The 72,089-nt window shown below is 38.3% G+C and overlaps 1 long non-coding RNA gene across 1 annotated transcript; it reads left to right on the top strand.

Annotated features, from left to right (window-relative positions):
* Positions 1 to 32,007: 32,007 nt before the first annotated feature.
* On the top strand, positions 32,008 to 56,690 carry LOC135319398 (uncharacterized). Its single transcript, XR_010377948.1, has 3 exons — positions 32,008 to 32,084; positions 40,708 to 40,878; positions 55,133 to 56,690. It is a non-coding gene; the product is annotated as an uncharacterized LOC135319398 (long non-coding RNA).
* The last annotated feature ends 15,399 nt before the right edge of the window (positions 56,691 to 72,089 follow it).

Here is a 72,089-nt window from a genome sequence, read left to right as displayed (position 1 = left end):
CCACAGAACATGTGCCCTTCATTCTGAGTGGAATGGGGAGTCCCTGGTGGGTTTTAGGAAGAAACTGAAGTGGTTGTGATGCACTGAACCACATTCCTCAGTGCTTTGCAGCCTGTCTGAACAGCTGATCACTGTGTCAGAGAAACTGTTTGTGCAACTTTGTGAGTTTCCAAGAGGTCTTGGCATGAGGTCATTTCTTAATTCCTCGTATGTCCTTAGGGTTACTGCCACCTCCACTGACCACCCCCGCCGCCATATCTCCTAATCCCCTCCTCTGCTGTAAGTAATCCAAGGGAGACCCAACTCCTTACAACCACGAGAACCTTCTCTCAGTCTCTGTCTCTATCCCTTGACTGGTTTACATGTAAAATAGGCATATTTTAAAATTAGATTCTTTTGCTGAATAAAGCTTTATTGTCTGTCAATTTCAATTGCAGATGTTCAGCATTTGCATTCTCTCGAAACTTATACCAACTTGGTTGGGTCTATACCTGCCTATGCCCCTCTTTAATTTCATCACGTACGTCATGGCTGTGTTGCTCTGAAGGCGAATGCTCAGGTAAGGAAGTGGCACATGTCTGTCACCCAGAGAGCAGAAACATGGACGAGCTGTTCCGGTTCAACACAACATGCAGCTCCTCCCAATTTCTACCCAAATGTGCTTTTGGAAAGACATAGATTGGGGGGTATGTCCGGTGCTCCCTTAGGAAAACGCCCTGTTTTCAATCCATGTGGGTCAGGTGGTGATGATCCCCCAAATCCTGTCCCATTAGTGCTTCTCAGTTGCATCATTATCAGGAGATAAATAATTTCTCTCTATCCCATTTTCAGTGATGCTACAATTAAGTAGTGTGTTTCAGTGCTGTCTGCCTGGGGTACCCATCGCCCGGAGGACGGTCAGCTGCTCACTGATGCTATCGGCAGCCACTGCTGGCAGGCAGTGTCCTAACTGTTGTTCATAAGGGGTTTCAAAATGATGACCTTCTTCTCTCACTCCTCCTGTGCTCGTTTAGCTCCATCTCTCAGGGATTAGGCAGTAAATTCTTGATAAACTAAGCTTGGCTTATCCCAACTGATACTAATTATTATTGACAGTTGGTCAAGGTTCAGTTAGTGACCATGATCACAGTCCATTGCCCTCCAAAAAGCCCATGTTCTATCCAGTGGAAACCACTGGAAAAGCAACGTCTGGGAAGAATGATACACATGAAATTTCCTTTTTTTCCCCTCACAATTGAGAATAAAACAGAATGTGGACATTTTAGCTATAAAAGATAAATCATTCTGCTTTGTATAATTTTGTTTTTAAAGCATACATGAAAAAAAAAGATTTGTCCTGATTCTACTAGAAATGCATAACCATCATGATCCAGGATCACTGGGATAATCAATCACTGGGTTTAATCAAGCTCAATAGTTAAAAAAAAATAATGTGCACATAATGTCAAGCATTTGCCAGATTTTAGGGGGTTTTTTGCCACCTTTAGTCCTCGGTGTAATTAGGTGCAAACTTTGGGATAAAAGCAAGTATCTTCGGCATATCTTGGAGGGTTGGTTCTAACCATCTTGACATTGCAAGTTAAAAAAAAAGATAGAGGTTACTGGAAACATAAGGTAAATGTACTGGAACTTTTACACTCTTGGCGTTCGTTGTCTGTGTATTGATGCTGTCTCCACAGCATTCAGTAAACATTCATTTGATGCTACTGCAATTTGATAATCAGAAGTTAATTACTTTGGCTCTACATAGTATTTCCTTTGATGTTACACCAAAGCAATTTGTTTAAATCTATCTTCTGTGAATCTTATTATTGCTATTAAGTATTTCATAAACTACAATCTCAGTGCTACATGTGGGTCAGAGGATTTTTAATGTGATATTATTGAGAGCAGCTCATATGACTAGAAACACAAAGGACATGATTTTACCTTAGGTGAAGTAACACTACAAACCACAAGGTATTTTAGATTTTCCTCTATTTGTAACATTTTTATGGCCTTTGGTATATATAATCCTTAATGTTTGCTAAAATTTTTTAAGTTTACTTGTATGTTTTTCATTGTTGAAAGCCTTTAGAATTTCTATTTCAAAACCAGTATTTGTTAGTAAGTATTATTACCAGAAGTTGCACAGAAACACAAAGGCAAAACTCTGGAATCCGCTTCACCAAATAGTCCAACAATTCTCTCATTAAAGGCCAGGTTCATGTTTGAAAATAGGAAATGAAAGTATTTTTAAGCATCTTACAAAAACATCATGGTACTTTTCAATGTTGCCAATGTACTCCCAATTAGGTAGTATGACATCACTGAGTCCTGGAAAGTGGTAAGCGAGCAAGGAGTCAGTGGATGCTCCTAGGAATCTTCTTCAAAAGACAACATGGGCAAAACTTTGTCTCTTTTTATTAGCTTCTTTTCTTCTCCCTGCTTGCATGAAGCAGGTGTAACTACTGAGTTTCCAGTGACCACCATGCACCATGGGATGATGCAAGACAAACCCTAAGAATAGCAAAGCATAACAATGCAAGAAGCCTGGGATTATGATAGAGTCATAAAAGTGTAAGAATATCCCTGACTCCATCAGCCTGACAATATTTTATCTTGTGTGTTTAAGCCACTGTGAAATTTAGTGTTTGGATGCATACAGCTGAACCTAACCTTTATTAATATGCGGATAAAGAGAAACTAGTAAGTAAAATATCTTCACTTCCTACCTTTTAATGTAGTTGCCTGAGGACATGATGCTAAGTGATGTGGCAGCCATATTGCAACTATGAGGAGCCACGCCAGAAATGGAAGTATCCTCATTGAAATAGGTAAATAGGACACAGCACATGAAACTGTTACATTGTAGTAACAGCAAGATGCCAGTTGTCAGAGGTGCTGCCGGGAAACATTTTTATGCCATCTGTAGTAGTCTCAGAAACAATACGTACATGTCCAACATAATAATGTCTCTAAGGTTGGGGATTATTTAAAGGACATTCATAAGTCTCAGCCTCCTTTGCAGTTGGATTGGGTCTTGAAACTAGTACTGGGCAACAGAATGCCAGCAGGAGTGTCATGTCTCCTTACTGCTTCCTGGCTGGGTGTGCTGATTCCAATCCAGTCTCTTTCCCTCTGCCCCTAGGATGAGAACGCCATGTGGTCCAGGTGGCAGAGCCTCCACCAGGAGGTCCAAGAGCTGTCAATCCACATAGAATAAAAAATAAACATTTTTGATGTGAAGCCCTTAAAAAGTTGGGGTTATTTCAGCATAACCTATGCCTGGATGAAGATATTAGGTAACCATGTTAGTGTTAATAAAAATGTTACCTGTGTTAATGATTACAAGTTCAAACAGTCATATATATATATATATATATATTAAAATAAAAGCTCCAAGTTCATTCTCTTCATAAAATTAACCACTACTAGGTTTCTAATATCTCCTTCCAGAAAAAGTATTTTATGCAAAAACTGTTAGTTAAAAAAAAATCAAACTCTGCACACTTCTGCATTTTGCTTTTTAAAATAATCTTGTATCTTAGCCATACAACTACATCTCACTCTTTAAAGAACTGCACTGCGTAGGTAAAACATAGTCAGCCAGGTAACTATGGGAAAAACTATGGGAATAAGATAAAACAGCAATAATCTCCACAGCAGCCTGGTGAAGCAGGCCTCTGGGTGCAGGTTTTTATTGACCTTTAAAGCACATCTGACCGTGATGATCGGCTCCACGTGTTCAGGACGGTGCACAGCCTCAGAGATGTGGCCAGACGTCTGCCAGGGAATCTGGCCTTGAAACAAATGTCTCTGCAGGCTTTTGAATCAATTATTTTAAATTATTTTTCTTAGCCCCTGGCAAATGTTTAAACAGCTTCTTACATTAATCTTGAACATTAAAAATTAAAACATATTCTGTTTCCTGGAATAATATTCACCATATCTGTGTGGAAAATCCTTCCCATTGCAAGTGGGAAGCTGCCATTTTTCCATGTCCAACTTACAAAGTTCATTTTTTCAGAGATCAACATCCTTAACATCCCACCTGCTGGCAGAGTAGGCATCTCATGTTGATCAATCATCCCCCAAATTGTAAAGAGCGGGAGTAGGGTATTCCTAAAACCAAAATTAAGAAACAGAAATGAGATGAACGAAAGAACAGATGGGCAATCACAGGTGATAGACAGGAAATGGTGAGTAGACCAGCTTGGCTGAAGGGTGATGAGAGAATGGGCTGAAATTGCATATCAGAGCCAAAATGTGCAAAAGAATATCAGAGCCAGATTTGATTTCATCTTGTAGACATGGGAGGCCACTAAAGGTGTTTGATAGTCATTGTTCTCATACTATTTTGGTAGACCTTTGCAATATAATTTGCAGTTCTAACTTGAAGACAAGAAGGATGGGTGAGGCAATCAATTAAGAAGTTACAACAATTATTTAGGGAAGAGGTAATGAAGACCTAAAACAAGGTGGTAGAAGTAAAGGTGCTAAATTAAGTCTCCTCACAGGGGAGGAATTTGAAAGTTTTCTCCTCTGAAACGATGGGCTGAACAATCCAGCTACAAAGGGTTTGCAAACCCAGAGCTGTGCCATCAGCAGCCTTTCCTGGGTGCTCTGGTAGGTGAGCAGATATGGAGTCCCTGTTACTTGAGTCCTCATCCATATAATATAAAAGTTTCTTCAACAACAATTGGAGGAAACCAGGAAATGTTGGAAATAGACAAAATCATCAAACAGTGAAAAAGGAGAAAGATTTTACACTTTGGATTAGGAGTGACTGACAGGAGGAGAGATGCTTGTAAGAGGCAGAGCAGCTCAGAAAGAAAGATTCATTAGGCATGTTTCATTCAGCAGTTCGGGTAATCCAGTTCCTGTTTCCATTCACACCGTAGTGATGTGTCTCTTAGGATGTAATTCCTTCCAAATGTCTCCATAACATCCAGCGTAGAAATGGCTGCCACCAGGTCCTCCTAGTTCCTCTTGCCTGGCCTGCCTCCAACCACTGAGGCCAGGGAGCCCCACATCCCACCCCCATTGTTGGAGTGGCCCCCAGGCCCAACTCTTCTAATGTGGACTGTGGGGAAGTCAGCTGGGGGCTTCTGGAAAGGACCAAGAGTCTAGTCACTAGGAGAATTTCTCACTGCCCAACCATGCTGCCTCCCACCATGAGGTGGTCACGTGAGAAATGATGCTAGACTTGTGACAGCCATTTTGGAATCCTGAGGGGGAGGAGCCAAAAAGTCATGGGGATGCTGACCACCAATCACAGTCCTGCCACTGTGCAAAACTACAGGACCACATGCCTTCAGCTTCAGGTTAGGTAGTCAACGCGTCCTTAGGGTTAAGCCACTGATGTTGTGTGCAGTTGACTGTATCCTAGTTGTTATAGCCCCAGTTGAAGAAATAAAACATACTGTTTTAGTGCTTGAATCTGAACTGGTCATCCAACGTCTGGTGAGGAAATTGTTTTGAGGTCATAAAGGATTGTAACGACTGGGTCCTCCTGCATCGTTATTTCCAAGAGAAAGGGAGAGCCTTTCACAGAATTAATAAATTAGTATTCTACATTCATTTCCAACATCTCGATCAGAGTCATTCTTCTTCCCTTTGATTTCAAATAGTCACTCAAATAAAATTTTATTTCAGAGCTACCACTACAGATTCATTAAGATGGCTAAAAACTGAAAACAAAAACGAAAACAAAAACCCAATATTGATACCAAGTGTTGGTGAGGGTATGGAGCAACTACAACTCTCATTCCTTGCTGGTTATAATGCAAAACGGTACAAATACTTTGGAAAACACTTTGGTGGTTTCTTACACACCTATCATAGAACCCGGCAATCCACCCCTAGGTACTCACCCAGTAAAAAACTATGTGTGCAGCCACACAAAGACTTGTACCAGAATATTCACAACAGCTACACTGCACTCACAGTAGTTTAAAACCGGAACCAACCTCGATGTCTATCACCAGGCGAGTGTATGAATGACTGTGGTTACAGTCGTATGAAGTGATAATGCGTAGCAATAAAAAGAAGTGAACTGCTGATATTCACAGCAACGTGGTGAATCTCAAAAACATTAGGCTGAGCAAAAGAATTCAGACACAAAAGGATACGCATTTTAGAATTCCATTTACAAGGAACTCTAGAAAAGACAAATCTAATCTATGGTAACAGAAAGCATATCAGTGCTTGCCTGGGTTAGGCTGTGGAATGGGAGAGATTTGGGCACAAAGGAACTTTTTGGGATAATAAAAATATTCTATATTTTGACTATAGGAATCATTGCATAAGTTTATATCAAGTCTCATTGAAATATACACTTAAAATGGGACTGCACATAAATTATACCTTGGTAAAGGTGATTTCAAAGAAAGCAAATTACAGACCAATAGCATGTAATGATACTAAGAATAAAAGTATTAGTATGTTCATTCAGATTCTGTTTTTGTAAAAGAGGAAACAAAAGCCCATATAAAAAGCCCATGTGTATTTGCATGTATCTGTAGGAGCAAAGGGGAAAGTGTGAAAGAATATGTACCAAACTATTACTGTTTACCTTGAGGGGTAAGAATATTAAATATAACTAACATTTGGGGGAAAATCTCATTTTAATAAAGACAACATGAATTTATTAATGGTTAGTTATTTATTACACCTTGTTTTTCATTTCTTAAAAGCATAATAAGCAATCTGCTCAACTGTAGTTGCATTCTCCTCCAGATTTTTTTCTTTTATTCTTGAAATGAAGTAATGAATGAACGAATTTACTCGAGTTGGCATGACCAAGGCAATCTCATTTTAAACAATTAGGAACAAGTAGTTATAATAAGCTTTGAAAAGAACAAGATTTTGCTTTTTTTTTTTGTTTTAATTATTCACAAATCTCTATGCTTCCAAATCACTTCAGGCCATCTTATTAAAATGTAGTCTAATGACAGGAGACAAAAATTTTTAAACAAGATGTTGAAATCTTGTTTAGTACAATGTGATTCTGCAGCTCAAGTGTGAATTTACTTTGAATTCCATTGATCCAATATCCCATAGGTTAGTATGTGAGCTATTAATTTCCAGTCTTAAAAGTTTCTTTTCAGTCTTGGTATAAGCAAATCATAAGTCAAGCACTCTATCTGTCAGTTTTCTGAAATAGAGTAGATTCTACAGCTCAGAAATGATAAATAGTGAACTTGAGGCTAAATTTGCTAATTAGTTTCTGAACACTGCAAAATTTCTGCTCTCAGAATATCATTCTTAAAAAGTAAAACACTGTTTTGCTTTTTCTCTCTTGCTTTAGATGCTACATTAAAAGACCCTCAGCTGGTTCAAACGGGCAGCCAAGGTTGGCTGTCACTGCACAGTCCCACCCTATGTGGGTTCAGACACCAACTATTGCCTAGAGTAGGGCCTGGTGCTGCCAGAGATGCACAAGTGAGATGCAGAGACCTACTCTGTGTCATTGTACTGAAGTCTGGCTTGACGCGCTGCTCAGTAAAGAGTGGTGGTTGTGATAAAATGGAGCTGGGAAGAGTCAAAAGGCCCCAGATGAAATGACTCATCTTGCCCAATTATGTAGGTCTTCAGAAATGTGTTTTTTTTCAAAAAGGCAAAAAAAAAAAAAGTTTTGTCTACTCTCTTAAATATATAAATAACATTTCTTACATCTGGTTCATACAAAAAGAAATGTGTCCGTTCCGTGTTTGTAATATTTCTGTGTACATCACGAGAACACATACGTAAATTGACTGCACTAATATTGGCTGTGAGGATTAAAAGTGCAGTTGACCCCTGCACAACACAGGGCTTAGGGGCGCCGATCCCAGCACAGTTGAAAATCTGCACATAAGTTTAGAGTCAGCCCTCAGTACCCGTGGATCCGCATTGCAGATTCAGCCAACCAAGGACTGTGCAGTACTGTAGTGCGTGTATATTGGAAAAAATGCATGTGTGAGTGGACCTGTGCTTTCAGACCCATGTAACCCAAGGATCACATATGTATATGTATATAATATATATATATTATACACATAGTACATTAAAATGATAAAATTTTAAAACTATTATTATCTCTATTCATTATCAATGTAAAGAAGGTATATTAGTGAAGTTAATAAACATATTCACAAGAAACCTTCATCGTCTGGAGACAGAGGTTTGAAATGTCACGTATGCGCCAGTTCCTCTCGCAGAATGCCTAGCTCCCTGCCTCTCCACCTCCGCTCCCCTTTGCCTAGGTGCCCTGTATCCTCTCATTACCTGTTTTCCCTCCCTGGCCCTGCGTGGCCCCTCCATGCGCTCTTCTGCTGGGATCCCACAGCACACTGCTTCTCTGTCCTTCACTAGAATATCAAGGGCAAAGATCCACATGCCGATTCTGTATCCCCAGCCCCTGGACTGGTAAAGATATGGGACTCAAGTTCCCAGTTACTGTGGAAGGGACAAATGAATCCACAGGGACACGTTGTTCTTCGAATGTCCCGGGGTTTCCACCATGCCAGCTCTGGCCCTTGGAGGAAATAGAAGCAGATGTATCAGAATTTTATCCCCTTGTCTCTTCATTAGAACAGAACACAGTCAAGACCCTGTCAACAAAACTTCTTTCGAACTTGTAATTACAAGGTTTAAATTAAACCACATCATTTTACCAGATATAATCTCTGATAAATTTCTTGCAAAGTGAAATTACAACACTAAGTCAGGATTTAAGGACAGATTCGCATGAAACATTGCTGAGAAGTTATGTTTGAGCTGGAACAGGTACGTAATCAATTTTCTGTTGTTTTTAAGGGACAGAAGCCCTTTGATAACATCTCTCAAAATTCTGTGTAAGCAGCATTGCTCAGTTTTCATGCAATAGTCAGACTTCTTTTTCTACTGAAATTCTATGGGAAAATCAGGACCAGATGGCTTTGTGAAGGTAGAAGAATTCCAACAGCCCTTTTCTTTGAGGAGTATGCACACTACATGATCATGGTATTTTAAAAGCCAAATGACAGATAATTGGACTCTCTGGATAAAGTGTTTCATTGTAAATGTCACTACCTGACCACACATTTCAGAACAGTCCTCCTGTGAGTTGATGATATGCGAAACTTAAACCTAAGAAAAATACACAATTTTCATTCAGTATTTTAACAGTGCCCATTAGTGACTAGTGCCAGACATTGCTCCAGAAATTTTCATCTCTGGAGGAACTGAGCTCACCATGGGGTGAGCGGTTTCAACTTAAGTAGTTTCCATTTGACAGTCTCATAGAGCAGTCAGCATCTGCTTTAATAATTAAGCCTGGCTTTAAAAGTTTAAATGCAGACCCAGGTTATTTGAAATTGAATCCAAAAGAGGAACAATCAAGGCTATTGGCTTCTGTGAAAAGAAAGAGAAAGAAAACACATCTATTATGTACAGAATAAAGAAAAATAGTCACAAACTGTGCTTAATGACTGTGTTTGCTTTTCCAACACTTCCTAAAATAATGACTGGTAAGATTTTTCTCTGTTTCATTCTTGGTGAGACAAAGACCCTGGCTACACACATCCCAACACACCGAGATTATCAGCAGGGAATATTGTCATTTCCACTTAAAGACCATGAAAAGCCCTTCTCCTTAGGTGTACACAGGATACTCTCATTGGGATTCCACAAGAAATAGATGTCAAAAGGGGACACATTTGGCAAAATAACTGTTGGGAAAAAATGCACTTGGGCTTCTCTGTTTTCTCTTTTACTTTTATTATTGTTGTTGTTGTTATTAAGAAAAGATGGGAGTGTTATATTTATATGGAAGAAAAAGGTCAACAAATTTAAGAAAAAGAGGTATATAAAATCAAACATATTTAACTCATATTTTGTGATACTGGGTAGCCACGCTCCCTTTGGGTGTCCCAGAGAAGGAACAAATCTCACCACTAATGTCCGGTAAATCTCCATGCTCAATCACGGTCACGTGTGCATATTCTCAGTGTGGGATGCTCATTTTTACCTCCTGTCACTCTCTCCTTCCCTGTCATGTGAGCATAAAGGATAATGCACGTTATCCCTGCAGTATTTAGAGACCTAGGACTTGGACTCCTGCCCACCTCCTTCCCCAAGCTTGCTGCAGGAATTGTGCACTGTATGTGGGGGGTTGGGAGGAGAGTGATGGGAGAGTATTATTGTTGATGTTGGGGAAAGGTAGTCAAAAACAAAATCTTTTCCTGACCCAGAAGACCTCTTCATAAAAGTAATGGAGAAAGAACACAGTTTTATTATTGAATTGGCATTCAGCAAGAATGTGACGTACACCACAGGCACTCTGCGAAGAGATTTCAAAGAAATTTTAAAAATCTCACCCTTTTATATAGCAAAGCACATATGACCATTACATGCTTGTTCTTGGAGGGATTCAGAAAGAGTCTCCCCAGAATGTGTCATCGTGGCATGTGGATTATTTTGAATTAAGGGCAATAGAGAGCCTGCGGTTTCAAGAGAAGATTTGGCCCCTCTCCCCTTAACTATCTAGAAGGATTTAAATTGGGGATCTTTCCCAGAATAATGGTATTACCAGGGATACATTTGATCAGAGTGTCCCATCTGTATGGCAGAACAAACATCTGATTACCCAACACCTGCTCTTCTCCTCATGGCCCTGTGAATGGCCTTCCTGTCCTTGGAAACCCCAGGCCTCTATCCCTTCCTTATCTCAGGAAGGCATGTCCACCCCACTTTATCTTTGTGTCCCTGCACCTCTCACATATGTGGGGTTCCTGTACGTATAAAGTTAAATTAGGCTTCTCTCCTATTAATCTGTCTCATGTCGATTTGATGATTAGACCAACTGAAGGAAACTCTGAAGGGTAGAGGGAAATGTTTTTCCCTCCGCGGTTTTGGTGAGCCAGGCAGATGACTCCACTGCCTGGGCACTGCTCCCCACAAAGCTGCTGTAGCAGAAACATCCTGGAACCTCTGACAAGAGCAGCCAAAGTGAGAATTCTCACATCAGACTCCCAGGTTTCCACCTGCAGAGTTCAGTGGAAGCAAAATGGTGAGAGACACCTCCCCCTATTTTTTTTTAACCTTTTCTAAATTTAGATTTAAATTAGTAGGAAATATTTGTGAAATCACTTCCTTGGGCTTATAGACTCCTGGCTGTTCGGTACAGGAGTGCTCGTGGAGTTTGTTGATCTTTTTTTCTCCCAGCGATGACCATTTGTCTGCCTTATGACAAGAGAAAATATTCTCTCTGGTCCCCACCAGCCAGAGGAGGCATCTGTACCTGGCAGACAGCCAAATGGTCTGTGTGTAAACCAAGCTTAAGAAATCTTTAAAAAAAAAAAAAGAAGTGAACTTTTGGCTTGGTAAGGCACTCCATTCTGTTCAAAAAGGGAGGGAAACACTAGATTCTCTGAGTTATGAAATAGCTGTTCAAAACCAGGGCCAGTAATAAGTCTTTCTTAGGGCAATTCTGGAAGTGAAATTTCTGGATCTTGTGAGGGCCGTGTTACTTGCACTCTCTTCCGGGGCCTTTCTTGCGTCCTTGTTTAAGCCATAAAAAGGTTTATTGATTTGAGTTGCTATTGAGATTAATAGATTCTACTCATCCACAGCCAGACAATGGATCTTTTGAATTGGAATTCTAAACAATTGTCTTATTGGTGCCTATGGAAAGACCAAATTAAACACTGGACACAAAGAAGTATAGAAGTTAACCTTAGGGACTCCCATGACAAAATGAAAGAACAAAAATGAAACACCACCTCCAATACAATATACCCCTTCTTAAAATCCAAGGAGTTAAGCAGGCCACCTTCTGGCACACCTGCTAATTTTATCTAAGAACTATTTCTGGGAGGTATGATTATCTACCAAAAAGAAAAAAAAGAAAAAAAAAACCAAAATCTTACCAAGACAATCTAGAATTTATCCAGAAGTTTTTGTCCTGAGAACTTGGCTTAGTAACCATCAGGCTGGGGATCCCAAAATATGACCAGATAAGGATGTGGGCTGCACGTCACTTGCAGCTTGGCGTGGCTGGACGGGAAGGTGGGTTAAACTAAACTGCTGCTATAGCAGTCAGAGGAATTACAGCCTAGAATTACAATGGCCGCTTTGAGGGATTTTCCAACTGCCAAGATTAGTTAAAAAGTGAATTTAGAAGCAAGGGCATCCAAATCAAGCAAAAGAGATGAGATACCTATTTTATTTTATTGAAGTATAGTTGATGTACAATATTATATAAGTTAAAGGTGCAGTATATGGTGATTCACAATTGCAAAGGTTTACTCCATTTGTAGTTATTATAAAACATTGGCTATACTCTCTGTGTTGTACAATATATCCTTGTAGCTTATTTTACCCATAATGGTTTGCACATCTGAATCCCCTACCCCTATCCTGCCCCTTCCCTGCCCTCTCCCCACAGTAACCACTGGTGTGTTTTCTATATCTATCAGTCAACTTCTTTTTTGTTATATTCAATAGAACGAGCTACTTATTTTAAATGGTATGTAGGAGCCTCCAAAAGGTTTCAAAATTCAAAAATAGCTTTAATGAAAGATCTGTTGTAAAGGCTAGTGAGGAGTTAAAGACACAGGAGGTACTCAAATCCAAGGACACTTGAGACTGGCATGGCACTTGCTCCCCTCCATCTTTCTTTTCCTGAGCACTCACATTTTGCTAATTTTCTGTCTGAGTTGCCTTTCACTCTGAAGAGATTATTAAAACAGCTATCTTTTAAAATAAGACCATCTGAGACTACAGGTGACCCATTCAGAGTTCCTTCTCTTCTGGTTAAAGGCCAAATCAAGGGCCATAGTTAAAGAATTTCTTAAAACCAGAGAGAGTTTTTAGAAGTTTTTTTATAAATGGATTTCCTCCTGAGATTAACAGGTAAATAAAAAGGGCAGAAAATAAGATGGGAGGCTGTAGGGAATGACAGGAATTTTCTTAGGGCTTCTCCCCTAAGTTAAAATAAATCCATGTATCCAGGTGGAAAGAAGCAAATTGAGAATAATATAGTTAGATGGGTGGATCAACATATAATGTCATTTAAGTTACAATCCAATTCTCTGAAGAAGTAAAAGCAACTGCCCTTATTGTATAAAACTTTGCAAAAGTAGAAATACAGCTCTAGCAAAAGGTTTGTAACCTCTCTGGAAACTTTTATCTAGAACATCATCAACTCCTAAGACTGACGGGGAAAAAAGGCCTTTCAAAAGTACAAATTTCTATAGAAGCATCCTTGCCCTAAATCTAATTCAAGGACAAGTGACTTGTCCACAAATATTAGTAGAAAAAGTTTAAGCCATTTGAGCAGATAAACTTAACTTACTCCAGCTGTTATCTATAACAAGTGAGTTTTATATTTTTATGCCTAATACATGACCAAAATATTTTTAAATGAAAGTTATAAGATTTTTGTTTGTGCCTATCTCTATGTTTAATGAATGTCTATGTATGTACATTATAAATATTGTATTTTTCTACCTATAGACAGTATTGCCAAAATTAACTTGTAATTTCCTTAAATAAATAAGAACTTATATTTAAATTAAATTCTAAGGAAATATAAAAGAAATTGACACAAATGTTGTTCAAGTTCATGTGATCTAGAATAATTTCAGTAAATAAAAACTAGTTTAAGTTTGTTAATTTTATTAATACAGACATATCTTTTGAGTTATCAATGTTAAGAATAGTACTTTTATTCTACTTAAGTTTACTCAAAGTCAAATAAGCTTATGCTATGTCTGTTACAAAATTTGTCAGCAAGAAAAATAACATGGCATGATAAAATTTTCATAAGAAATCTAAACATAATTGTTGCAAATAAGTAAATTAAGTGGATGTAAGTGAGATAAAATTTTCTAGGTGAACTTTTAAAATAATTTCTCAAAATCTTGGTAGTTTGAAATCTTAAAGTGTTGCTAAGTTAAATTAAATGATGGATAGTCATTGAATATCCAGATCATTCTAAGGTAAGATAAAATACTGAAACATCAATTACTGAACATAGGTTTATCCACTTTCGGCTTCCTATTACAGAGAAAGAAAAGATACTTGGGACTTATAATAAACATGTTTGGTGTCACACTGAGAAATTTCAGTAAGAAAGTACATTTTTCTAGATATTATGAAATTATTTATAAATCTGCCAATCCACAGAATGCTAATGTAAAAGTTCACAATTGCTTACTTCTTCATTTTCACTAGAAATTAAGTTTTCTACATATTAAAGATTTTAGTTAATATATGTAATTAAGGCTACTAATTGTAGAAATAACTCTATGCAAGGCAATTAGGATATATTTTTGATTAAGAGCAGGTCTGAGATATGGAGATGTGTTTTGCTAGAGATAAAGAGAAAGAGAGAGAGCGAGGAGAGAGAAACTTGACTTGTGTGGTCACGTTGGCCAAAATTGAACGAATTTATCATAAGGGTTATGAAATTAAGCTTTAGTATCTAATGGTATACTTATGTAAAACTGGAACTTAATTTTTTTTCATCTGTTGCAAGGACAAAATTTTATTGAACTATTGGCCTGCTCCTGATAAGAAATTATACAAGGCTGGTTTTTTTCCCCCTTTCTTTCCTTTAAGAAATCTGCCTAGAAAGCAAAGATTTTGTGTTTTATCAAAATAATTTTGTCTTTAGTAGATCTTTGATTACTGAAGAAAACTGAGTGTTCTTAATACTAAAAGAGCTACGTTTTGCTTACAACTATGTAATCTTTTGTACTTGCCTTTGACATTTTTTATTATTGCTTTAATCAAATATATAATTACATATTATTTCATAATGATTTGTGATCCTATTTAGTCAAGTGTCCAAACCTGTTTGATATTTTTGGGGCAAACTTCAGAAAATCAAATTCTAAATTAAGTCCTTTTGATCTCTAACTTTGGAATTTTCAAACTTTGGAAATTTTCAAAGATTCCCCTGAACCATCTCAAAATATTTGTTCTCTCTCCTTTTAAAAAGAGGGGTATTATACTAATCAAGCCTATTTGATATGTTAAATTTCACGGGAAGCACTGAGACACTAAAACCTTCTTAGATTACATTTGTGTGGATGTGTCTTCTTACTGTAAGTGTTACAGAAATATGAAATTCCTAGAAGTCTTATATGTCTTGCTAATATGTCTCGGTATAATGTTATCAATTGTAATCTAGTTATTATCCTAAAATGTTGTATATCACAGAATAATCCAATTTCCTGTCAATTGCATTGTAATAAACTCTTATCAACCATGGCCAGTTTTAAAGTCTTTTTACAGATAGTTAATTGTTTACTCTGGTGTTTTTACAAATATGTTTCATCTTTAGAGAGATCCATGGAGAAGACTCTGACATTTATTCTAAAATACAGATTTCTGATAAACTTTCAGATCTCATCATTGAACTGGGTAGAAATTTATAAACTCTAATGAAGAAACTATTGGTTTCATAAAACTGCTAACAAAAGATCAAGATCAAGAATTAATTGCATGGGACTGAATGAATTGATAAAGATGATTATAATTTTTATGACCTTTTTGTTTTAAACATTTCTGGTTATTTTATGTTTTGCTTTTCCAGATTTAAAAAAAAATTCTCTCTCAAGCTATCTTTGACTTGCAGCAATTTGACAAAGTAGACCCCTGTAAACAAAGATGAAACATTAATCTTTTTCCCCCTACTGATCCCTCCAGAGTTCAGAAATACTTATGAATATTCTTATTTTTATGGCAAAATAGTTATCTGAATAAGTTCAGTAAGAATCTGTTTTCCATGTAATGGGATACAATTGGAATCTGGTTATTTAACCAAGACTTTGACTGGACTGTCATATTTGAGACAGATCTGCATAGACTCAGATATAGTAGCCCAACAGCTTTAAGGAACTAAGGCTGACTTTATGAAGCCAATACAGCTCCTTGGAAGAACAGCCTGCTACCTTGCTTATTGGGTTCTTAGCAGCCTTGCCAGGTGAGTAAGGAGGGTCACTTCCTGGCAGGCCCAGAAACCTCAAGATCTTCTCGGGACCTCAAGAAGAGAGGAATTAACCCAGATCTACAGCTATTGCAAGCAAAATTTGATGGTAAGTCTTTGGCTTGGCTTTCCTGGCCTCGAGAGGTTTTTCAAAGTTCAATCTGAGATTCCTTTTGAAAAATTTCAGCAAAGCAGAATTTTAAAAGCCTATGTAATCAATCACTATTTTTGTTACACTTATGTAAACAATCAGGCCAAGTTTAGTGAAACTGGACTTACTTTGCAAACAAATTAGTCTTACTTTGGCTACCTTTGGTAAAAATGAGGGCAATTTGAGAGAGAAACATTATGTTTCAGTAATACACACTTGTGAATATTAGATTCTAGAAATATCCATTCTCTTTCAATGTTTTATTTTCTACCTGAAAATTAGATCAGATCCAGAATTCTTCTAGTGTCCTCAAATATTTGGCTATAACTCTCCAAACCAACATTTCCAATTATTCTCCCTTCTGACTTGGAATTATTAAGAACTAAAACAGCCCTTTTTCCAAAGCCAGGCAAGCTTGATATAAACTTTAAGATAATCTCCACCACAGCTCATGCATGGATAATCTTCACGCCTGTTGCTGTGTAGCCACTCAGAAAGATCACCAGAGACATTCAAAGTGCAAACCAGGAAAATATATCAGATTGTCACTGCCTGCCCTTACTCTACCTGAAGATGCTTCAAGTTGGACATCTAGAAATTTTCTTGGCTGGCTGCCTTCAGAACTCAAACACTGGCATTAAAGTCCGCTCCAATCATACACCGTTTCATTTCTTTCGTTGCCATACAAATGCCTCTTATTAAATACCTGATTGCTTGCACCAAAGTCCTAACTTTGGGAGCCCTCCTGCATTACCGGCTTCTGAAATGAGACATGACACTCTACTCTGAGGACTGACTGGTTCACTGAGATGGAAAAACCTCCCAACTCAACTTCCAGACTGTGAAACTGTTTGAAGATGTTTCAAAGGCATGACTGAGGGAGTTCAGAATAAGCCTCCCCCAAAATACGCCACTATGGCATGTGGAGTATTCTAAGCTAAAGTCAATCAAAACCCTGTGGGCTCAAGAGAAAACTCTGCCTCCGCCCATAGCTATCTAAAAGTATTTAAATTGAGAGTCTTTCCAGAATAATTGTTATTACCAGAGATAAACTTTATCTGAATGGCCTATCTATATGGCAGGGCAAAAAATCACCCAACATCGGCTCTTTTCCTGGTCAGCCTGTAAATTACCCTTCTGTCCTTAGAAACCTGAGACCCCTACCCCATTTCTTAGCTTAGGATGGTATATGTACCTCATTTTATTGTCCTGTCTTTGATTATCTCATGTATGTGGTGTTCCCCTACATAAGAATTAAATTTGATTTCTCCCCCTGTTACTCTCTCTTATGTTGATTTGATAATTAGACCAGCGAAAGGAACCTTGGAAAGTGAGAGAAAAATTCTTTCCTACATTCTCAAGATAAACAATAACTAGTCCTTAAACTGACAGGGCTATTTGTCACACATAGTTCATCCTAAATACACTTGGTAATAAGGGTTACCATCTGTTACTTGATTGGCTTTATTTAAAGGAAAAATAAATTCCTTGTATTTTTATGACAGAGGCAGTTTTGAAAGTTGGAGCCAGGTGCCCACCAAGGTTAGGTTCTTCCCCTATCACTGAAAGTGGGAAATAGGGACGTGTCTTCCTAGATGCTTTCATTTCAAGGAGATGGCTCCCAGGTGCTGGAAAAAGATATTCTGAGGTTATAAAGTTGTCAAGAGGCCTATGTAGCTTGTAATAAGATTTACATACATTTCAAAGAGACAGAGAAAGTACTTACAGCTACGGGCTTTCTTAAGTAAATGCTCTAAGAGGGGGAGACATCTTTCTATTTTCCATAAGGAGAATTAAAGCTCTTAAGTTTAATTTGTATTGCCTTTACATTGAGGAAATTGTAAGGACAACAGTTCAGCAAAGATTTTTTAAGAATGTTTAAAAGTTAAATTGGAATTAAATCTTTATATATGTAATATATTTAAAGTCTACCATTTACTCTTATAGAAGTTTCACAAACAAATAGCATATAACTTATTTGTTTCCAGAATCTGAAAGTAATTATCATGCAAAGTACAAAAGTAGAATCAAACTTGAGCAAACTCGGGTCAATTTCTGTTGGGGCCATTCTTAGAACTGATCATTAACACTCAACCAATAAAATATTTTACTACAAAAAGCTCTCCTCTGTCAAATAGATACAAAAGGCACCTTTAATTCAAGCTCAATAATATGGGACAGAATTCATTCAGGGATAGAATTAGGATTAGGTAAACTTCCAAGTTTAGGTGGTCCATGAATATGTCTGAATAGCTGGGAGAATTCGGTAAGTCACATCCCTACTCTTCAGCTTTTATTGTGAATACTTTCTCCCTCCTGGCCTTTTGAAATGCACTGCTAGAAAGTTACAATTAATTATTCAGAAGGCCAGAAATGCCTTTGCCTGTTATCTTTATGAAATGCAAATTAGAGTCAGAAAAATAAGATGGTGACTGAAAATAAAGCATAGAACCATGGTCACTGCTGATGTAAGCATCTTCAAAGTCAGGACATCGAGGGAGATTAAAGGAGGGGGGATTTTTTCTTTTAAAATTAAACTTTCTCAATGCTAAGCCCCTTATGGAACTTTTTTTTCTTCATTTGAAGGAATAATTTCTTAATCGGCTGTACTTTCATGACAGCAGCTTTGAGCTTTTTTGCAAGAGGGCGGGACTGTTTCAAAGCAGGGCCTGCTGCTCAGAATTGCAATATTGTCTCATTAAAATGAGAGCCTCCAGCTGGGCAGGGACATGAGCCAAGGTCAAAAAGAAGAGTGAGAATTCATTAAGAGTTCCACACTAAAAACTCATATTTAAATCACTCTCTTAGAAATCCTATCTAAAATGTAAACCCATGACCATCTACCCTTCAGAAGCCAAATGGTCCTCTTCACTTTATCTTGTATGGGCCTGAACTAAATGCCAATACTTTTTTCCCTTCCCAAAGTTGGAAGGACTTTCAGATATCAGTGGAAGGTCTTGAGGTTGCAGAGCATCCGGGTAGAGACCTTTGAGTTCAATTTATCCATTTAATGACCTGTTTTGTTTTTTTTTTTCAATTTGGATCTCAGTCCAGGTAGCTAAGACACTTTCACGGAATATAACCCATAGGTTGTAACTTTGTACTATTTAAATTTACATAAACATTTTAACAGTATATAACAAGAGACATTTTTCCAAAACTAAAGTACATTTTAAAATACCTTATATGTTCACTTCTTTGAGAAGTATCAGTACAGATTCGTTATCCTTAACAAAACAAGATGTTTCCACGTCTATGTAGGAGAGTAAGTAATGATCAGAATAGACATTACTCACTCTATACTACATGATGTTAATTAAACTGAACAGGTGTTCAAACACAACTTCCCCCCAAAACACTTTGAAAAAAATCTATTATTACTTGTCAAAAACAAACAAAATGCTTAACATGGATTGAATTCAGGGAGAGGAACAGCAAGACTGGGAGACAACAGAAATGGATTTTTTTGTATATAAACCTTATGAATTTTGTCCATATAAAACTACCTATTATTGCAAACAAACAAAAAGCAAAATTATAAATAGGAGAAGTGATATGGAGGGGAACACTTTATTCTGCTCTATTCTGTGGTTACAATGACTGAAACCTATAAGGGTAGGAAAAAAATCATTAGAATTTTCTTTTGTCTTTACTATTCTACCAGTAGGAAGAAGAACTATTGAGCAACAAAGTAGCCAGAAGGAAAATGAAAGAAGATGAATAACATGTATTAAGCTTCGCAGCATTGGGATTCTTGCATTTATTCGATATTTATTTGGTGTATATGTTATATTTCAGTGAGAACACTAACAAATCTAGAGGTAAAACTTAAGGCCCTAACGTTCTTTGCACACACACGTAATGAAGACATTTCACAAAATACTCCCACAAGTGTTACCTTAGACCTCAAATATTAACTGAGCAGTTATTATATGCCAGGTATGACTCTACCCTCTGCTAGTAAAGGAATTTTAAGCCTTACATTTAGTAGAAAGGCCTAGAAAGCTGTGTTTACCTGGGCCTCCTTCCTGCTACCACTGCATTTTTTGTAGGTTTGGCAATCTTGAGGAAAAAATTCTTCTAGGCAGATATTTTCTCTCCATCTACCCTAAGAATGATGGAGATAAGTACTAATTTTGTCAAAATCCTGCTCTCCCAAACTAAAGTCTCTCTCAAGCATATCTCAGTTTTACTTTTACATTCTAAAATACATTCATAGCAGAGGTGTTAGCCAACCCTAAAATCCATGGAAAGCGAGCATGAACAGTGAAAGAGTAGGCTACAGAGAAGGTGCCTTCTAATGACTGCTCTATGGCAGGTCTATAGTGAGAGGTAATGGCCAAATCTTAAGGGTTTTCACAGCAGACACATCACAGGGTGGTTATGAGGAGTAAGTGAGATAATTGAGGAAAAATTGTTTGGCAGAAGATCTGGAATTTTAAGCAACATTTGTGTTGAGTGTGCAGTTTTTTTTTTTTCCTGGCATTGGTTTCATATTTTAAATAAAAGAGGCAGAGTGTTGAAGTCATGCCTCAGACAGGAAGATGATCTTTTCCCTGCCTAGAATCACGCAGGCTTGCAAAACCCCACCCAGCAGTCACTGATATGACTGGAATTGGCAGTGCACAGTGCACTTAAGCAGAACCGTGTCAATAGCCAGTTGCAATAAAGACGATAGAGAAACAGAATGTAGATAGTAGTCCAGGCAATGAAGTTTCAAAAATCTCTGTAATTACGAATATCGTCTGATGCCAAGAATCAAATGGTACAACACAGATTGTCTCTAAAATGCTCTTCCTCAAGATCTTGACATGGCTCACTCCTGTCCTCTAATCTACTCTTTGCTCAAATGGCATCTACTCAGAGAAGTCTTCCTGACAGTCCCACTTACAACAAACTCCAAACCCACCACTCCGGCCTCTCTGACTCTCTCTCACCCATTTTGACATTATACACACACCTTGTTCACTTGTTAACATGTTCTCTTTTTTTTTCCTGACTAAAGTGTAAATCTCAGGGAGGTGGGGGGGGCCCTTGTGTTCTTATCTGTCCCCCTACTGCCCCTGCACATGCTGCGGCAGGCAGACTCTCCATGGATGTCAGTCTGCTGGCTGGGTGAATGAATGCATGGATGGCAAAAGAGAGTCACAACTAGTGCAGACCCTGAAGGTCCCCTGGGTCTATATTCTAATCCCTGCCGTTTATTGCTACACAACTCAGGGCAATGGGATAGGATTAGTGCGAGTCTCTAAATTGCTTTGGAGATTGGGTCAATCCATGAAACGTCTTTAGCACAGTGCCTGGGACGTCATAAAGGCTCAGTAAGTGATAGTTATTATGTCATGGACAAGAAGTAGGTCACGTGTCTCAGTCTCTGGCAGGTGCCGTTGAATTACTAGAGCTGACCTAGAGCAATCTCAGTTCTGTCCTAAGAAGCCTAGACTGTCTAAGCACGTAGGGTGGTTGTTGCTCAGCGGGCCCCAAGCAGCACCTAACAGCTGGTCAGGCTGGGCTGGCTGGTGGTTGATACCAGAAACACACTGCAGCCTTGCTCTGTGTTACTTGCAATTTGCTGTGTATGTAATCATATAAATTATTAATGTATGTAATTTTGTTACATAGCTTGATGTGTAGGCTAAGGCTTTTCCAGCTAACTCTTTTGTATGAAGGAGCATACATCACTGCAGGAAGCAGGATCAAGTAATGAAAAATTGTTTCTAGCAGATATTGTGAACTCTCCTTCCTTGCTTAAATATCTATACACCAAACAAAACATATTTTTAATGATTTGCTGGGTATATTGGCTACATAAAGGCTCAACTGCACTGTGTAACAAATCACCCCAACTCCAGGGGCTTGAAATAACAATAAATTAGTCTTATGCTCATTGATCTATGAGTTAACTTCACCTTGGCCAGGGAAGACTCAACTCTATCTAGGGTCTGGGTTCTAGGATCCAGGCTGAAGGTAAGGTTCAACGTTATTTCATGTTTTGCTTATTCTCCATGGACCAGCTTCTGCTCACAGCATCTGGTCTGTAACATGTGTCTCATTCTGGGGTCCAGGCTGAAGGGTCAGTGTTTGCCTGGGGTGTAGACTTCTCATGGCAGATCACTGGAGTTCAAGAGGGCAAGCTTGGCCACACAAGTACCATTCAAACCTCCATTTGCATCAAATCTACTACTGTCCTATTGACCAAAGCAAGGGGCACGGACAAGCCTAGAATCAGGTGGTGTGCTAGTGTATGCTGCCTGGCGTGAGGCCATTTTCCAGAGCAGAGACTCAGGACCAGTGATTCAATCTGCCACACTGAACTTGCCATAAGTGAGAGAAAGCTCCCATCATAACCATTCCCAGTTTCTTTCAGGAAAGAAAAAAGAAAAGTCAGCTTAAACCTCATAAGAGTGTAGGGGAAGTGAACAAATGCAAAACGCAGTGTTTCCCCAACGGCTAATCTAGTGTCAGTGATGTTCTCAGAAGACTAAGTTCTGGACTCGGGAAAAGCTACAGAGATAAGAGGACACAAACATCATTATGGGGGAAATATAACATATGTATTTTAATAATTTTTAGGTTAAGTAGTCAGAAAACTAGGCAAATTATAGATCTCAAATATATAATTAATATTTGACTTAATAGGGGTGTGTATGTATATATATAATTGTCTACCTGACAAATCATAAATAAATATTCTTCATAAACACACTTGAAACTTTAAAAGAGACTGAACATAAACTAGGCCTAAATAAAGTTACCAAAAAATTTAGAGAATTAAATATATGCTCTAAAAATAATTTAAATTAAATCAGAGGTTAATAACATAAAATACACAAAAATATCTCATATTTGCAGAAACTAAAACACACACATAAATATTTAACGGTCCAGGAAGACATAATAATGAAAACTTAATATGATTATACCTCAACAGTAATGAAAATATTACAAATCAAAATCTGTGGAAGACATTAAAATAACTTAGAGACAAATGTATAGTTTAAAATAGTCATGTTAGAAGAGAAGGGGCTGATAATCAATGAGTTAAATGTAGGTCTTCAGTTAGATAAGAAAACAGAAGAATAAGACCAAAGAAAATGGAAGATAATTAATATAAGAGCAAAGAGCAATGAAATAGGAAGCCAAGACGCAATAAAAGGGATCAACACATCCAAAAGAAGTTTCTTCAAAATGACTAAAGAAATGGATGAACTTTTACGAATGAATTAGGAAAAAAGAAAAATGTCTGAATAAGTAATATTAAATTTGAAACATTTAATATAAAAGGAACATATTTACTTACAAAAGAGAAACGACAAAGATATCATGGGTACTATGAACACATTTACGACAGTAAATTAGAAACTGTAGATTAAACAGAAAATTTTCTAGGAATATATTACTCTGTTGCGTGGCCCCCAGGCCACCCCTGGGTTTGATGATTTGCTAGGACAGCTCACAGGGCTCAGCATATAGTCATACTCCGGGCTGTGATGTATTATAGCAAAAAGATAAAAAGCAAAATGAGCAAAGGAGAGGCCACAGGCTGGAGTCAGGAGGCAGCCAGGCACAAGTCTCCACGAGTCCTCTCCCAGTGGAGTCCCACAGGACAGGTTTCATTCCTCAAGGAAAGAGTGGTGACAACACAGGTGAAGTGTTGTCTACCAGGCAAGCTTAGGACAGACCCAGTGCTCGAAGTCTTCACTGGGAGCTGGTCACATGGGCGCTCTGCCAGCTGTTACCCAAATTCCAGAGCCCTAGAAGGAAAACAGGTGATCAGCTTAAACCACACTGTTTTCACAAACAGATTAGGCAAAATGAGTCACCCTAAGCAGCTTGGGAAATAGTGGGACTCTTCCACAAATCCACGTTCCCAGTTCCAGACAAGGGCCTTTGTTAAGGAAAGCAATCTCAGGCCAGTTATGTTAACTTTTCCATACAATTACATACTCAAACTAACTCAAAAAGAGGTGGACAGCGTAAGGGGCTATATAACTATTGAAAAACTGAATCAGTGGTTCCAAGTATTTCCATTAAGAAAATAGCAGGCTAAGATAAATCTATGGTGAATTCTGCCTAAATTTCAAAAATAGATCATTCACAACTCATCCAAACTCAAATAAGAGCTTGTATTCTTGAAATCAGTGTATATAGTGGGCAATAAACTTGACACTAGGCAAGAACAGTATGAGTTTAAAAAAAATACAGCTCAATCTCACTTTTCAATAAAGTTTAAAACATTTATACAAAAATTACCAAAGTGAGTCCTTCAGTATATTTAAAAAATTAAATTGGGTTTTTTACTTGGAATGCAAATTTATAACTAGACACATCTGTAAATGTCATTCCCACATGAACCAATTAAAGGAGAAAAAACATGATTATTTCAACAGATGAAAAAATAGTATTTAATGCCTGTACATGATTTGTGAAAATATATAATTTTAGAAGTCAAGAAATTGAATGAAACCTATTTATCTGATAAAATCTATTTATCCCAAGCATATATTGAAAGGATCATTCTTAATGGTGTAAAATTATAAACATTAAAATCAGAACTAAAATATTCAGGTAATAATAAACATAATGCACAGGTTATTGGTTTCCTCGAGGGATGAAACAGGGGGATGAGCTCAGAAAGAGCCTTAAGATAGTCACAGAGAGAGATCTAACAGCTCTGCCTGTTAAGTTGGGTAGTGACTTTGTGGGTGTTCATTTTATTATATGTCATAACTTACACATATATCACATCTAATACTTTGCATGACTAAAATCTACAAGATGTCAAAGACAGTATTTGGATAGCATTAGCATTAGATAAACATGAAAATCTGCAACTGATTTAACATCAGCATATATTCCTAACATGACATTTGTTAGCATTTGCATTAATGTTCCTATTTGGGTAGAGAAAGTTTATCAATCCTATTAGTTAAAGAATTTTAAACATGTTCAATCTTACTTGGTTTTGAGGCAATAAGCCACTTTGATGTGTATGTCTGTGTTCTCTGAAGTCTCTATTTTTAACCACTGTGCTCTGCTGTGTCCACTGTGCTATAGCTCCTAAATATTCAGGCCCCAGACCCCATGACTCTTCCTCCATGAGAATGTAGAAATGGATGCTGAGGGCCAGTAGATCTAATCTAGTATTGGATGTTCTATTCTTCCAGATTTAAAAAAAAATCCTCATATCTACAGTTATGCTCCCCTTTCTGATCACGACGCTTATTTCTTCTTTTTCTTCATTGTCTTTATTTGTCATTTCAAAGAACATGGATCTGGGCTTTACTGATTAACTTAAAAATTTTCTATTCTGTCTGATTTTTCCTCATTTCGTTCCTTCCACTTAATTTCATTATCTTTTCTTGAGCTCTCTAAATTTAAAGATCCACTTATTTAATCTTGATGCAAGAAAAATGGATGTGGGGTGTGAGGATGGTCGTGTCCCAGGTCTCAGTGGAGCCCCTGGGACGTGCCCCGGAGCAAGCCACAGTTGAGTAAAGGTAGATTTAGAGTTAAGGCCGTTTCAAAAGTCATGAGAAAGGCCACAAGGTGTGGGGGTTGGGTGATCAGGTTAAAGTAAAAGTACGTACACACTCCATAGACAGCGTGCAGGCCATCTCCAAAGAGGAGGGAGCGAGAGATGTGACCACCAGGCGCAATGTTGCTAGTTTTTAATGGGGCTCCATAGCTTCATATGCTAACAAGTGGGAGGACCATTCCAACTACCCCTGTAAAGGGGCTGGGATTCCCAGGAATTGGGTCACCCCCACTTTGACTTTCTGTGGCTAAACTTGAAACTGTCATGGAGCCCGTGGGCATGTTACTTATCACGCTAATATATTACAATGAGCGTACAATGAAGCTCAAAGTCTGCTGGAAGTCAACTCCTGCCATCCTGAGCCTCAAGGCCTAATGGGAGCTGAATCTTCTGCCATTTCGGAGTTAATTGATATGTCATTCCTTGGATGGCTGTGCCCTGCCCCCTCCCCTCCTGTCTCACTTTCATTGTCTTGAACTTGAATTCCTGCATTCCAGTTGATTGTATGTTAATACCCAGGGACTCCCATTCTCCCCCTTCCAAATTTTTTTACCACCATTCTCGTCAGGCTTCTGTGCCCACCACTTACTACAACTGCTTGTCAGTTAAGACCTGAATATTGGAAAATCTTATGTACTTCTCAGTTTGACTCTGACTTCACCTATCGCAGTGATGGACCCAGATGCCTCCCACATTCTCCCTGAAACACTTAATGGTTCCATAGTGCATCACACTCCTGAGTTTCCTAACTGCCCATTCTCAGACTCATTTGCCACTTCCTTCTCTCCCCAACCTCTTGTCGACTGAAATAAATGCACAACCTAAAAGTTGAGAGTTATGTTTTATTCGGAGGACATTTCTGAGGACTTGAACCCCTTCCAGCCCTGGATGACAGCCTCTCAGATCGCTCTGAGGGACAGGAACATTAAAAGATTACTATTAACTAAAGAAAACCAATCATCTCAAGTTAAAGATGTTAGTGCTTTTCTATGCATGGGCGGGAGCATTGAATTCATTCCTTTGACAAGCACCGAGCTGTTGAGGGTCAATGTCCTGTCCTTTCTTATTCTGAGTCCCCTCAGACTGTACCACTGTGAGTGGCTGCAGAGGCCGGGCTGCAGGCTTGTCTTCACTGTGGGGGTGACGGCAGATGCTGTTGACTTGATGGCTTCAGCATTTTTTGTTTACTGATACGGTTTGCAATATTTTTCGTTCACATAACAAAAGTCCTTCTGGAGGGAAACAGGTGACTCCCAGGGTTAAGCAGGGGCTGCTGAAGGGATGAGTCTGCTCTCAGCTGGCGGGCCTGCGAGCATCAGGGCGGTTCTTGAGGGTCCTGGGCACAGGGAGGGAGGAGATGGCAGATGAGGAATGTGTAATACCAAATCACGAGGGTTTCTTTTTGTTGTTAAGTGTTTACCCAAACTCCCACCCCACCCCAAAAACACACCCTCCAGGGAATGTTAAAAAATAAAGTCTTAGCTTCAGAAATCAATGGTCTTTCAGAGTTTTTAGTCCCGATGACCGTCTCTTCTCCTCCTTTAATTTCTGGTTTTACTGACCTAATGTCCTGAACATACTGTTTCACTTTGCTTTAAGTCGGCAACATTTTCGAGGCTTCTAGTTTTTCAGCCCCAGCTATTCATCACTTAAATCCTTGGCTATTTATTATCTCCAGAAAAGAAAAAAAATACTAGTATTTTAGAATTTTTTAGAATAAATCTCTTTCCAAATCCTTCTAATTCACACTCCTTGCTCTAACTCCCCAGATCACCACTGTTGTTTTTCCCATGTTTTCTTTGGAAAACTGAACATTTCCTAATCAGTCTCTCCATTTGATACAGGGCACAGCCATTCAAGAAATAACAGAGCAATTAACACCAAGGTGGCGAAAAATTCAACTCCCAACAGGCCTAGAGGCCCAAGATGGGCGGACATTTGACTCCCGGGAGAACTTGAGCTTCACTATATACTCACTGTAATATATTTACATGGTATATGCAATCCCAGAGGTACCATGACAGTTCGGAGGCTGAGCATAAAAGGTCAAAAAGTAGGCGGTGACTCAATTCCTGGGAATCCCCGCCCCTTCTCCAAAGCAGTTGGAATAAGCCTCCCACTTGTTAGCATATGAAGCTACCGAACCCATAAAAACTAACAACCCCACACCCCATGGCCGTTCTCCTTTCTGAGTGAGATGGACCAAACTCTGTCTATGGAGCGTATCTACTTTTACTTTGAATTAAGCACCTCCCACACCTTTCTCTTGCCTTCTGAAACAGCCTGCACTCTGTCTATGGAGTGTGTATCTCTCTGAATAAATCTACCTTTACTCAACTATGGCTTGCCCTTGAATTCTTTCCTGCATGAAGCCAAGGACCCACACTTGGTGGGGGACGCCCCCCCGGGGACTCAACCAAGACCTGGGACACAGTCATCTTCTTGCCCCACACTTTTTTTTCTTGTATCACATTCATCCTCCCCACCTACCTTTCAGCCTGCCATCACCGTGATTGTTCTAAATGCAACTCTGGTCATGTTCTTCTGGTACTTTAAAGTCTTTCAAATGTTTCCCCCTTACTGCCCTAGGGTACAACCCAAACTCTTTAACAGGAGTCTAAGGACTTCTGGGACTGGCATCTTGCTAACCTGTCAGCTCAACTGTCTCATTCCCTTGTCCTGTTTCTCAGGGCACACTTTAGGACTTCCTCATCCTAAAAGTACCATGCTCTTTTCACACTTCTAAGCCTTTCGCAGCCTGGACTGTCTCCAGCCCCAGCTGTTTCACTAGGCTTTAGATGTCAGCTGGGACTCATCTCTAGCTGTGGCATTTACACACACACACACTCTCACAGAAAAGAAGTGTTATAGCCCAGTGGTTAAGCTGCACTGACTGAAACCAGACTGCACAAATACAAATACTGGCTTTGCCACTAAAGGGCTGGGAGACCTTTGGCACGTTACTCTCTATGCCCCGGTTTCTTCATCCGTAAATTAGAATAATCCTGATAACTAATGCTGTGAAGATTAAATGAGTTAAATTATGCTTAGTACATAATGTGTTATGTAGATGTTGCTATTATTATTAATAGATACATTGAGGACCTACTGCGTTCCTGGTCCTTTATCTAAGTAGCTTACACGTCTTAACTCATTTAACTCACAAGACAGGGTGAAGCTCCCCTCCTGCGTGCTCCGGTTTCCCCTTACAGAACTCCTACTGTCCTAAGTGTTTTTGTGACTTTCCCAGGAGGTAGAAAGTCACGGAGCGTAGGGCACATACCATGTTCCTCCTTGTGTCACCCAAAGTCCTAACAGCGCCTGGCATTTAGTAGGCAATGAATAAATATCTTTGATTTGAACCTAGCATCTCATAGCAAAAAACTTACAAAGTTTTTTTTTTGTACTATTCCCCTTGTCCTTAAGCCCTTTGTGGTTCTATTCCTTCTCCACTGAAACTGGCCTCCCCAAGGTCACCAGTGCCTTCTAGTTGCTAATTCCAATTTCTCAGCAGCATTCAACATGGTTGAATTCTCTTTGAGACGCTTTTCTTGGCTCCCGTGTTTTAGGAGTATTGGTAGGATAAATTTGGAAATACCATGGCTGCTAATTTAGTGGCTCACATGTTATCTTGTGGTATAAATGCCTCTGTTAGTTACTGCAGCCTGAATCGTGGGAAACAGTATAATGTGAAAACCTGCAAATAGCTCAATTTAGAGCATGAATCTGCTATATTGGTCCTCTGTGCCCTTGGGCAGTAAGTTTTGCAGAGGCTGACTGGCCAGGAGTGTGGGGGCCCACCAGATCACCCCCGGCACAACTACTTACAAGCCTGGATTAACTACCCTTCTCCCTCTCTCCATCAGGGAATTTTTCCACTAACTCCTTTGGCAATAAACTTGTAAATTCATAAACAATCTTAAGTCCCACTCCAGTGATCCCTGTGGGCTAGTATCTTACTAATGCTACTCGTCATATGATTAGCAAAAAAGAGCAGGAGGCAAATTTACACAAGTCATCCTCAACCCAAAATCTGTATCAAAATAACCCTGGGGTTGGGGTTCCCTCAGTAAAGTTACTGATTCGGTCTCACTAGGAAGGTAGGACTTAGACTTGTAGTCTGCAAAGGCTCCCAACGGAGATTCCGATGGGCTGCCCTGGTTAAGAACCAGGCATGAGATGAAGGTGTTTTGTTTATATGAACGCCTACCCAAATTGCACACTGAGCAAGGTGAGGGTGTTCCAAAGACTGAGGAAATATTTCCTTTCTAACAAAGGACACAAACACAAGGTCATAATGGCCATTCCTCTAAGAAAGGTTTAAATACTGTCATAGTTAACAGCATGTCTGTGAAATGATGAGACTTTCATTGTTATAAGCCACATAGCATTGAAAAATAGATTCGTTATTCAACAACAGACTTGCAAGATATCAAGTCCCTCAAATCTGTAAGACTGTAACAATATGCACACAAAAATACAAATAAAAATTCTGTTGTAATAAAAATATACTAGATTTATCTATCTTTTCTCTGAGATGCTTTCAGGCCTTCAAAGATCATATAATACTTCCATATGTTAAACAGGAAAATGTCCCTTCATTTACAAAAGAAGACAGGCAAGACATACTGTAGCACAAAAATTCAAGAAAAAGATAAATCTGCACCTACTCTACTGGATATATGCTATGTTAGCCTTCTTACTAGAGTTAATAACATTAACCCTAAATGTACTTTAAAAAGAGACATTATATTCACCATTAAACTAGGAGTAATAGAGAAATTCATGCCTAATTCAGAAACATGGATTTCAAAGTCAGAATCTAGAGTCAGACTACATGGGTTTGAATCCTGGAATGTGCCGTTTATGAGATCTGTAACTTTGAACAAGCTACTAAACTGAACTGGTCTTAGATTCATTTTTAAAGTGGGGATAATAATAATACCCATCTGATAAATGCAATTAGACAGTAACTGAAACATGGCGGTGCTCACAAAACAGGCTTTATTGTTGTTGTTCTTTCGACAAAGGAAAAAAAATCAATTAAAATTGCAGATTTCTTGACGGATATTTCATTCCAATGCTGAGCAAACTGTAGTACACAAGCAAACTTGCCTACACTCTCAAAGAGCGTATTATCATCGAAAAACATTTCCCATACACTCAAACATTTACGCTTTTCCACAGGAGATTATCAAGGGTAAAATAAACTTCATTCACAGAACTTTCATACTCATCACACAGTATCTAAATCTAGGAAAAACTGTCAGGAAAATTTTGTAAAGAAAGATTAAAACTAAAACTCAAACTGTAACGTAGGGTTTTGGACTGCGACTAAGAGTTTAAATTGATGCGCCACCGGACAATTACACTTGACTAAAAAAGCAAATTAAACCTTAAAGTAATTGGTAAAATAACCATGTTAGACAACACATTATAAAGCAAATTCACTAGATACATGTAATTCAACTCAACTCCTAGGCATCCGAACACCCGGCAAACAGCTGGTACAAACTTGTTAAATGAATGACACTAAATGTCAATATATATTTGTTAAATGCATTAATGGCAGTGTAACTCCCCAAAAATAATACAGAAAAGGCAATACATAGTTAGGGATCACGGTGTACTGTGAAAATGAAGTGAGTACATTCTTTCTCACTACAGGTGAGTTTATCACTTCCTGGGAGCCACGCACAGCTCGAGGTGCTTCAGACCATGGCCCCCTCGGCCCCACAACCACCTTATAAAGCAGGTACTCCATCCCACGTTTCCCAGAGGACGTTCCGCCGCACCCGTAGGACGTGGGCAGGCGGAGACACGGCGGAGCAGGACCCGCATCTGGCTTGGTCCGCGCTCCCAACGTTCCTGACTCTCCGACGCCCGCACCTGACCCCGCGCGCAGAGGTGCCCTTTCCCCCCGCCTAGAAAACGGTTCGGAACCAGGACGCCGAGGGGGGAGTGGCCCACAGCGACCTGCGGGACCGGCTCTGCTCGTGCAAACGCCGCGGCGCAGCCGGGGACCCGTTCCGGGAGGCGGCGGGGACGCCCCAGGGCCGAGTCCCCGCCCTCCGCCCCGCGCGGCCAGCCCGGCCAGGAGCAGGATGCAGGGACGAGGGGCGCGGAGGCCGCTGACCTCGGGCGGGCTCCCGGATAGACGAGTGAAGGTAGCCGGTCGTCACGTGCCGGCGCCCGGCCCGAACGCTCTGAGAGGACTCCGCTCTCTGCGCCCGCGCGCACGGCCGGAGCGCCCATGCTCGGCGCCGCGACCAATAGGAAGCCCAGTCCATAGCTGAGCTGGGGCCAATCACAGCGCGCCTGGTGTGTGGGCGGTGCCCGGGCGGCCGCCCAGCCGGCGGCGTTCGCGGGAGCGTTTCTGTCAGACTTCGGGACGTGCGGACTGGCGACTGCTTCTCCTCAGCCGCGGGCGTCCGCCCGGCCGGGCGCGAGCGCAGGTGACTGGGGCGCCCAGCCCGTGGGGTGTGAAGTCCCTTCCTTTAAGGGAGGCACGCAGCCGCTCGGGCTCGCCTTGCCTTAGTTCTCCTGACTCGCCCCTGAGTCCCCCGGGGTGCTGAGGTCGGGACGGCCTCCGCCTCTTCCCACTCGCTGCCCTTGCTTGGCTTTCTGTCTCTTCCCTCCTGTTTGCTGAGGGCCTGGCCCCACTTTCTGAGGAGACTTACCCCAGAAGGCCACTCCTGCCTGCCTTGCCCTTTCTGGAGTTTGACCATTTTAACCAAAGAACTGCTAAACGTCTGCGGCTCTTCCCTCCTTCCCAACTTCCTTCCTCCCTCCCTCCCTTCCTTCCTCTTCTCTTCTTTCTTTCCTTTTCTTTTCTTCTTTCTTTCTTTTTCTTTTTCTTCCTTCCTTCCTTTTTTTCCTTTCCTTCCTCCCTCTTCTTTTTTCTCTCTTCCTTTCTTCCCTTCATTCCTTCCTCCCTTCATTCCTTCCTCCATTCCTTTCTTTCTTTCTTTCTTTCTTTCTTTCTTTCTTTCTTTCTTTCTTTCTTTCTTTCTTTCTTTCTTTCTTTCTTTCTTTCTTTCTTTCTTTCTTTCTTTCTTTCCTTTTCCTCTCTTCTTTCTTTCCTCTTTCCTTTTCCTCTCTTCTTTTTTCTTCCCTCCTCCCTTCTTTCCTTCTTTCCTTACTCTTAACCAGTTTGATCTTAACCAACACCATCCATTTGTTCCACAAACACGAAGCGCACCGGCCCTGCAGGCGCCCGGCCCGAGTTTGAACCCATCCGCTACCACCTTGTTTGACCGGGGCAGCCCTCTTCCTGCCTCATTTCTCGTCCAGAAAACCAAGGTGGTGGTTCCTGGTGGTGAGCAAGGATCGTTAATACGTGGATCCATCAGACCTGTGCCTGGTACTTGTAAATGTTCAAAAGTTACTGTTATTATTTAGGTACCAGGCACTTTTCTAGGGTTTAGGTCATAGGGATCAAAGTCCCTGATGTCCTGTCCTGGTGCCTCTAAGGTATTTCGGACACTTTGACACTTGGGAAGGATACAGGCCTGTATTTTCATAAATACTGATAATTTTTGTTGAGTGAGGCATGTTCTCAAATGAGTAGCTTTTTCAGTATTTAACATACTTATATTGTTCTTAAAATATATGTACTGTTCAAGGGAAAGAGAATGACATGATTTTGATAACACTGTAGAGGAATCTTTTTTATCCATCTGGTTTTGCCATGTGGACCTCTGGCTGCTCTGAAACTTGACCTGTGAATGGTGTTTGCAAGGCGCACTTTGTCCATGGTGCTTTTCTCTGCGCCCAACATCCTTCAGCCTCAAATTTTTCACAGCTGCTCTAAAAGGTCCCAGGGCCAAAAATGGAAATGAGCTTGTCTACTTGGTGTGCTGCTGTTTTCACAGTTGGGATAGAGTGGATATAAGAATGAAAGCGTGGATGAATAGATGTTTTACAGTAGACTAAAAAATAAACAGAAAATTTTCTCAGAGAAGCTGCTTAATCTCTGCAGCAGGAGTTTTGCAACAGCTAACATCTTTAGTGCTTCATAATTTTATTTTTAATCCTGAAAACTGTCAAATACTGGTTTCGTGACTGCTTTGTAAGCTCTGACTATGTTGCATGTGGATCCCTAAAGAAATTTGTTAGTAAGCCTGATTACAGAATGTTGGAAATGCCTTAAAAGGATTCATGGATATTCACAATCTCTGTATGTGAGAAAGTATGATTTAACCCCCACATTCCAGCTAGTGCAGCACTGGGGATACAAAGTGAAAATTGGAAGAATTTACCATAAAGAATATTGTGCCATTTTATAGAATATTCTGTGGTGAAAAAGGGGATCAACAATCAGCCTTTAAAAGTAAAATAGGTAACATCTCTCAGTTAATGGTTTCTAGCCTGAGTGCTAGATTAATAAGCCAAGTGTGCAGGGTCCTAGTGATTCCTGATCAGACACTACCTCTGATTACACGTCCCTTGTCTTTTCTAATGTAGACCCAAATAAAGTCTCAGAGGCTTTCACGTCCACGTAAATAAGTCAGATGTCTGAATCTCAGTAAAGGGAGTGTATACTGAGGAAAAAAACAAAAAAAAGACTGTAATAATTTAGAGATTTAATAAATGTAAATGTTTAGAAATATACAAATTAATATTTATAACCATTTAATACATAGAAAATTATTTTAACTAGAAGGTAAAATAATTTTATCTTAATATGATTTGGGGGGAAAATAATACAAAGAAGTGAAAAGGAACTTAATTCAGATAAACTTCTTGTAGGGTTGGACTCGAGAAATTTTTTATTTTTAGGTCAAAAAAGGAATTGGATTGCATTTAGTCAAATATAGATGCTCTATTTTCTAATTATGGTTAGGTTTAGGGACAGGAGAGAGAGGCATGGAGGCAAGAATAAGGGCTTGTGGGTAGAAAAGGCCCTGGAGTTAGGAAAATTTAGTTCTAGTCCTTCTGTCATCAAATAGTTCTGTTGAGAAAGAACAAGAAAAAGACAAGAAACTGCTATTAATTATGCACTTAATCTCTAGCTATATCATATCAGACCATGTATCAGGAAATTATATCACATACCAACCATGTGACTTGTGAAAACTTAATTTACCTCTCAATCCTCAGTTTCCTTGGAGATGACAGTATTAGGATCGTGTGAGAATTAAATGATTGAATGCATGTAAAACACTTAGAACAGTGCTTGGCACAAAGAGAGTAATAAGCACACTGTAAATATCACTTACATATTTGTTTTTATGTCTGATTTCCTATCATAACATCTTGTACATCACCTTACCTTTTGGGTCTGTTTCTTCATCAGTAAAACCTACAGCAAAAGAAGTTAGGTTAGTTGATATCTAAGATAATTTACAGAATTTTGTGGTTCTTTAGTTAAAGAGAGTGAGCAAAGCAAAGAGAATAAAATAGGCTGAGTGGGGAAAAGACTGGAGGGATTCTGACGTGTTAAAGCATCCAGTTAACCATGATTCTTGCTTGGGGGCTAGGCTTCAAAGGATTTTTACTTCCCTTTGAAATCTTGTGATCAGTTGATTTCTGAGCATTAACAGATCTGTACTGTTTAAAAGATTTTCTTACCCTCAAGTCAAAGAGGTTTGTAGATATGATTTAGGTCAGAAGATTCATGATCCTCCAGAAGGTATATAGTACATAATCGTATGTGTGTTTTCTGGAGAGAAGCCCTGTATAACATTAAATTTTTATAAGCATCCAGCTCTCCTCACCCCGACTCCAAAGTCTAAGAATAATTGATTTAATCCTTCTACATACTCTATCCTACCTCCTGCATTTCTTTCATAGCATTTATAATAGGACAAAAATGGCTTTGTACTGTGACCATTCAGAGAGTTCTAGCCAAGGATCTCTTTGTCACTCATTTTTCAATTTTGTTCATTTGAAGTTCCTGACCCCCCCAGCCAACCAGTTAGCCACTGCTCATGAGTCCGTGTGGATATACACTGAAAATCTCCCCCTCCAGGAAAAATGAACAACTGGGACATCACTTGAAGTTCTGCCCACTGAAAGTTTCCCTTCATCACAATCCTTCACAGTCCCTGAAGAGAGGGGCTACTGAAGGGTACCCCAGAGTGGGGAGGTATTGCTGTAGCTGTCTACTTTCAAGTGGTGCTGGCATATTAGGCAGAATCACCTGTAAAATATACTTGAATTTTTCTTCCTCCATCAACAAGACACGAGGAATTTGCCCCGTGGCCATGTTTGGGAAAAGACGATGCAACAGGAAAAGGAGCCATGCAAGTCTGAGCTGCTCATTTTGTTTTACTTTTACCTAAGTCCCTGCTTGAGTCAAATCTCATACATAAAATATCAACTTGAAGATAAGTGCTATTATGCTTTATTACCTGGTGGCTTAGACTTCTCCCAGCTCTTGGAAGGCAGATCAGCTTCAGTGGCTACTTGGTGGCTCATTGTCAGATGTTCTGTCCCTACTAGGGTGCAGTAGCCAGAAGCCATCGAAAGAGAACACATTAGTGGAAGATGGCTGAGTTTTGCTCAAAGTCCTAAAGATCTGCAATGTAATTCTGTAGAGACCTCCCAAAGGCTATGTATAGCATCCACTTTGCCACAAACACTTGAAGAACTTTTGAATATCACCAGATCATAATCCCCAGTGGCAGATCAGTTTGTATGGCAGCCCAGATCTATTGCAGAACATTGTTTTGCTCTGGTCCTCATTCAAAACTGATAGCCTGTTATTTTTATTATTAAATAGGTCAAAGTAGCACACCACAAGTTCAAAGAGGCCCTCATTTTAAAAGAGGTATCTCAGCATACCCTTAGAGCATTGAACCCCTAGATCTTTTTTCCAAAGTAGCAAAGCCTTGTGTTTTAGGTGATCACTTGCCATTTCCAGCATGTATGTATCTAGTCAATGTATCAATATTTGCTAGTTTTTGCTTACCATATCTAATCAGCATGACCTTTGATGTAGAGGGCCAGCATAATGCACTGTGGAATACAGAAACAATCAGGTTCCCTGTGATTTAAATTATTACAAAGAGCTGCAAGATTGGTACATTTTGCTGATCCTGTCAGCTGAAAGCAAAGTGGTTTTAGTAACATTTATTAAAAGGTATAGCCATAAAAGAATTCACTACATTAATAGTCACATACCTGGTAACGGGGCATGTGTTCATTGTTTCAGTAAAGGAACCACAATTGGAACATCATCTGAAATGGGAGTTACCTTATGATTAAGTTTATGATGCTCCATTGTCATTTTCCAAGATCCAACTCTCCTGTACAACTGCTGCATCCTTTAGGTCCCGGGTTTCCTCCAAGAGTTTTTCCCCAGTTTCTCCACATTTCCTCCAAGAGTTTTAGATTCCTTTTATTACTTTGGAAGTAGAGGCAGTTCAGCTTTAGCTTTCCTTCAATAATAGTTCTCACTTCTCTCTCACCGGTCAGGGAACCAATAGAGAATTACTGCCAGAGCTGAGGATTTTTATTCTAACTTTGCATTTTGGAATTAGAAAAATAACCACGGAATAAACTTGGCGACCCACTGGGTCTACTATGAGATGTAACTGAGCTAAAACTACATTAATCACTTCTATAAACTCTTACTTTGACTAGTGGACCATGACAGCATTTTGGGTCCCCAAAGAGTAAGTATCACTTTAGGGCCAACATCCAGTAATTCCTACAAAGTTTAATTTTCCCCCCTAAAGGACAGTCATCCTAATAGTCTTAGGTCCCTTTGGAGATGAGTGAGAGGAAAATGTACAATATTAATTTCTGGAAGTGTAGCATGGTTTTTCCTTGAGGATATCAAGCCTTCATTTCATTCAAAAAACTCTGGGTCTGGAAACTGACTCAACTCTAGAATTAGTGGAGGGGCTTTAAACTCTCTGTTGTCATGTTTCAAGTGAGACATCTGTTCACCAGACATAAAATAGAAATTAAGAATTTATTAGGCTCCCATTTTCCAAATCTGTCTCAGACTCTTCCTTTGTACCCTAACTTTGAGCTACTCAAGAAATGAGATTCTGGGAAACTGTATTTCACAGTTAGCCAAGTTGAAACAGCACTATCTAGGAAAAGATAGATAAGTGTACAGCTGGCGACAGTTTAATATGAAGTACATGTTCACATTATGGTAGTGCAGAAGAATTTAGGATTCCGGAGGAACCAAGGAAGGATAGTCAGTGATTTATGAGCCGAATTTTAGAAAGAGGTGATGGGGGTGAGAGGGGAACATTACGGGTACCGTTCCTTGTATGACTCATTTGGCAAACTGCGAGTATACCATGGCTGGAACACGTGGTGTGTTGTTTGCTGGGTATTACAGGAGATGAGGCTGCACTTCCGGCACAGTATTAAAAATAATCTTCAGCCCAGAAATTGTACATGTGTTTTATAAAGATAATTTGGGCTTATAAATGAATTAGGCTGATAAAAATTATCCTGCATTCATCAAAATAGGGGACATATTGAGAATTTAATTGAACTTAAATATTGCCTCCATATTTTTCACTGATCAAATTGAATGAATACACTTTACTGGAGACACTATGACAGTTCAATTAACAGTTATCTTTTCCCCAAATCATAATATAAGGTCATTTAATGATCAAATGTTATTATACTAAGTATTTGGATAAATTTATTAACTATCCTTTTTTCTGTTGATTAGACACTTACTTTTTTCTATTTTAGAGGGAGAATATCAAAACCAGATATGGGTGGTTTTGGTGGATAGTAATCAACTGTTAACCTGTGAAAGCAATACTTTCACTCTTGTCTATATTAATCATGCAATATGGCTTTACCTTGAGTTTTAACAGAATTTACTGAGACAGGATTGTGGTGGTTAATTTTATGCGTCAATGTGGGTAAGCCATGGTAGTCTTTTTTTAATCAAACACCAGTCTGTATGTCACTATGAAGGCATTTTTTAAAATGAGATTAACATTTAAATCAGAGACTTTAAATAAAATAGATTACCATCCATAAAGTGGTAGACCTCATCTAATCAGTTGCAATTCTTAAGAGAAAAAGACTGAGTTTCCCCAAGGAAGAAGGAATTTTGTCTTCAGACTTAAGACTGCAGTGTCATTGCTTCCCTGGGTCTTCAGAATGTTGTTCTGCCCTGCAGATTTCATACTTGACAACCCCCACAATTATGTGAGCCAAGTCTTTAAAAATAAATCTCTCTCTATGCATATATGTACACATCCTATTGGTTTTGTTTCTCTGGAGAACACTGACTAATATAAGGATAAACTAAACATTGTTTTAAAACATCAAGTTTAAAAGCATTTTTGTGCACAAAAGAGTTGCTGCTTAATTTAAAAAGAACTCATCAAGTTGAATAAATATTTGATAATTTATAATCAAGATTAGACTATTAGGATGTTGGGAGCAATATTGGCATAAGTAATTGAATTTGAACATAATTTTCAAATTTAATTTTTACTAGCAGTTTTCAAACAATTTACCAAAGACTCAAATGACCCTAAAGTGGATTGATTTTCTTCTATTTCACTTTTAGCGTTGAGGTTTTAATAAGTATTAAAATAGCAAATATGTATAATGCAAAAAACCAGGTATCTTCAAATTGGACATGCAGCCTCTGAATAACAAAAAAAATAAGGTAGTATATTATCATAACAAAAAATAGAATTGTACAAATGCATAGTTGTTACTGGTTAAATTTTACCCCTAAAAATTTATATGTTGAAATCCTAACCCAGAGAACCTCAGAATGTAACCTTATTTGGAGATTATTCTCTTACAAAGGGTAAAATCTGGAGTCAGACACACACTCAGGGAGAACTTCATGCCAGATGAAGGCAGAGATCAGGATGATGCTTCTACAAGCCAAGAAATGCCAGAGATTGTCCACAAACCACCAGAAGCTAGGAGAGAGGCATGGAGCAGATTCTTCCTCACAGCCCTCAGGGCCAACCCTGCCAACACCTCCATCTTAGAATCCTAGCTTCCTCGATCTTGGAAGCCTGGCTTCCAGAAATATGAGACAATAAGTTTCTATCTTTTAAGCCACCCATTTGTGGTACTTTGTTACAGCAGCCCTAGTAAAGCAACTCAATGGTACTAATTGATTTTTTAAATAAACATGATAAAGAAATATCATTGTAAAAGTCCTAATTATTCAACTAATCTCAGAGCATTATTTATGAACCACTGTTTTCTGTTCATTATTTTCAAATTAATACTTAGTTATTGGGAACAAATAATAATGATAATGATAATAGCTAAGTCTTGTGGAACATTTGTTATTTGCTAGACGCTGTTTCAAGTGCTTTAAGTGTATTCACTCATAGGTAATACTGTTAGCCCCATTTTACAACAGAAGCCCAGAAACACAGGAAAGTAAGTTGCTTAATTTACATATACAGTAAGTGGTACATTTAAGGCATAAACTCAAAACAGTTTGGTTCTGAAGTTTTTTATTCTAACCACAGTGCCGTATTACCTATTGTGACATAACTAATGAAGATTTTCCAGCCCTCCAAAAGAGCTTCCAAGAGCATCTGGGCTACTGTATTCATAACACATAGCTACATGACTCCAGGCTGTCTGCTTATAGTGCTAAATATCCACATATTCTTCCACATGACACACACTATTTTGGGCTATTTGCTATATTTGAGATTTATTTAAACAGAAAATAATACATACCAATCCTCTGTTCTGATCTTATTTCCATTAATATTTAAGTTGATTTCTTTATTAAAGAATTAAAAACCTTTAATGATCATTTATGCATTTGAAATAAAAGTCATGTGTAATCTCAATGAATTTATTGAACTTTTTCAATAAATGTCATTAACTTCATATTTTGTGAATGTTACACCGTTTGATGGCATGGAGTTCAGTAACTGCAAACACACACACACACAGAGGGAAGCTCGTGGTCTATCCATGACTATAAGCAGTTTATTTCCATCAAAGTCAGAGTATAAAATATTATTTATTTCATGAACTCTGGAGAGCTTATTATAAATGCTTCAATTAAGATGCTGGAAGATGTAAACTATTACTGTCATTAAAGGGGTTTCTACTGAGGAATAATGTTTGTTCTCTCATCTTGTTATACAGTTGAGCAACCTGACTGAGATGCCCTCTGCAGTTCCGTGGCTCTCCTCATGTTGAGCAGGGCTCTCTATGCTTCAGAGGCTCTGGGTCTCCTGGGACATGATCCTACCATTTCCTGAAGTCTGGGCACCTTACCCCTTTCTGCAGTGTGCATACAATTCCCAAGCCTCAGTGGTAAGCCATTTTCAGTTACCCATCTCATTTCTCCATGATGCCAGTTCCTTGGTGCTTAGAGGCAGATTTTCAAATTTCTAAAGAAAAAGTCTAAAGAGATCAAACTGTTACATATTTAATACTGAGAAGATATATATGGAAGGGCACCTCATAACACATTTGTATAAGGAATATAAGCTGTCTCCAACATCATAGAACTGAAGATATTGGTAATTATAAGGGGTTAAATTTTAAATGTTAATTAATCATAGATTTAAGTTCTAGATTTTCTATACAGGTTTTATCTTTTAAACTTTTATATACTACATGTATTACTCTGAAGTGCATGAAATTCAATGTTGTACCAAGGAAATCTGTCATCTGTTTATCTATCTACGTCTCTTTTTTCTTTTTTGTTACATCTCAGGGAAGGAAAATAACATTTTAATAAAATTTTCAGATATTATCATATCAGTTAAAATGTTTTTGGCTGTAGATGACCCAAAATTGCTTAAACGGTAAGAGTCTCATTATTATTTCACATATCTGGAAGTTCACAGTGTCACTTAATTTATTGGCTCAGGAAAAAGTACCCTTAGTCCTTTCCATTCTTCACTCTGCCAGCCCCAGCTTGGTCCTTGGGCTAGTTCCCTGAATCGGCACAAAATGGCTATGCGATTTCAGGTATCGCAATCCATCAAGTCTAGGGAAGCTCCTTCTTCCATGGGTCTCTTTTTTCATGAAGAAACCTTCCCCAGAACCCCCCAGCAGACCATCGCACACTGTCCTTGGCCAGCAGAATCATAAGCTCACCCTTAAACACGTCACTGCCAAAGGAATGGGATCCTTGTAGTTCACTTAAATCTAAATTTACCCCAGAGCCATGTGAGGGAGGGGTAGATACCTGAAAAACTGGGGATTGACCTGCCCCACAGGAAAAACAGGGTAATGCATTCTGAGTAGGCTACTTATGATTGTGGCATTCAGGCTCTGCTACATAAGGACTTGCTACTCACATGGGAAAGCTTAGAAAACTGGGGAGGTGGGAGTTAGAACTTCACTGCACCAGTCAGAGCTGGTTCAGGTCCCACATTTCAGCACTTCCTCCATCTTGGACTCTTTCTTTTACTAGGCCATACAGCACATTTGTTCCTTGAATATTCCTTCCCTACCTACCTGGTCTCTCACACTGTCCTCACCTAAGATGTTCCTCTTGGGTTCCTCACTTGTGTCACAGTTTTGTCCTCATTCTCAGCCTTCACTTCACAGGAGTAGCTCTAGATCTGCATACTCATTTCCAATGAAATTATTTAAATTCCAATTAAACAGGAAGAGCCTAGCGGTACCTCAAGCTCCTCAAGTTCAAACCATGCCCCACCCTCGCATTTTATTATCCAAGACAAAATCTGTGTGATTCTTCCATTCATCCAAGCCAGAAACTGGCATGGCATGTGAAATCACTCCTTCTCAAGGATGAACCCCCATAATCTTTCCACAACCGAGTCATGGCAAGCATGCTTTTGACATGTCTCTCAGTTATGTTTCATTTCATTCTAACTACCTATTTCTTTGTTCAAGTTCATTTGTTGCCTGAATCACTATACTGGTCCCTCTTTAACCCATTCTCCACTAGGTAGGCAGGATGAGCTTTTAAAAAGTTAAACCATTTTGAAAATAGGTAGAGGTGGTTGCCCAACATTGTGAATGTAATTAATGTTGCTGAATTTTGCAATTAAAAAGTGGTTAAGTGGAAAATTTATGATATATATATAATATATATATTACCACAATTAAAAAAAACTTTATAAAAAAAATCAAGATACTGAAAAGTAATCTATGTTAAAGGCAACCTATAGTAATGTAATAATAAGATAGCCTGAACTTAATTATAAAAAACAAACACACAAAAAACCAAATCAGGAAAAAAAAGAAGTAAACCAGATTATGTAAGTGCCAGTGCCAGGCTTAAATATTCTTTAATGCTTTACTGGGAGGGAAAAAAAAATGCTCGCTCCCTTCCATGGTCTGTGAAGGTCCTGTGTGGCTTGCTCTGGGACCTCTGGTACTGAATCTCCCTCCACTCTCTCCACCTGTTCCTCACTGAGCCAAGCTGCTTCCCATTTATCCTCCCATGACCTGCATCCTCTCCCACTCTGGCCCCTTGCCCAGGCAGTCCTCTCCACCTGAGACAGCTTCCACGGATCCCCAGGGACCTGCCTCCTCAGTCCATAAATCCTAGTCCCAGTTTCTTCTTCCCTGGTCAGCTCGTCTAAGGAGCCTCCTGGGTTACTCCATCCCATCACCCTTCCATTTCCTTCCTAGCAGACATCACTATTTGTGATCATGACAATTGTTATTTGTTGGGTTATTAATGCTCTGTCTTTCTTGCTAAAAATTAAATTCCATGAGGAGTATTTACTGTTTAGCTCAACATTATATCCAAAGTGCCTGTAGATAGCCAGTAAATGTTTAAGAAATGAGAGAATAAATGAAATGAATGAATACATGAATAAGGATGAATGAATGCATAGAATCTGTGTTTATTACAGGTATCTTCTTTATCTCATTATGCCACCACCTTTTTTTAAAGTGAAAATTTGATCATAATTCTCTTCTTAAAATCTTCCGAAAGCCTTTCATTGTCCACATGAAAATGACAAACTCAGGTATCTCCAGGAGCCATTTAGGAAAGTTGAATGAGCGAAGCAGGTCAAGGGGCAGCAAGGACTGTGAGAAACCAGACCACCTGGAACGCTCAGCCAGTTGGACTGTGTGGAGCAGAGGACCGGTGTTGCCCAGTTATCTGTATTTCTCTAAATGTGTTGAACACTGGAATTTTTATGTGAACCCTTTCTTTAATATTGGGAAATAATTTTTCTCACATTTTGGGGGGCTCATACAGTAAAAATAAAATAAAATATTCCTGCAGGCTCCATTCAGTGGCAGACTGCCAATCTGCAGCCTCTGATTGTGGCAACTCTTTGCCCATGTCTTTATTTTTACAGCCTCTTCTGCTATGCACTCTGCCTGTACTCTCCTACCTCAGTCCTTTTAATCCCTTCACAGCTTGCAAAATGCAGCTGGCACCATGAGAAAACTTCCGAAACTTCTTTGGGTCTTTTCTCCTCAGAAATGTCTGAGCTCCTTGTCCTTCCCTCTCTTTAGCTTTTATCCAGCCACTCCATCACTTTATGTCACGGACCACTGTATGCCAGGGATTGAATTCTCTTTGGGGATAGTTTAGCTTGGAGGAAAGAGTAGAGTCTTCAGAGTTTAATCACTTAAGCCATTTGAAAAAGTTGATTTCCTCTTGAGTCTCAGTGTCCTCATCCTTACTTTGGTGAGAAACCTTAAGAGAATGTACATGCAGTGCCTGGCACACATTAGGTATAGTAAAAAAAAAAAAAAAGGTGGTTATTCATTACCCAGTGTCTGGTGCAATTTCTGGCGTGTAGTAGGCGGTTAATGAGCGTCTGTTGAACAGATGAGTGAATAGCTATCCTGAGCTCTGGTTCCTGGATTACTGACACTTGAAACCTCTTCTTTCCATGTTGTCATGCTCTCCTGCTCTGTGATTTGCTCCCTCTCTGGGGATTACTAAGATTCTTATAATGCCAATCACAGCATCTTGAAACTTCAGTGCAAGTATCTTTCATGGTCACAGATACATCCCTTTTGGAAGCCAGGTCATTTGGATCTAACCATTGAGTTTCATGTACAGTGATTTATTACAATACAAGTGCCATCTTGCTACCTTGGCTGCGACCATATATTAATATACTGTGCATAATACATGAATTGTACAACTGTCTATGTTTTGAAGACCTATCTGCTGTCCTCAAGGACCAGGGGGACATGAACATATCAGGCCCAGTCACAGCTTATCCTGGCCTCTTCAGTTTTATTTTCTGCTTCCTCTGCCTTCTCTGTACTGGGCTTTTCTGCTCTAGGATCACTATGCTTTTTCAGCTTTAGCTCTTGCGCCCCAACATGTACCCCCACCTTTTTTTTACGGAGTAATGGGCAGTCTCTTGAAGGCATCATTCTCGTCCTTAACTCTGTTTCCTTACAAATGGTGTCAATTTTGACTTTAGTTCCTTTATATTTTTCCCTCTTAGGTAATTCCTGCTCCTCCTTTAATGCTCCATTGAATTTTCAATTTTATGTAGATTCCATTTGTTTTCCTTCTTCATCAGCATCCTAAGTTATGATCCTTACTTCCACAGTATTGGAACTCTTGATCAATCCTCTGTTCAAAACCTGCAATAGTCCCCCATTTCAAATTTGCTGAAACCTGAAACCCTACTCCCTGGCCTCACATTTCCTCCCTGTCATTTTCCCTTTTACCCTCTGTTGTGTTCATACAACTTTAGCCAGACTGACCTCCTTACTTTTTCTCTAAAATGTCAGCCATTTGTCCTTGCTTTTTCCTCAACCTATAAAACTCTCCTGTCAGTATCCAGTTGGCTAATAATGTTTTCAATTCCTTCACGTCCTTGCTCAAATATCACTTTCTAACTGAGGCCTGTCATGACCTCCTGACTGACATCTAGCATCCCTGATCCCTTTATTTTGTTCTATTTTTTTCCATAACACTTTTAACATACCATAAAATTGCTAATTTTTATGGTTATTGCTATTGTCTCCCACTTATAAAATACAAATACCACAAAAGCAGATATATGTTCATGTTTTGTTCAATGATGTATCCTAATGGTTCAGAACAGTGCTTAATCATGATATTTTTAATGAATTATTTAAGACTGATTTATGAAATCCTTGAGGTTCAGAGGGACATTTTATTCATTTTTATGCCTAGCATCTTACAGATAGGTAAAACATAGACCCGACTCTATTAATAACTCTTGTATAACTAAGAGAAAAACAAATTATCTTGAGAATCAGGAGAAATATTAAAAATGTTGACAAATAAGAAGTGGGGGAAGAAAACCTCATTATGATGAATAGGAAAACAACAGATTGATCTATTTTAAACAAACTGGGGCCAAAAATGGAGAAATATTTTTTCTTTCATCTTTTGTGCCCGTTTTCAACTGTTCTTACCAGTTATTTATTGAGGGCACTGGAATCATCCAGACAAGTCACTAAAGAAAACAGGAACAGCAAGTTATGTGTTTGACAATGAATTTGAGTCTCAAAATCAAATCCCTTCTCTTGGTCAAAATCACTCTTATAATCAAACGTATGTGTTCAGGGACATCCTACATTGCTCTATTTTAATGCTTTAAAATATTTACCAGTTAGTAACCCTTTTAAAATGCTTCTATAAGGCAGGATTTCTGAAAAAGAAGTACATGTTTAATGAATAATACCTAAGATAGAGATGCTGTAAAACTTGCCTTCAAATAAGTAGAAATTGAGGAAATAAGAATGACATTTCCAAATTAGATGAAGTTAAGCTCCTGAGTTCAGAGTCAACTACATGCTTGTAAACAGTGGGAGAAATCAGTGAGAACTTGGAAAAACTGTTTCCTAAGTCTTTAACAGCTGAACATGAACACCAGGTTTTTCTGCTCTAAATGATCCTAATTTGTCTTCCATTTGTAGAAAGACCATTGTTAGTCTGTCCACAATAATTACAGTGAACTCCACTGTTGTCTTCCTTCTTAGGGTCCTGACCTCATATCGAAGTGATCTTTTGTGAAATCCACTTACTTATTTCCTAATTACAAGCATTCTTATTTTAACAAAATCATTTTATGATCTTTTGTTTTTAATAAAGAAGACTGTTAAACATTCTCCTGGTTTGAAATGTTTTGAAGACATGAGCTAAGCATGAAATAGGCTCTCTCTGGTTTAAAAATAACAATCTAACTTTCTATTAAGTAAAGGTAATTTACTTGGAGGAAAAAATCTCATCTGTGCTTAACTTAAGGAGGAATTGTTTCTGCTTACTGTGGAGACAGGTGCTTTGTGAAGCTAGCACTTCTCTCTGGGAGCAAACACTGCCTCTCAATGGTCTAGGCAAGGTTGGGCTGGGCTGCTTCCTGGGGACAGTGAGAGCCCCAGTCTACACAACTTAGTGCCCAGAAAGTGCGAATTGTCCACACTAAGTTCTCCTTGGGCTGATGACATTTGCTAAAGTTGGAAATTTATAAATGCGAGGGAAGGATGGAGAGCAAGCAAACCAAAGATAAATGGGGACTGGGAATAAAGTGTGTTTACAAAGGAAATCCTCAAGACTTTAACACAGAGATGAAGAAGGACTGTAAAATCAAAACAGACCACCAGCAGGCTGGGAGTGCTGTTACCAACAGGGCAAATGCTTAACGCATGGTGACTTTGTGAACAGTGGTCTCTCTGCAGAGTCAGCAAGCACATGGCTAAGCCCTGATTTCTAAATCCCAAAGCTTAAACCTGCTGGAGTGATGGGACGTGGACTTAGAGCACGTTGAGCAAATGTGATGATGTAAGGTGCTATGCAATGAATCTCCCTAATTTTCAGGCCTGATTTGGCCTCACCAGAGGGCACTGGGCAGATTTCCTATGTTGGGTGCGACATATGCATTTTAGAAATTTTGTTGCAAGCCAAATTTGGTGTCAAAGTGTCAGAGTTTATTTTAAAGAAATAGCCTTCCCGCTCTATTTATAATGCCCCAGGTCTGAGGACTCCATTCCCACGTGATCTGTAGTCCTCGGCACAGTTCTCCACAGTGGATAGAGATGCCTCACTTTACAGATGAGCAGACTGAGGCTCTGGCAGAATAAACACCTTGCCCTGGGCCCACAGTGGGCTAGGATTTCAAAGCAGATCTAACTCCAGAGCATCTTGCATTCCTCCCCCTTTACTTTTCCTCTTGTTCAGTCAGAACATTTTAAGGAATACAAATACCACACCATTCTTTGGTCTTTTTGCCCAGGTCTGAGTTTAAAAAAATGCATTGAGTTATTATTATAAGGCTGACTCCCAATCAATTTTGTTGTTGAAGAGAGAGACAACGAGATTGGAAAATTCCTAAGTCTTCCCTTGATTTTTAAACGGTTTAACAAAAGATGACTAAAACAGGATTATAAAGCCCAAATTGTAAGACTCTGGAACAATTTTATAAAGTTCATCATGTGTACATACATGTGATAAAAGACACCAAGGGATCAATTTCTTTGGTGCTTTAGAAATCATGTAGTATTTTGTCTCTTCCATTCATAGGTCAAGTCTTAAGTGCCTGAAAGTTGAGGAACTGTGAAATCCCTATCTTTATATAAAAGCTATATGATTGGTTTAAGTCACTTAAAACAGTTGAATTTAAACTTGCATATTCAAATTAGGATGGATTAATCAATCTTTCCTGTTTATCAGTTATGTCCCCTCTCCTAGTATAATATCAGAAAAGTAAAGGGGCAGATGTACCCACAGGAAAATCTGTAGCATAAAACATGTAATCCCCACAAATCAGATATGCCTTATTATATATAAGACTTCAGTGTGTTGCATGGGCATGCGCTATCATTGATATATCAACTCAGAAAAATGCTTAAAGGTTGACTGGCTGAAGATTAATTCTAAGGAGAGTAAGTCCTGGTTTATTCTTTAAATTGTCCTGGCATAATTATAGCATTGTGTTCCCCTCTCAAAGTGTCCCAGTTTTGGAATATAAATTATATCATCACCCTATTTATAAAATGTTCAGAGTGTTTTAGTAAATTTACTCCAAATTGTTTACATACACACACACACACACACACACACACACATATACATACATATATACAGACACATATATATATATACCTATATATATATGTTTTGGTAAACATCATGAAACAATTATTTAACACTGTTTTGGGGGAAAATATCTCTAGGTACTTCTGTTTTTCTTATGCTGGTCTAGATCAGCCCCTTAGTTTCTCAAAACCAGTTTCTTATTCAAAGAGCTAGGAATCAAGGTCTAACCAGTGAAACGAATGATTCTTTTCTTGAATGCTGAAGAGAGCATTTGACAAAAATCACATGATGTTGTTGTGCAATATATTCTTTCAGTTAAACCTTATTTTTTAAATTAGATCTTTAAATTTTATTGCTATGTGTAAAATACTTCCAGATCTTTGAATTCAAGTTAATATTTTCAAAGTTATTTTCTTAATCTTTCGCTTTTAAATGTTTTCTATACTTCTAAGTGCTATTGTTTATGATCCTACAGGTTAACTTATTAAAAACAACAGCAGAACATTCACTTATAATTCAAAAAATAAAATCAAGAAACTTAGGTAAATCTAAATAAAATGATTTTATGAACTATTCATAAATGCATGTTGTGAAGAAACTTGCAAATATAACCAGGCAGCAAATGATACTGAATTATCTTCCATTCTTTTTGTGTTTGTCCATCTTCTCAATGCCAGATGTTTCTGTAAATTTCCTATTTTTTATGAGTAATCTCAGAGAGCTTATTGTATGTACATGACCATTTTGGAAACAAGATTGTAAAACAAAATTCTTAAGTTATGTATAATTCCTTTTCTGTATATGAATTTTTATAGGAAACTGTATTTCATAGGTAGATATGCTACCCAAGTGCACATGATAAAAGCCTCTTCTCCACACACGCCCCAGGCTCACACAAGCACATGAAATCATCATGTGGGCTGACAGTCTCATGCCTGTTTTCAGTCTTGCTTAGTCAGCACATCTATTCACACGTAACCATAAGAATTATGTGCAAAGTCCCCTCAGACCCCTCTTTCACTCACACCCACTGTAAATTAGGTGATGCCTGCTTTATGATTTCTTTGATTAACTCAGAAGTGACACAAATTAGATTTGTGGCAAATTGCACTTTAGCAAGAAACAGACTTTAAATATTTAAATAAAGGAGGGAAAACAATTTGCATCCTCTTATTCATCCTGGTGATATTTACACCCCCTCAGCCTCTACCCGCACCAGACTGTATCTGTAAATGGAGGCATATGGAGACATTTACTATATGAAGGCCATGGTGCAGTCGTGGTTTAAATATTATTATTCTTCCTTGATGTCTCTGAAAAAGGCTAAGATGCTCCTGGCTTAGTTTCAGGAAGCTCTGCTTTCTAAGAAATGGAACTTCGCCACTCAACAGCCGGTCACACAATTGGAAGCCATGCGTTGTCCTGCAAGGCCATGCTGTGGGCAGCACAGGTATACCCAAGTATCACTTGGCTCCTTGAACAAAGTGGTCTGTATATACTCAGAAACACTCTCCTCTTGTTTGCTTAGGAGGTTAAAATGTATTTGAGCATTTCTATTTAAAACATACTTAGTTACAACATCATAAAAATAATTTCTGGATACGGGCAAGATTGGTGGGGGGGGTGGTTAGCGCCATCAGAAGAAGCTTTTCTGTGTAAGGAGGATGGTGAGGGCAAAGCTACCTGAGAAATCTGAGTGAGAGGTGTTTTGTGTCGCGCAAAACAAGCATGCAGCAGACACAGGAGAGAATTCATTACACCAAGGCCGTGGAGGGCGCTATTTAAAATGCCTTGTCTGGAGCTTGTTCAATAAGCCCTTGAGTTGTTGCCCCTTCCTCCCCCCTGCTTTTCCTGTGGCATTCCCAAGCCCCTTACGGCAGTGAGATTCACTTCCATCTGGGCATTTGTCTCTGTCTGCAGTCAGCTCTACCACTCTTTTCGGCTGATTCCTGTGAAAAACAGTTCACTGTATCACATGCAGTTAAGCAGCTTTCCATCTCAGAGCTTGCCGTTTGGTGACTTAAGCCACGAGAAAGAAACCCAAATCTGTCCTTGAGTGTCGTTGGCATAATGAATGTCCTCTTTGTTTATCATGCTTTGTGGAATATTTTAGATACAGGAGCTCTGGGTCAGATGGCCTGGGTTCAGACAGTGATGAATTTGGTTGTGCATTTCAGTCTTTATGTGAGTGTCTGTGAGCGTCTTACTCTAACATCACAGGCTCTTTTGCAGTCCAGTGTGTTTTCATTGTTTTATTAATTATATGTCCATTGGCACAATGCAGTTCAACCTATCAGAGCATATGGCCAATTCAATTGCCCCAGCAGACACCAAATTATCCCTGAAAATGTGTTCTGACAGATATAGTTGTTGTCTGCACTTTCCATTCGTTCTGAATACCAATGGATTTTGTTATAATTACCCTAATTGCACTGTAAAATTCAGTCACTTGCTTATTAAATGGAACACTCTTAGAAAAAGAGACAACAAGAATCAAAGCTAGTTGTTAAAATTTTTAAAAATAAATCTAAGAGGCAACTCTATTTATAAGGTATACATAGGTTCAGTGCATATACCAGCCAACAGAATGTTATGTAAATAACATTTGAGAAAGGAAATTAAAACAAAAAGAAAGAAAGAGCAGCTCCTAACATCTGGAAATTGGCCTGGCACTCACAGCTGGACCGTGTTACCCTCCTGTTGGATATAAACAAGTTCATAGAAAACTGAATTACTCTGATGCTACATATGATACAGTGAGACAAAACAAGGCCACTTTATAATTTTGTCTAAACATGGGCAAAAAAGAAGGTCGCAGCTATGAACTGTGTCCCCACCAAATTCATATGTTGAAATCCTACTCTCAGTGTGATGGTACCAGGAGGTGGGTCTTTTGGAGGTTTTTGGTTCTTGGGAGTAGAGCCCTCATGAATGGGATTGGTGTCCCCAGAGTGCTCTGTCAGTCTCTTTCCACTCTGTGAGGACACAGTGAGAAATCGGTATTCTACAGCCCAGAAGAGGGCTCTCACCAGATCTTGACCATCCTGGTACCTTAATCTTGGACTTCCCAGCCTCCAGAACTGTGAGAAATAAATTTCTGCTGCTTTAAGCCACCCAGTCTGTGGCATTCTGCTCTAGCATCCCAAAGTGACTGAGAAAGTCAATATGCCACCCACAGAACACCAAACACACCCTTTTTGTTTGCCAAGTGAGTGACTGTTACTTCTTTATCTAATCATAGAATCACCCCAGCTTACTGATAGGATCCAATCTACAGCAAGTCCCTTGATCCTACCCTGAATCACCTAACCAAAATCTACATACTGTGTATCTGTGTAGCTTCATTTTAACGCTTTCTTACAGAGACACCCACTATTCTCCGTGGCACATGCTCATCTTTGCTGCAGCAAGTACTAAACCCAAATTATTCAACTGCTGGTCAGTTCCTGGAGATCTTCAGCTTAGTTCAAATGTTAAAAATAGAATTTAATTAGAAGTCTATATCATTCTCAAATTTCTTGAGTTTCCTCATTGAAGGTAAAACTACACAATTTTGTCAGCAATTTCTTCTCATTTTTGGGAAAATGCCTCTGGCTGCTTTCAAGATTTTTTCTTTGTCTTTAGTTTCCAGAAGTTTAATTATGCTGTGTTTTGGTGTAGGTTTATTTGGCTTTTCCTATTTGGATTTTCTCAACTTCTTGAATCTGTGATTGTATATCTTTTCCGTATTTTGGAAATTTTCAGTCATTTTTTCAAATACTCTATTAGTCTCATCCTCTCTCCCCTCTCTTTTGGGTTCTGAAAATAAATATTTTGGGTCTTTTGTTGTTGTCCCACAGGTCCCTGAATCTCTGCTCCATTTTCTAGTAAGTCTATTTTCTCTTTGTTATTCAGATTGGGTGAACTCTGTTGATTTGTCCTCAAGTTCATCCTCTGTCATTTCCAGTCTGCTACAGACCCCATCCAGTGAGTTTTTTAAATTTGCATTTTTCAGCTCTATAATTTCACTTGGTTCTTTCTTATGACTTCTATTTTATTGATGAGATTTTCTGTATTTTCATTTGTTTTCAGAGGAAGTGTGATAGATTGTGGAAGTTGTTGTGATGGCTACTTTGAAATCCTTGTCAGATGAATCCAACATGTGATTTATCATAGGGCTGTTGTCAACTGATTGATTGATTTTTTTTTTTCCCCATTCAAGTTGTGATTTTCTTGGTTCTGGTATGACAGGTGAATTTTGACTATATCCTAGACATTTTGCTTACTCTGTTAGGAGACTCCGATATTATTTAGGTGGCTTATTTTGGTAGGCATCCACTCTGCGCAGGTTTAGCATGCAGGTCCTAAACTGCTTCTGAGGGCTGCGGTTCCAGTGGTAGTTTACTTTTTATTGTATTAAGGGTGTTGCTTTATTTTATCTGTTTGGTTTATGTGATACCACTTGAGCCCTTCTAGTCCCTGCCAGTGCTGCCCAATGGAGCAAAAAGGATTTCCTCAGAAAACTAAAAGTTCTATAATTTTACAAACATGAAGAGAGATTTCACCTAAAAGAATATGCCAATGGCAAATAAACACATGAAAAAATGTCCAACATTTTTAGGCATTAAGGAAATGCAAATTAAAACCACGATGAGAAAATACTACATATGTATTAGAATGGCTAAAATGACAGGTTGTGACAACACCACATGTTTACAAGGATGCAAAAAAAACTAAATATACGTACATTGTCGATGGGAATCAAAAATGTGTAGCCATTCTGGAAAACCGTTTAGCAGATTTATATAAAATTAAGCCTGTAAATGTCATACATCCCAGCAATTCCACGCTTTATCATTTATCCCACGAATACTACTCTGCAATAAAAACATGAACTGCTAGTATTCAGCAACATGGATCTGCAGGGAATTATTCTGAGTGAATAGAGCCAATCCCAAGAAGTTATACACCACACAATTCCTTTCATATAGCATTCTTGAAATGACAAATGTATGGAAATGGAGAACAGATTGGTGTTGCCAGAGACTGGGGCAGGGAGAGGAGGGGGGGAGACAGGCATGGCAGCAGGAGGCTGAGAGGAGGGATCCTTGTAGGACAGGGTTCCCTGTCTGGACAGCATCGGCGTCAGTGTTCTGCACTGCACGCTAGTTTTGTAGGGTATTGCCACCGACTCTCTCTGTAATACACCTTAGAACTACATGTTCTGCATTGAACTCGAGATGAAAAGCTTAATTAAAATATCAAGGCCACATCTTCACCTCAGTTACTGATAAGGGACAGATTGGTGGGAAAATCCATGTAAATAAAATGTGTGCCTAGACTTTTCTTTAGGTTTACCAGTTCAAGCTAATTATGCTAACATATGTATGCTCACTTACACTCATGATACCACCTTGACTGCTTTGTAGTGATGAATAAGTTTTAATATAAGCTTCCTTCTATTGGAAATGTATAAAGTGCTTGTCTTGGCAATAATCACCATTAATAAGTGATTAGATTTTCTTTTCCTTATTCTTGCCTTTTTCACATTACCTCTGTTTATCAGCATCTGGAAATGTATGCAGAATGTATATACTAGAATTTCCAAATTCATTAGAGAAATAGAAAAGGGATTCAGGTACAGGAAAAAAAGAGTGGTTAGGGAAGATTCTTTACCACTTTTCACTATATAAGTACAGCCATCTCAATTAAACAGCCATGAACTCCTCCCCATATAGGTATCAGTTACAAGTTAGGAATTATTGTGGATAGCTTTAAAACCATGCTCAAATATGAGGCTGCAGTAATACAATAATAATGTAAACTCTGAGCTTCACTATAAAAATATCAAAAACAAATTTTTAAAAATATATTCAGACCCAGTTGTAGTATGTCTGCATGTGGTATATTCTGTAAAGTTTCAGTTACCACAAATCCTAACTGATGTTACCGAACCAAACGTGGGTCCACTCTCCTGTCTCTGATCCTCAGCTTTCTAGTAAATTTACTATTGTCTAAGTAAGCTTATTACTTCCTAAAACTTGGAATAACAAAATAAAGCAATAAGATAGAGATTTTTACAGCCCGTGTGAATGATGCTACAACAATATTATAAGCTCTCCCGATGAAACTAGCATAATTCTCTCTTCATGGCCTTATGTAGGCCCATTGCTCCACTAGGGATAGTAATAAATCTATATGATGTTCTCGACTGCTGCATTTTCAATTTGGGTACCTGATTTATCCGACAGATACAATAATACACATTTAGAAACACAGTTCCCAAGCGACTTAAAATATGCTGAGGAGTTTTTATGCATATGCTATTCAAATTGAAGTCAGCAATAACTTCCACTCTATATATTTTTTTCACTTCTTATCATTTCCTTTTATGATGGATTTGAGAGACTCCCCAAATATGATGAGTTCAAAGCTAAAATGAGAGTGACACTAAGGAAGGGGCTTTGGGGAAAATGGAGAAGCCAGCATGTTTGCACACTTCAGTTATGCATTATGGTTTATTTAGCTTCCAAATCAGCCTCCACCAGCGGTGGCCAGGGTCAGCTGTGGGTGTCAGTGGGACTGGTTCCAGTAATGGCCTGTCTCCTCCAGCAGGGCAGCACTGTGACCCAGAGCCTAGGCAGGAGCCTGACAGAAAGAAGCCTGCAGGATGCTCAGACGTTCATTCAGATGTGCGAGACGGTGCAGCCAGTGACCACGGTGCATCCTTCCCGGAGGTTAACAGCCACTTTTCCCATGTGACTGTGGGTGTGGAACAGGGCCAGACTGTGCTCACCGTATCATCTGTTTGGCCACAGGTTGGAGCTCTTCCCTCTCTAAGGAGTTTTCTACCAACTTCTGATTTGAGGTTTAAAATTCCAAACATGTGATTTCAATGCCAAGATTTGGGTCTGCCTTTTTTCTTGACAAGCAGTAAAATACACAGTGCTCCATTATCTTCATCTTCTGCGCTACTTGTAGGAAATCTTAATTTTTCTTTTTTTTTTTTCACGCTTTGTTTACTTTAATTGCAAAGACAATACTTAGTACCTTTGCTAGTGCTTCTTAACTTTTCATAATATAAGCCATTTTTCATGATTGTTTGAATGTAATTTTAATGTAATTTTGTGTAATTTAAGACAATAGAGCATTTGTCAGATGACATTTTTAAGTGAAATAGAATCCTGTGTTTGTCATGATGATTTCTTGTTGGCTCAAAGATAATATAGCAAAATATTTTTGTTGTAGAATGGTACATCAAAGCATTCTTGGAACTATTCCCTTGGTATTTATTCCCTTAGGAAAAAGTAATATTTTGTTATAAATCTAGGGGGAAATACTCATTAAGTATGACAACTAGACCTGTTCAATTTCCAAATAACTTATTGCAGTAGTACATTAAGTAATGCAGTAATGTCCCATCTCTGCTAATTACACATACAGCTCAAGGTACTGGAGGGCAGCTGCAGGGGGCTCCTTGTAGTTCTGTGTCCTCACCTATCTTTTCCCTTCCTGTGGTCCTCCATGCTGGACACCCTTGGCCTGGAATTTTACCCACTCCCTCCCCATCCCCATCAATTCTTTGCCAAGCAAACAACCTATTCATTCTTCAGGTTCAGTATAATTGGCACTTTCTCAAACAAAATATCCTTTATTTTATCCTAATAATCATTTATATTCCTTGATAAAACTTCTCATTTTGTAATTATGCCTTTATCAGTTTATTTTATTCATTGAGTCACTAAAATTTATTGAATTTTTACTATTTTGTGGTTCATCTGAGCACTGATAAGTAAGATGGTGAATAGACAGGCAGCAACCTACTCTCGTGGAGCTTACATTCAATGGGGACAGCAGATAATGAACCAACCAATAACTCTTTCCATGACAGTGGCCATTTGAAGATGATGTTTGTTTCTATTACGTTTCTAATGACATGATTTTGGAAGCTTCTAATGATGTGTAATGAAACTGGATTTGTAGTTTAATTCTAGAAGAGTCAACTTGTTCAATCAAAACCTGCCTACAAAGGTGTATGTATATACATATATATATATTTTTAAGGTGTATAAAGATTTTTATTCCATTTAATATGTTTGAACAGAATCTAAATCTGGTTCTGTTGCCCAAATTACAGACTTCTAAATGAAATTATCAACAACATTGTTTGCTTTTTAAACAGTACAACCATCTGGAAGCTTGAATGCTGTGACTGTTCTGAAGGATCTCATGACTGGACCAGCCTTCTTCCTGAACTCTTTAGTGAGGGTATTACTCAGGCCTCAGTAGCAGCAAGGATCCCAGGCTGTCTTATCATGTCTGGGGCTGCAATGGGGTCTTCCACAGGCTTGTTTTTTGTTTGTTTACTTTTTTTTCAATTCATAGCTATTTACAAATCAAAATTACGTGGCATACATAATCAAGATGTTGCTAATTCAAATCAGAGTTAGAATTTGCAGTGAAAGTGCCCATACATACATAGAACCCTTCTGCAGGTTCTATTTCTCATTAGTAAAATTGTTTGTTAAACTCAGGGAGAAGAGGTGTTTACGGAGAGTGAAGGTACCTTCTAGCAGGGCAGAACTGTGGATGCACAGAGTTTTAGATTCCGTCTCCAAACCATTTGTAGTGACTCAGGGCAGGCACATAAGAAGTTCTGGAAGCTGAATTCCCAAACAGCTTTTTATGATTGTTTAGACTAGCTTGACAATTCTAACTTTATCACCTCTACAAATTAAAAGTTTTTTGTCTTAACTAACTTCTCGATCTTTTCATTTTAATGATTACAGCATTTTTAATATTTTTTGAAAAAAATACCCTAAAAGAATCAGTTTGATATCTTGGGTTAGGACTTTAGAAAAGGTATCCAAGTTTGGAGACAAGTTATTTTCTCACAGTTTAATTTACTTGAACAAACGCAAATTGGAGAAACCTTGCAGATGACCATTTAAAAAGTTGGTCTATTTTATTTGTCTGTATTACCAAGGAATCAAAGTGATTGTGATGAATTTTATGGTGCATCTCACAGCTCATGCAGCATTTCCTTGCTGCTCACCATCAAGCTGAGTCAAACAGCCTTTCCCAAACACATTCTGGGCCCATTTTCTTGCAGCCCCCACATCTCTGTGCTGTTAGAAATCCAGCCAGGATTAAGCACATTACCTGGGCCCTGTCTGTGTAAATATTATTTTGACTTCTTTGAAGTTCTTCCCAGAGCAGGAGGCAAAATAGTAAATGGTGACTCTTGGAGAGAGCTGATGACTGGTGTTCTATAAATGACTGAGTCTTATATCCAACTAGCTGCTCAGTTCCTCTTAGCAAACAAAAAAGTCAAGTTGTGTTGACCACTTGAGTATCATGGGGATTGTCTCCTTACTTGACTTACAGAACACCATCTGTTCTGATTCTTCCCCTCCCTCTGTGACTGTTCTGCTGGTTCCGCTTCATCTGCCTGCCTGTCCCCACTATAAATGGCTATTTCTTGAGCTCTGTGTGTGGCCATGGTTAAGCAGGCTTTCATGAGTCATGAGCAGTATGTTGGGTCAGTGAAGAAGGATGAAGTCTGGAATCCAGGAAAGTCACCTTGCCTTTGTTGGTCGACCAGACAGCAGTGAGTGATTGGGATTCCAAGTTGCCTTTTGTCCCCAGTCACCATTTGTTGCCATCTTGTGTCCATGTTAGTATCTATTAGGATAAAAGTATAACTATGTGATTGTGTTGGGATAAATGGTTTCAAGAACAGAAGCAGTCTTTTACTATGTTTTTAACTCCATTACACCCAATTGAAAACGATATGAATTATGGTAGACTTTGCCTTATAGTAATAAACAATCCAGCAATATTTTACTTTGACACATGAAGTTCTACATCTTAAAATATAACATAATAAATCTCAAATCTACCATTCCATACTTTGGCTACTGAGACACTTCACTCTGATAGTATTTACTTTGCAGTAGAGGTTAGCCTAAAATGCAGTTGCCTTGAACTCCAGACAGAGAGACTTTAATTAGTAAAGTAAAAAAGGTCAGTTATGCAGTGACCCTGAATACATACCTCTCTGCCTTGCTGCAGCACACATTATACATTCAATAAATAATTAAAATAAAATTATGTTGCACTTGGGAGCTCTGGCTAACCTTTAAGCTTAAAGGTTTTGTTGACTATCAGGAAATGGGCTCCATTGTGTTAATTTAAAATAATATGATGCAAAGGGCTAATTACACCATATGGAAAACGAAACAAAACAAGACCATGAAGTGGGGAGTTGAGTGGCATCAGTTCACAGCTTAAATAAAATGCCTTCGTGGGTTGCATGTTGATCAGTAGCCACAAAGCCTTGCTTCTTTAAAGTTCTTGGAAATAAGAACATAATCTTTCCTTATCATTTAATCACTCTCTTTTCTATTTAGAACTTTGGTGCTGAGTAAATAGGCTTTTTAGGACTTCTCAGATGCTGCAGAATTGGGGAAATCTGTGGAAAGAACATGAATTTTGGCTGGTTTATTACTGAATTTGGCATGTTGAAAGTGTCAAACGAAGTTGGATATGTTGATAAAAATATATTCACATTAATTCCTGTATGGATATAAAATTATAGACAGCCACCTCTGCTTTCTAGATGCATGCAAATAGCTGACAACTTGACACAGAAAATAACTTGTAAGTTATATAACTTATAACTTAAAAATTATATGCAGAAAAATAGGAATTATATTAAATATGAAAGTAAAAATATTTGACAGCTGAGATAATAAAAGGATAATATACTTACACTGACCTTCATAGTTTTTAAGGTACAAATTCATCTGAGTTTAGCAATATCCTTTCAGTTCCACAGAACTGAATTTTACTAGCACAAACATCAAGATACGTGTAACATACAGTACAGACAAGTGAGCAGTGGAGCTGAAGTCAGGCCTGCTTATCCTCACTCCTGATGAATTTAGACTAAACAGTACTGGGCCCTGGTGTGATTAATATTATTAGTTATATAATTAATAAATATTAATTACATAATTTACTTTACTGTTTTATTAAGCTCTTTACTTCTCATACCTTAGTCTTCTTGATATATGTTAAAACCAGTAAAAGTACTAGTGAAAATAATAACAATGATAATTATAAAAATAAAATGGAGCTCTATTTCCCTAAATTAAGACATGAGATATTAAGTGATAAAAGTTTTAATGCCATAGGGCATTTTTACTCTATGCTTTAACTTATACTGAATAATTTTTTTTAAATATCACTTGGAATCTAGAATCTAGAAAGGATTACTTCTTTTTTTAAGATCTGCTTTCCTGGTAACTTTCAAATGAGCATGCAGTATTATTAACTATAGTTTAAGGTTAATTTTTTAAAGTAAGTCAATAACAGAAAAAGTCATAGTTAGAACAATACTCTGTGATCAAGACAGTTATGAACATAGTAAATAGCCCTCAAGAATGATATAAAATACTTGGTGATCTATTTTTCATTAAGTGGAACTTAAGTTTTATTTTTCCACTAGGTACAATTTTTTTTTATTTCTAAGCACTCTAACTTAAAATGATAGTGCACTGAATTGAGATAGGAAAAGAAAAGTCTGTCAAAAAAGTACAGCTAATGTCCAAATGGAAATAAGAATTACTTCCTTTTAACTGTTTGGGTACATTTTCCTAAATCAATCTTCCCTCTGTTTTCTAATCTAAGTCATTTAAAAAACTGAAAGTAAGTTTCTATTTAAATAATATCAAATACCAGTTTTATTCAGTATGCTTAAGAAAAGCTTATATACAGATTTTTTTTTAAAGTAGCTATAACTAAAAAGTCTAAATAATTGTGTCTACAAATGCTAAAAGGCATTGTGCAGAGACAGTTAATACAGCAGGCCTGAGACTGCGATCCTTAGAAGGACCTGTTTGTCAAGTTTGCGCTTTGTGGGCTTCTGGGAACTTGAATGGTGAACAGTGGCCTACACTGATACAGAACTTTTCCTAAGTGATGATGTGCCTAGACCGTTTATGCAAACAATGTAGTTTATGCTGATCTGCTTTCCTTCTGGGAGACTAAAATTTTCGATGCATGGTAGTGGAGGGTGCCTATGAGTCCCCCCAAAACGTGGTCACTGAGTCTCTAAAGAGCTTCCTTGTTAGAGGACACATTACATATTATGACAGCTCATTGCTGGAGGAATTAACCTTGTCTTGTGTGACTCCATTGGGAGAGGCCTTGGAATTTTGTGCCTGGTTTCCCCCAGATCTCGTCCCCATGTGTCCTTTCCCCTTGTCCTTTGTAGCTGTCATTGTAATAAGTCTTAGTTACGAGTATAACTGTATGCTGAGTCATGTGAGTTCTTTTAACAAATCACTGAACCTGTGGATGATTTTGGAGACCCTGGACACAGGCACAAGAATGGAAAGTGATTGTGTTTCTTCTTAAAGTAAAAATTCTAACTTACACATATCGGATCAATAATTTTTAGAATTCCCACATGTTATTAGTTTTTAAAATATTGCTCACATATATCATTTATCACATCAAGGAAAGTATCAGTATATCACTGGGACAGTCTTGGTCACTAAAGGAAACATCACTGAGACCATCAGTTACTAAGGAAGAAATTCATTTGTCAAGGTGGGCAGTATAGTTTGTGTTTTGTATAATATTTTTTTTAAACTGTGATTGCAGCTTGTATTTAAAAACAATGCTAGAATGCAGAATTAGTTGATAAGCATGACAAAAAGGGCAATTAAATGGCAGTTAATGTTTTGAGTGATTTGGTAATGTTAACTGTGCTAACAGCTATATATGCATTATCTCATGTAATCTTCTAAGCAGCTTCCAAGTTATGCACTAATATAATCTCCAAGTTACAAGTGAGGATATTGAGATTAGGAGGGGTTATGTGACTTGCAAATACTAGTTACCTAGTCAGTGGCAAAGGCAAGTCTCCACACCAAGCCATTGAACTGCGCAGCTCCCGAGCCCAACCACTGTAATTAATTGTCCCACATTATAAGCTGGTCATGGCAGCCAATGGAGATACTGTTCATGCAGACAGGCTTGTATTTATGTCTATCATCAGTAGATAGAAGGGCTGCTTCTCTACCTCGAGTCTCATGATGCCTGTCTGCTATTAGGGAAAGTTAATGGAGTGAGGTTACTTGACCTTTAGTTTGGAAGCGCAGAGCATGGTGGAAATGTGTGGAGACTCTTGCTACCTTAAATTTCACTACCTCCATCTCAGGAGTGTAAAATGCCAAATGTCTATCACCTCTTCTTTTCATCATTCCCAACCCCAGAAATGGCTGATGAGGGGTAATTGGTGGGAAGAAGAATGAATTGCTCCTTAATTTTACCTCCACATCAATTCCTGAGTTATGTGAAACCATTTTCTCTTACTGTTCTTACAAAGTATTCGTGACTTCTAAGGAAGAAAATTAACTTCTCTTTTATTAAACTGCTCTTAAATTTCATTTTCTCCAAGTATCTTCTGTTTGGTTTTGGAAAAAAGTCATCTCCAACATTGTTTAGATGATTTAGAGGACACCATCAAAGTGCTTCTGAGGATGTAAAAATTACTCAAGAGCAGCATAAAAACCCATAAAAATGGGATGTATAATTTTGCCTAATCATTGTAAGTGTTCTCTTTAGGTAATATTTCTCTTCACATTTGATTTCTTTTCAGATGCTTGAGTACTTTTTTCCCTCAACTTTAATCATGAATAATTTACAAATATAATTGTTTACATTTAAAATGTACAATGTGATTTGAGGTATTTTTGAAAGGGAGCAGAATTTACCACCTCAAAATATGCCTTTCTGGCATAATGATTATTTTAGGCTGATTATTTTTAAGAAACAATAGACATAGAAGCTCTGAAAAATGAGTATGTTACCCTTTTGTAAATGATATTTTCACTTCTGAGTAGAAATTACCCAACCCTCTCATCCCCACCAAGTATCTTTTTTTTAATCTTCAGTTAGAAATGTTACTTAAGGTGGTGACTTGGGCCATTTCAGGAAATTATTCAGTTTTCCTCAGTATCTCCCATGTATTCAGGAGCTGTACATGTTGCGAAACTTCTGTTTGTTTTTCTCCTGTTAATCTATCTTTTATTATAGTAGGTGTCTCAGGCAAGAACGTAGTAAGGGAGAAGAAAAATTATTCTTCTTCCCCCATACTTTTAATGACTAATCTATTGGCTCTGAGTTTTGGGGACTCTGACAAACATTTTCTGAAAAGGGAAATAAGATTAAAGCAGGTCTAGAAATGAAATGTGGAAATCTGAGTCTCAACGTTTTGCTAGTTTACCATGTCAGTTTCTCATCAATGTTTTCTTCTCTGGAAATCATTCAGCCTCTCCCAAATTGTTTCTGTAGCCAACACCATGGGGTCCACAAGATTATTCTTTCCCTCTTGAATTGTCTTGGCACTTCTATCAAAAATCAATTGACCATAAATGTGGGGGGTTACTTCTAGACTCTCAATTATATCCATTGATCTATATGTCTATTCTTATTCTAATACAACATTGTCTTGATTACTATAGCTTTATAGTAAGTTTTTAAAGTGGAAAATATGAGTCCTTCAACTTTGTTCCTTTTCAAGCCTTCTTTGTATTTCCATATGAATTTTAGGATATGCTTGTCAGTTTCTGTAAAAATGCCAGCTGAGATTTTGGTAAGAATTGCATTGAATCCCTAGATCAATTTGGGAAGTATTGCCATCTTAACATTATTAAGACTTCTGATCCATGAACATGGGATATCTTTCCATTTATTTAGGTCTTCTTTGTTTCAACAGTACTTTCTAATTTTTAGAGTATAACATTTACATTCCTTTTATTAAATTTGTTTCTAAGAATTTTATTTTTTGATGCTATTATAAATGAAAATTTTTCTTAATTTCGTATTTAGATGGTTCCTTGCAAGTGTATAGAAATACAGTTGTGAGCTTATATATCACAACCATGCTGAACTCTTTTATTAGTTCTAATAGTTTTTTTTAGCAAATTCCTTGGGATTTTTCATATATAAGATCCTGCTACCTGTAAATAAAGATAATATTTCTTCTTTCTTTCCCATTTGTATAACTTTTATTTAATATTCTTGCCTAACTGCCCTGCTAGACCTCCAATACAATGTTGACTAGAAATAATGAGAGTAGACATGCTTGTCTTGTTCCTGATATTATGAGGAAAGTATCAGTCTTTCACCATTAAGCCTGACATTATTTAATTTTAATCTTTTTTTTAATATATACTCTTTATCAGATTAAGGAAGTTTCTCTCTATTTCTAATTTGCCAAGTGTTTTCATCATGAAGGGCTGTTGAATTTTGTCAAATAATTTTTTCTGTATAAATTGACATGCTTGTTTCTTTGTCTCTATTAATATGGCATATTACATTAATTAATTTTTAGATGTTATATCTACCTTGCATTCCTCAGATAAATCACACTTGGTCATGGTGTATAGTCCTTTTTAGATGTCACTGCATTTGGTTTGCTGGCATTTTGCTGAGAATTTTTGTGTCTATATTCATAAGAGTTATTTGTCTGTAGTTTTCTTCAGATGTCTTTGGTTTTGGTATCAGCTATCATTTCTTTCTAAATAAACCTACATGGAGGAGATGGGAGTTGAGGATTCCCTTAAATAACAAAAGAAAGAGATTTGATAGACCCAGGAATGGAAGAGTGATGTGTAACTATTAATGTTATTGTTCCCACTTGAAATTTGCTAGAATAAGTGAGTCTTCTTCAAATCATCAAGGATTAGTTAATACATTTGCAGTTTCCTTTCCACTAGGATGCCTACAGTAAAGTGTGATTTGGAAAAACAGCTTTATAGTGGTGCAGTGATTAACAGTGGCCAAATCTAAAACTAAACCTTTCCTGGGCATGTGGAAAACAGTATTTTTATCTTGGATATATATCATCATAAGAATTCATATATTTTCCCTTCCCCCCTTTTTTCTTCCTCCCTTTCTCCTTTTTTTCTTTCTCTTTTTCTTTCTTCCTTCCTATCTTTCTTTCTTCTCAGTTAAAAAAAAATTGGAGCAGAATAATCCACAGTAATATAATAAACCGACCATTTTTAAAGTTGGTTTATAATACTTTTATTCTTTTTGGAACCATGTAATTATTAGCCAAAATATATTTTACACAATTTCTATCTTATTATTTTTAAATGAATTTATCCTTACTAAAAGGCATTGCTGAGGATCTTATTGGATAATCCTTAATTGTCACAAACATTATTAGCAGATTAGTAGAATGCTTAGGATGGGTACAGCTAATGTCTCTGAGAGCAGCTGTGCAATGAGAAGCACTGTTCATATATGATTCTCTCAGATTTACCCTTTAGATTAAGTAAGTACCTCCTCAGAGAAGCTGAGGGCATGAACTTTGCTAATGAGACGTTTATGGGAAATCAATGCAGTCTTTACTTAACCAACTACCTGAAAATAAGAATACCTGACATTATAATTATGAAGGAACTTATCCTTGGAGACCAAATAAAAATCAATATGAAGAAAAAGTATTTTTCATTTTTCCATGTTGGCCAACCCTCGTAAGTGCTAAATAATTGCTGGATAGTCGGGATGGGTAGAAAGGGGTTGTTCATCCATCTCTCATCCATCATTGTCATCATCACTGGCATTATTTCAGCTAACCCATGGTAGGGGAAAAAAACTTGATATTTAAGTGCGTTCAGTGCACACTTTTGATCTCTGAAGCCTGCTAAACCTAAAATATGCTTAACATTTGGGGACAATTTTAAAATTAAAACAATGTTCAGATAATAGTCCTAATTACTTGCTTTGAATCCAAATCCTGAGCCCCAGAAGAATATAATAAAACTAATTAAATACATTCAGAACTAAAATTGAGAAAGAGGAAAAGGAAATTGAGGTAAGAAAGTAGGTTTCTTTCTTGAACCAGAAAATATGTGTAAACATTTCTACATTTTGAGGATAAGATACTGAGTCTTGCCTATAATCGATAAGAGGCACTTTAATGCTGATTTGAGCCCAGTAAAAGTTGGTTTAACTTATCTCACAAATAAGTTTAAAGGCTTTTATGTACAATATTTTTCATGTAATTTTGTCAATGTTAAAATCTCTAATAATTAATTATTTGAATGCTTAAATATCTTTCTAGAACTTTGGAGAAGAAACTATGATCCTGAGTGTTATGAGTATTCCCTAACCTTAATTAGTGAGATTTAGAGCTTCGTTTTGAGACTCACTGATATGAACATTTAATTAATTTTAAAGTCTGACGACCATAGCAAAGGAACACTGGCTTAAAGTGAAAAAAAAGAAAGCCAACCACGGAGGCCTTGGCTTGTCTTCGGTAAACTAGATCCTTAAAGCAATCTTCACAGTGAGCTACTGCTCTTTGAGTTAAACTACAGTTTTCTCCTTTCAGTTAAAAATGTGTTGATTACACAGTATTGGCTTTTAAAAAATATTTGTGGGAAGCCTTGAATCGATAAAAGCCTGTTGTCCTGGTATTTATTGAACTGCTGACCTGTGATGATTCACCTGCAGCTTGGCTTCAAGACCCTCTGACTTTCAAAGCTAGGGTCCCTTAACCTGTACCTTTGGACCCTCAGATTCTGGGGCCTTCCTGCCTTGAGCACCGAGTGTTCCAGGAACATGAGGGCTTGGGCCCAGTGCCAGCTCATCTTGCCCTGGCTGAGCTCTGACCTCTCACCCAGTTTTAGTGCCTAGCCTTTGACATCTTCTCTGGTGATCTGTGATCCAATCTTTTCTCCAGCGTTTGGCCATGAAATCCTCCTCCTTCTCACCAGCATCATGGGAATGACTTAAGCACAATAAGTGCTTCCTGTAGTCTAGGAACTGTGATAAGCACTTTTCATAAAGTAGCTCCTAGGGTTTAATAAAATGACAGATGGTCAACATGTCTCAAAACTTCTTCATCACCGACCTTATTAGCATCTTTGATAATGTGTACTAAAATCAATAACCTCTAATTGTTGGTCAAAGAACTATCCTAGACCATTTGTGTTAGATTCACCTAGAATTTGTGTTCATGATGTTGTTCCCCAAGACCCAGAGCAAAGCTCCTGAATCCCAGTCTCAGAGGTTGGACTTGAAATTTCTATTTTAGCAATTTCCCTGAGTAACCATTACAGTCATTAAACATTGAGAACTAGTCTGCTTAGTATAGATCTCCCATCATGTCTATTGTTTTCAAATTTCTTCTCCCATATCCACCTCACTTCAGATTTTCACCTCTCTGGTAACTTTCAGTTGAATGGGCACTAAGAAGGGTATACAGAAATTTATGGGCAACTTGTGTACCCTGGACACCTCAAGTTGTCAAAAATAAGTGATGGAATTTTAATGTGATTATTCTTGTGCTATTCCTTAGTAATAACCAGGAAGATTGAAAGATAAATATTCTGGCCTGAGCTTAACGATTGACTTCTGAGGCATACTTTTAGAATTTTGAAATCTTCATGTATTAATTCAGTAAACCTTCACTGATAGTCTGCCATGTGCTGAAAAAATAAAGGAATCATGAATGAGAATAAGACTCAGTGCTTGACCTCCAGGGAAGCCCACACCATATAACCAAAGACAAACACTTTCCCTACAGTCTGACACAATGCACTATTTTAGCTGAAGAAAGAATAACCTCCAGTGAGCCCAGAGATCTGGGAACACTGAACTGCCCTGGGAGAGTCAGGAACACCCACAGTGGAGAGGCATGGGGGCTGGCTCTTAGAAGATATGGGGATGGTTTCCTGGTGGAGAAGGTTTGGAAGGATCTTCCTCGGAGAAGGTGCAAACTGTGCAAAACGTAACTCTAGAAATGCATGGGATGCTCTGGAAAGGATGAGAAATTTAAGTTAGCTAGAGTTGTGAGTGGAGAGGTATATGAAGCTGAAAGGTAAGATGGGTCAGGATGAGAATTTTATTCTAACAAATGAATTCAGGAGTTCTGCTGCGTGGACAGATTTGGGCTGAGGAGAGGTACTGGGCTCAGTTTTGGATATGATGAGTTCCAGTGACAGGTGGTAGGTCTGAAAGTTGGTTGGAAATCCTTCTCTGAAGCCAGAGGGAAAGGTTTCACTCAGTAACAGAGACCTCAGATTGGCTTTGAAACCATAGGAGTGAATGAGATCATACCTGAAAAAAAACGTGAAAAGTCAAGCTACCAAATAGCTTGGAATCTCAGCCACTAGTTCATAATTAGTATAATATAGCATTTCAGAAAAATGACAAATTAATTTTCTTATTCCATTGAGTAGACAGCTCCCTTTTTTCCTTTTAAATTAATGTAGTGTAAAAGTGCTTCACACAGATTTTTCTCAACCACTCCAGCTCACACTAATGGGACCAGACACAGTATAAATTTCACCACTGGGGTGAGAAGGTAATTTAGACTCTGTGTTCCTGCCTGGTAACTGTCAGAGAAGGGCTGCCAACTTTGCCAATGGGGCGGCTGCTTTGTAATTTAGGTACAATAAATCTAAGGCAAGTAATTTCCCTTCAGAACCTTGAATTGCCTCCTTAGCAGAATGATTTTCAGTCTGGTTGGAGTTACATCTAAGCCACAGGCCTAGATGAGGCTTAGAAAGGATACCCAGAGGACTCCGTTGATTGCACTCTTGTTTTAAATACAATTTGGTTTCCATTCACAGGAAATGTAGTGGCAAATTTCTTTTAAGCTATCAGCTTATGATTTAGAGTACTTAAAGGAGTGTTTTGTTTCATTTTGTTTTTCAATGAGGCAGTAGTGGTGGTTGTAATAGAGCCGTCATCTCCCCCTCTGCTTTATTTGTGGCCAGTACTGACAGAGGCAGGGGGCTTGCTCATTTTAGACAGAACTTGAGTAGGGCTTATAATGTATAAACTAAAATTAGTGATGAAATAATAATATCGAATTCTTACATAATGATCCCTGCCTGCCAGGCACTGTCCAAGCCTCCTGTGTAGCTAAGCTCACTGCAAGGCCCCAGCCTGTGAGCTGAGCCCCCGGGTGAGGGAGACCCAGAGATGAGCATGACCTGGAGACAGGAGTCTAACACACAGAGTCCACACACAGAACCACGCATGTGCTCTTGTGCTCTGCTTGAGCATGTGCTGTGTGTCAGGCACTGCTGAAGATGCCAGTGAGATCCCAGGAAATAAAGACGGCTGCGCCCCCCAGCACCTGACTCCCTGGTACGTATATGCCGAGGGTGAGGATACAGGAATATGGTTTAAATTAATACTTTGGGATAAAAGAATGTTGCATATAATTTATGACTAGGATGTTTAAGCTGGCTAACTTATCCTTTTTGAGAAAAAAATAAGCCATTAGTTGAATGTGATGAACAGAGTTAACTAAAATCTCCTTTTTGTGCATACACTAGCCAAGAAGGTCCATTTTCTTCTTTTAATTCCCCTTTACTATATAAATGTGTTGTTGAGCTCCCGCTGCCAAGACAAGTTGAATTCATTTGTTCAGTTATAACTTAAGAGAAAAACTTTCAAAACATATTAGCTGTCTATTACTTTGGAGTAATGACCAGCTGAATTGATGAACTTTGTAGAATGATCTGTTGCTATGGCAACATGCTACCTAGTGAGTAGAAGAGTATATTTCATCATTATCTGACTGATAATGCTTGGAAAGATAACAGATGCAAATACAAAAGGTTTCCTTTTACTCTGTAGTAACTCTGGGTCCATGAGACAAATGCTTAAAGTGTCTCTCGGATACAGCAGAGCGGAATCAAACGGAGACACACGTAATCCCTATCCAGGCCCTACACAATCTGAAATAAAGTAATTTAGCTTTCTGAGTTAGCAGTCTCAGTCTCCACAATGAATCTCTGCCTTGCTAAAAATAGCCATTGTTAGAGGGGCTGTTTATTCAAAAGTAGGTACAATTTCTGCACAGTATTCAGTACACAGAAAGCTAAAATGTTCCCTTAAACTACAACAAAAGTAAAAGGAGAAATAAAAAGAGAAAAAAAGTCAAAAATTTTTGATCTCTCATGCACTGGTGGTGGGAATATAAAATTGGATAGTCACTCTAGATAATAATTTGGCCGTTTCTAACTAAACTAAACACAGCCCAGCTGTTTCACTCTTGGGCCTGTATCCCAGAGAAATGAAGACATGTCCACATAAAACATGTACATGACTGTTCATAGCAGTTTAATTTGTAATAGCCAAAAGCTGAAAACAACAGTAAATGCCCCACCATAGGTGAATGACTGAGCAAACCTCGGCACCTCCATCCCAGGGAATACCAATCAGCAACATACAGTAATGAACCATTAATACGGGAACAGCTTGCATGGATGACCAGGGCATCATGCTGAGTGGAAAGGCCAAGCACAAAAGGTTCCATGCTGTATGAGTCCATTTATAAAGCATTCTCAAAATGACAAACTTACCAAGTTGGAAAATAGATTAGTGGTTACCATCAATTAGGGATGGTGGAAGAGAGGAAGGTGACACAAAGGAAATATTTGTGGTGATAGAATGATTCTGTGTCTTGGTAACAGTTACATAAAACTACACAAATGACAGTAATTGTATAGAACTACGCACACACATTGTATCAATGGGATCTTGGATTTTATATTGTACTAAAATTATGTAACAAGTAACCATTGGAGGGAAACTAGGTGAAGGGTACTCTTACACTCTCTTTGCAGCTTTTTGTAAATGTATAGTGTTTTGAAATAAGAAATTTCTAAAATAAATGAAAGCAAATAGGTTTGGAAGGTTGGCCTTTTTTTTTTTTTTAATTTCAAAAACTGCGAAATAGAAGCTACACTTCAAAGAAAAGTAGGGACTAGCTTGACCTATAGTTAAGAATCAAACTCCAGAAAGAGAAAGAAAAATACCATATGAGATCGCTCATATATGGAATCTAAAAAAAACCAAAACAAAACATAAATACAAAACAGAAACAGACTCATAGACATAGAATACAAACTTGTGGTTGCCAAGGGGGCGGGGGGTGGGAAGGGACAGGCTGGGATTTCAAAATGTAGAATAGATAAACAAGATTATACTGTATAGCACAGGGAAATATATACAAGATCTTATGGTAGCTCCCAGCGAAAAAAAATATGACAATGAATATATATATGTTCATATATAACTGAAAAATTGTACTCTACACTGGAATTTGACACAACATTATAAAATGACTATAACTCAATAAAAAATGTTAAAAAAAAAAAAAAAAGAATCAAACTCTGCAAAGCAAACAAAGACAGAAACAAAGAACCTTCTCTAATGGTTATGATTGCTTTGCGGCAATCCCAAAGTTTCTACAATGACCCGACAATAATTGCATTCACTCTCACAGGACATCTGTCACTTGCCTTTGAGCAAATTGACATTAGGTGATGCCAGATGGCCAGCTGCACTCACTGACCGGGTAAATGCAATCCATTAGTTAACCTTTGAGGACCACATCATCTTACCTGCAATAGGAGCTCTGGTGCAGGGATGATCAAACATTTATGGAGCTGGAACCTTTTGTTCAAGGGAAATCTTATGACAAGTTTCAATATGTGAAATGAAGTCAAATGAAGTCAAATGAAACTTGTCTTGTAGCTTGTATATACTTCAATTGTTTGGTTGGGAGGCGAGTGCCCAGTTTTCCAGGGCAGCATTGAGACACCTCTGTACATCCCCAAGGCTAGGTCTTCATTGACTAAAACCATAGGCACTGGTCACAAGGCTATCGAGCACTAGAAATGTGGCTAATTTGAACTGAGATGCTCTGTTAAAGTACAAAGTACATCAGATTTCATAGATAGTAAGAAAGAAAGAACTATCTCATTACTTATTTTTTCATAATCATATGTTCAAATGCTGTTTTGTTATACATTGGGTTAAATAAAATTTAGAATTAAAATTAATTTCACCTATTTATTTTTTATTTTTCTTAATGGCTACTGGAAAATTCAGAACTACTTATGTGTATTTTAATGTTTCCACTGGGTAGCGCTGGTCTAGAGAACCTGGCAGCTCCCACCCCAGTCATTAGTGCCTGAAAGTTTTGTGGGGACTTCAGTCATTGTTGCTGCTTCCTCAGGTCCCACGTGCAAGTCACTTTGCTCCCATGAAATGCATTAGGAATTTTCCTGTCAGCTTTATTTACTCCTACACCCTGCCCTAAGAACATCATTTCATTTAAACCCAAATACTCTTTTTTATTTCCTGCTGAAAAGCACATTTTTTTCCCAGCTACTCTTCCCATAGGGTGCTTAGTAACTCATTCGATGTAGGACATGCACATATTTCCCTGCGGGGCGGAGGTTGCGGAGCAAGTTTCGGTGTTTCACATGTCATTGCTTGTGGCTGGAATCCTTTGGGGGAATTTCTTCATGTCATTTTCAGTTTGCACTCCATTTTTTGATAAGACTTGTGCAAATATTTCTTCCCCAGCAGTCACTTTCAAAATTGAATTTACTGCTACTTCACGTGATGATGTGAAGACGGTACCCCTGTAAGCCATCTTTATTGACGACCTTTGCTTTTCCCTTTGATCATTTTCCTAATGGCTGAGATCACTGAGCTGAAATGGCTGTCT

The sequence above is a fragment of the Camelus dromedarius genome, chromosome 3 (genome assembly GCF_036321535.1).
Source record: "Camelus dromedarius isolate mCamDro1 chromosome 3, mCamDro1.pat, whole genome shotgun sequence".
NCBI classification, from domain to species: Eukaryota; Metazoa; Chordata; class Mammalia; order Artiodactyla; family Camelidae; genus Camelus; species Camelus dromedarius.
The sequence above is the reverse complement of the archived record's forward strand: the minus strand, read 5'-3'. Positions and strand labels throughout refer to the sequence as shown.